The 64,418-nt window shown below is 27.6% G+C and overlaps 3 protein-coding genes and 1 non-coding gene across 5 annotated transcripts; 2 read left to right on the top strand and 2 right to left on the bottom strand.

The window, feature by feature from the left end:
- The first annotated feature begins 11,497 nt into the window (after positions 1-11,497).
- On the top strand, positions 11,498-11,578 carry TRNAL-CAG. The gene has a single exon. It is a non-coding gene; the product is annotated as a tRNA-Leu (tRNA).
- A 2,098-nt stretch (positions 11,579-13,676) lies between these two features.
- LOC114183765 (60S ribosomal protein L34) lies at positions 13,677-15,777 on the bottom strand. The gene is made up of 4 exons (XM_028070893.1): positions 15,560-15,777; positions 15,333-15,412; positions 14,025-14,134; positions 13,677-13,940 (listed from the first exon to the last, which is right to left on the bottom strand). The coding sequence occupies exons 1-4, from the start codon at positions 15,636-15,638 to the stop codon at positions 13,847-13,849; spliced, it is 363 nt and encodes a 120-aa protein (XP_027926694.1). The 5' UTR covers positions 15,639-15,777; the 3' UTR covers positions 13,677-13,846.
- A 3,153-nt stretch (positions 15,778-18,930) lies between these two features.
- Positions 18,931-22,880, bottom strand: LOC114185741. 2 transcript variants are annotated; one of them, XM_028073626.1, is made up of 5 exons: positions 22,275-22,880; positions 20,823-22,129; positions 19,748-20,158; positions 19,341-19,576; positions 18,931-19,249 (listed from the first exon to the last, which is right to left on the bottom strand). In XM_028073626.1, the coding sequence occupies exons 1-5, from the start codon at positions 22,358-22,360 to the stop codon at positions 18,995-18,997; spliced, it is 2,295 nt and encodes a 764-aa protein (XP_027929427.1). In that variant the 5' UTR covers positions 22,361-22,880; the 3' UTR covers positions 18,931-18,994. The 2 variants fall into 2 exon arrangements, with proteins under 2 accessions (XP_027929427.1, XP_027929428.1); XM_028073627.1 differs by having other exon boundaries at positions 19,748-19,987.
- Positions 22,881-44,982: 22,102 nt separating this feature from the next.
- On the top strand, positions 44,983-46,610 carry LOC114184185 (myb-related protein 306-like). The gene is made up of 3 exons (XM_028071456.1): positions 44,983-45,295; positions 45,454-45,583; positions 45,731-46,610. The coding sequence occupies exons 1-3, from the start codon at positions 45,163-45,165 to the stop codon at positions 46,437-46,439; spliced, it is 972 nt and encodes a 323-aa protein (XP_027927257.1). The 5' UTR covers positions 44,983-45,162; the 3' UTR covers positions 46,440-46,610.
- Positions 46,611-64,418: the final 17,808 nt, after the last annotated feature.

Below are 64,418 nucleotides of genomic sequence, written 5' to 3'. Positions count from 1 at the left end.
ATTTCACCTTTGAGAAGAAGAAGGAATAACCTAGAATAGGGACCTTACGTTAAGTTGATGCTTGCTTATAGGTGACAATGTGGTAGATAGGTTTGAAACGATAGAGGGATGATGATGCTTAAGTGGCAGATGTTTAGCATGCACATGGCACAGTGATGGAGTATCAGGTTCATTAAAGTTGGTGTGGCATGAATCTGGTTCAATGTGTTTAGATGCTGGATCATGTGATTTTCATTGGTCTTTTCAAGGTGTAGTTTGGTGGTGAGTATTGAATGATGAAGTTAAATTGTGCATGACAATCAGAGATGTTTGTGGTTCATGACTGAACTGTGTGCTCTCGGTTTATGATCCATGATAATTATGTGGTGTTGTTCTTAGAATTGTCGGTTGATAGGAGAAACGCAGTGACTATGGTGCTTAGATTGGGTGATGACAAAGCGTAAAGTGCTCATGCTAGCTTGTCAATGCCACACTAGCAAAATTCATTACAAAATTTATGACAATGTAACAAGCTACACCAAAGTTGTACAATAAAAAACATTAGCACGTAGCATAATTTACTCATACAAAGTTACCAACAAAATATTAATTAGTATTTTGTTGTCCACAAAATACAACTAGTAAAACACTTATATTGGACTAAAGTGCTCCTTAAACTTACGGACAATATATAGTCAAATAAAACCATCAACAAATTACATATATTAACGGTAATTTAAAAAAAAAATTGTTCATTGAACATCTAGATTTTCAAGAAATATAAAACATAAATAACAAAATAAAAGAAAAAAAATTGAAGTGGATAAAGAAGATGAACATGAATAAAAAAATGAGGAAAAGAGAATTAATGCATCAAAATTTTAGTTTGTATGAAAGAGATGACCATGAATAAAAAATATAAGTGTGGAGATATTTATATAAAGATGAAAAAGAAAAATTGTTAATGAAAATGTTTGGCTTTATCTATAGACATGTAGATTAAATAGAATATAATCTATGATTTTTCTCTCTTCTACTTACGTTTGGTCATTTCCCTACCTTAGATTTGTCATTTTATAAAGTTTATAGAAGAAGTGATATAATGATTTTTTAAGACTTTTAGAAATATGAAAGATATAAAATATATGAAGCATACATGAAATATATTGTATGAACGAACTTGTTATTATATTTTATTAATATATCTTATATAATTGTTGTATTTCATTGATATACTTTATATATAAAGTAAAATGTAAGAAAATATCAATTATATAAAATATTTACACGCTCTCAATATTAATATAAAATAATAACTAATTTTTAAAACAGAAACATATATCTGAAATATTTTTTAAAAACAAATTTAAATAAAAAAATATTAAATAATATTAGCACACGATATTAATTTTTACGTTTTTTAATTTTCCACTTTATCTCGAGGAAATGCTGTCAACCCATTTCGATTATTTCACTTGGATGATACACAACTTTCATATCTCGTAGTGAATACAATTTTTTGAAAAAAGTTAACTCTAAGTTAGTTTCATAAATGTTTTTGCATATGCTTTGTTAGTAGAAAATTGAATTATTATTTTTCTTTTGTGAAATCGATAGTAGATTTTGTTATGATTACAAGTATACAATTTCTATAAATTTTCTATCGACATATCTTATCTAGAACGTATATGCTATTAGTAATATTCATATTCAAGTAAAACTATTTCATTATCATCTTCATAAACAATATTATTATACTAAAAAAATTCTTGAATATAATATTTTCCTTGCATCTCACAGAAACTCTATCTAGTAATAGAAAAAAGTATCAACGTTTATTAATTACACTAAAATAAATGTGGCAATAAAAATTATCAAATTAATTAGTGGTCTTATATTTTGAGAGAAGGTATTATATCGTCAGTCAAACTTACCTCAATCGATCGTCTCTATTTTATAGTCACGTGTGAAAATATTTTTCTCCTATTGAGTTTGAACTCTCAAACTCAAAATTTATGTACAAAATAAATTGAATAGAATAAAATTAATTTGCATTCAATATGGACCTACCAAAATATCTTATTAGATCATATTTTTGTCTAATTCTTCATATAATCCCGATCATGTACTAAAATGTATTTTCAATTGTGATAAAATCCTAAATAGTTGACAACCATCAAAAGATTGTGCTTTGGAGCCTCTTTGGGGTCTATGTCAATAGAAACTTTGGTTGACATGTGCTTAATAATCAGATCTTGCAATTATGATTTTCCTAATCTTCTTAAATGAATGGATGTTGTTGTACTGGTTAAAAAAATTAACCATAAGTGTGAAATTATAATTAAACATAACTAATTACTTATTAAAATATAAAATATAATAATAATGATTTACTTCTAATGAAATATTCTCTTATGAATTTTCTTTATCATTTTTATTTTTTCTTTAAGAAGGATGTACGAGTCTTGACAATATCAGTATTGAATCATCATTTTAATAAATAATATGTTTAATTATTTTTTTTATGAAACAATGACCACACAAAAGTGGTGTTTCACATAAAAGATTTATTTTATTTTCTTGATAAATTATGAAGAAAAAAAATAGCATTCTTATAAATTATATTCTTAAGACTTATTATAGTAAATCCCAATTTATTTATGTTGGATTTGGTCAAATGGACATGCGGGTGTAAAATTAGGGATGCTAATTTATTAGAGTAGAACTTTTAAAGCCAACTATGCTTTATCACTAATTTTTAGTTAATCTTTATAAAACACTTTTTCGTTGGTCAAATCAAGACTAATTCGTTTTTGTTATAATTTTTTTTATCTAATAAATAAAATCCATTTTAAATAGTAGTTTAATTTACGTTGGTTTGGTTTGATCGGTGTTAATAAAAAGAACTTAAATAAAATTATGAAATGCTTTCATGTTTAATAAAAATAAACGAATAAAATAAAAAATATATAGTGAATGAAGGAAATAAACGTGGACGAAAGAGATGAGTAGAAAAATGTGGATGCATGAGGTGAAAAAGAAAAATAGTAGATGAGGAAGATGAATGTGAGTGAAGGAGATGAGCGTGGATGAAGGGAAGGAGTGCGAATAGATTTATGAATGTCAATGAAGGAGATAGATGGATGTGAATAGATTTATATAAAAAGTGACTTAAGAAAATTGAGTGAACATATTTGTCATCTTTAAATATGGGTCTTTAGGTTAAAAATAATTTAAGGTTCATACTTAATGTCACAAATGCAAGCGGATTCATAATATATAACTTAGTGTCAACTTTGTTTCTAAATAAGGTCATATTAGGTATTATTATGAACTTTGACATCTCTGATACGTTGACACCTCAAATGTCATCAATCATTTGTCATCCCATAAAAATTTATTAAAAAAAGAAAATAAAAGAATACAAAGAATGGAGAACCACACTTAAAAGTTACACTTAGCGAAGCATAGTCAAACAATAGTTATTATGAAAAAAATCTAAGTAAATACATGGAATTAAAGCATTAAACCACTTATATATTGTTCTCTACGACACACTTAAATTCAACTTATTGGCACAATGATTTCTCGTATGCTTCTTAAATTTATTTTCAGTCATATCCACTAATTCTTTAATTTGAAAAATAGTAAAAGGAATCACAATTGGATCCTGAAATCTGTTATGATTTCTCATCCTCCAAATCATCCAAATAAATGCAGTAATGACAATCATTTTTTCACTTTAAGAAAATGACTATAAGGAAACTTCATAATCTAAATAACTAAATCCGAAGAAGAAAACTGCAAATCCTGAAAAAACTTCCTTCCTTCTAGCATGCCCAGAACCGTATAACAATAGAAAAATGAAAAAATAAATGAGAAAATGATTCAACATTATTACCACACAAAGAACACAGAGCATACAACCACTAATTTCTTTTAAGCTTTAAATAGGTAAATGACCATACAACAACTTCCAAAAAATTAAAGTTTCAGCTAGTGACACCTCATCCACCAAATCAAGTTATTCCAATTCACGCATTTCATACTAGAAGAGTAAAACATATTTGCAAGTTTTTTGAGAAAACACACTGAGTATCATCTAGAATCCAATTAGTACATCCTCAATAACCATTAAAGAAGAAAAATAACATAAAGTGACAACAAAAGAATGGAAGTTCCACTGAGTACCTCTCCAAATCAAACTAACAACAAAGTATAACATTACTCTGTCAAAATAAAGAATTCTGGTCACTAACTTAAATAAATATAAATACTAATCTAATTTGTTTTAACTAGTGTCGGCTAAGTTTACATTAACTTTTTTTATTTTTAATATTTATTGTAGTGAATGTTTATTAAGTTGACACTAATCCAACACCGGAGGTTGCAAAACAGATCAATCTAACCCATTTTTGTTCGGTCTGTCGTAATATGTCAAAATTGGATCGGACTGAACTGACTCATTACAGAAAAATATGTCAAAAATTGTAAATAACCACATTAGTTATTAACCATTTTACTATTTATCTATCATTAACACAAATATTTATTTATTAAAAAATTTAAAATATTTTACATTTTTTGTGTCACATTAAAATTGATTTAACATATTTTATTGTCGTCTAATATTAAGGTAAGCCAACATTAATACGACTATATTTATTTATTAAAAAACCTAAAAATAATTTTATATTTTTTAATTTAAAAAAAATAATATTCTTATGTGTTATAAGAATCAACTTAATTAATAAAAATCATATAGGACATCAAAATTAAGTAGGAGGATTAGGGGTGTGAGCGTGTTTAACTAAACCGAAAAAAAAAAGGGAATTGAGTGTGAGAAAAAACGCAAAATTAGTGTGGAGTAGAGATAAAGAGGGAGAAGCAGGAAGTGAAAGGGAACGATGGAGAAGGAGGCCCCACAAAAGTGACGATGCACGTGACCATGCTCCATCAAACCATCAAATTCCTTTTCACCATACAACCACTCCAACATCAAGACATGCCACGTGTCATGTCGTCTGCTCCAGAAATATTGCATGTGATGACCTCAGTCTCACACCAGACCACACCCTTACTTCTCTTCTCACAATGCATCCTTTCCTCTCAAATCCGTCAAATCATCTTCTCTTTCTTCTTCTTTCCCTTTTGTTCTTCTTTATATATTCTAATTTCCTCTTCATTAACCATTAAGAGCCTCTTAATTAAGATATTAAAGTCATAATCAATCGTCATTTCACTAATTCCCTCCAAAATAACTCTCTAGTCTGCCTCTTCCCAATTATTGTGTCTCAAATGCAGTCTTCACTCAAAGGAACAACTGTCTATTACAAATTATGATAACACTCATATTTTTATTAGCTTACATTATAAAAAATATTATTTCTCACAATGTTGTGTATTAATTGAATTTTTATATATAACAAAATAATATATTAATATAGACAGTGTTATTATAAAAAAAATTATCTATTTTGTGTCATTTTTCAAGTGAACCAGATTATATGGCCATCGATGATTCTAGTTCCCAAGAACCGTGAATTAACTTCCCCATATAAAAATTAAGAGAAGAAAAAAAATTAATTTATAAAAGTTCTCTGACATAAATTTTCTAAACTTTTATTTTAATTTGTAAATAAGTTAATTTTTTATTTATAGAAAACCTAATTTATACATAGAAAATGTTTTCTTTGAACATTATTAAGAGATGTAAAAGAAGAATAGCGTCCATAATTTATTTTTTTTCATCATGTATATTATTCAAAGTCTGCTACTAATTTAACTTTAAATCGAGTCAATATGTTCCTAATGGAATCAAAATTCTATATTGTATAAATCTAATTGTGGTTCATACACAAATAATGTTATATTTAGTTTTATTCAATTAATGATTATTATTCTCTTCTACACTCGATGTTTATGTTGTCCTAATTTTGAAATTAAGATAATTTTATAATTTCAATTGTAATTTAAAAATTCTTTTGAGTTAAAAATTAAAAAAAAATACAATCAATTGTTTTATGCCTGAAAATAGGATATAGAGAACTGATCCCGGTTCTTTCTTTCTTAAAGCAAGAACTTAATTACATTAATTTAAGAGATTAATAGGAAAATTAAGAAGTTTATGCTTTTCACTTAACGAATTAAAACTCAAATAATCTCGTGAATAGATGATAACGTAATCTTGATTAAAGGAAAACAATACTGATGTTAACAGACTTAATAAAGTTAAATTCCAATAATTGTGTTCATTTATATTGATCTTATATACACCAATTATTTGACTTTTGACTCTTGTTTTGTATGCAGTAAAAGATAATTATATTTTGAGTCATTTTTTTTCTAAGTTTTTTTATGTTGTTATTTGTTGAGAACTAAAAATATATTGTTTTAATATTTTAAAAATAATTATAATATATTTTAAAATTTTAAAATAAATAGTTATCCGTATATTTAAATAGAGAAGATTATAGAGAATTCAAACTCGTATATCTTATACTCAAATTCTTATAGATTAGAAATAATATTTATCCATCTATTTAAGACATAATCCATTTCGATATAAATAAATTTACTATTTTATTACTTAAAAAATTTCTCTTACCAAGATTTTCAACGAAGTAATAATTAATATACCATATAAAAACTTTTGAATTTATAAAAATTAACTTTTGTATATAAAAATTAACTACGCTCACTCTCTCGCGTAAAAATAAAATGTTTCTTAAGAACTTAAACTCAGACCTTTCTAACTAAATGGGCATTTTTAGAAAATATTTGCCTAATTATAATTTGGTATGAAAAGAGTCTAAACTAATTTATGTTGTATGTGATCCACAGAATACTTATCTTTATCCATATAAGGGAAGGAGAACCATTTTCGAATATATAAACTTTTTTCTAAAGAGAAATAAAATAAAAGACTTCATAAACAAGTAGTTAGAGGTCAAAGACTCACTGTTCCATTCCCCTAATTATCGTTAACTTAAACTATAATACAAAATTATTGTGGGTTCATGCTTAGCATAAAAGTTTGAATAGCACACTTTCGTATAAAGAAGGGATAAGACAAATGTTAAATAATTTTATTTAATTGTTTAATGTTTATTATAAGTTTTCTAGAGTAGAAATAACAAAATGATTAATCCTTTATTAGCGATTAATAATTTCCCTCTCTTCATAGCAGACTATTGAGGTTTAGAAAGGATTAGAAAACTATATTTCTATCATTTTATTTTTTTTGATGGAGTAAGCTCATGAATAATCAATTAGAAAAGAGAAAAGACATCAAAAAGTGAGAAATTGATACTTCATTGAAATTATCTTGCCCCCACCATGCCTTCTCTTCCTTCTTGAAATTACAAGAATAAATATAACTTTTAAAATAATAAAATTTTGTGGCTTCTATGATGAATCAATAATTTTTTTTCTTTTTTTCTTTTTTGTGGCTTATATTAAAAAAACATTTTTTTCTTTATTATTTTTTTTTTCTAAAGGAGGGACAAACAACGTAACAAACCCTCAACATGCGAGCCTGTTATTTTTTTAACCGATAAATTACATATATAATTCAATGGGTAAAATTTTACTCTTTTTTCATTCAAATATTTTCAGTCATTTTCCTCATCTCCCACCTCATCCAGAACTGGCTATAATTTAGCATCTTGGATATTTCAAATTATAGTTCTTATATTTTTTCTTGTACTATTAAAAGTAATTATATAAAAGAAAACATTCTGAATAATGCAAAAATAGAAAATAATTATATATTTGAAACAAAATAATCACAGGTTGGATATAGCTGCATTCTCTAACGGTCATTGGTTAGGATGTTGGGTTGTTTGTCCAGCTATTGGTATTGTAACCAAACCACCACCATTTGTCATTTTCATTCTGTTAGAATCACTTTCTCAGTTAAGCCTTGTTTCTTTTTCCCATACCCTTATCTTCTTTCCACAAACAAATACATCTTATCCACCCATATATGAACATCACAATGTGCACTTAATCCAACCTAAGATCACATCTAAATTTAACACTATAAAACATCAGTAATAGTATAAATACTAAAACATATATGTTTCATTGGATGGAAAATGAAAAAGAAAATATTATTTCTCTCCCTATATAGACAGATCATATTTTTCTGTACCTACAAAAATACCTCATTTTCTTTTTAGCATTAAATAGGAAAAAAATTATAATAATTTGATGACATGATTATTTAGTAGAAAAAAGTTATTTAAAATAAAAAGTTATGAACATGTTTATTTTTTTGGTGAGGAATTGTGAACATGTCTATTCTTGATTTAATGAGGGAGTAGCGTCTAGGCCCCAATCATGGTGGATGAGCTAGGTTGTTATACTGAGGCAGTGTAGTGGTGACGGTGACACAGATGTCGGAAGAATTAAGAAAGATGGGACGCTGGTACTTTATCAACAACAACAAATCTGGGGAACACAACATAGGATACAACTCTCTAGGATAGGTCACACTATTTAATAACTTTCAGGTTAGCTCCCTAATAAAACCCTAATTAATTATCTTATGCTAAACATTTTTAGGTTAATTATATACATCTTACCATTCCACCAAATTATACATTTAATTTTTCTAAACCTTATGTTTACTTATTGTGTGACCTAATGCAATAAATTTGCGTCTTTTTATTATTGACGTAATAATTAAAGGCTAATTTTAAAACAAGATAAAAACTATTTCAATGGATGCATGTGATAAGTATAGATATTGCAAACCATCATGTTGCATCACACATGTACAAGAGATGCCACTCCATACCAACTAATAAGATAAAAAAAAAAAAATCGATGTCTTAGATTATTTCACTTATATCTTTAACATGATTTTCGAATATAGACTATTTATTATTGATAGCAATAACTAACAGTGTCCAGAAACCCTGAGTGTACACAATCTGAGTATATATTCTCATTTTATATTCAGTTTGATAGCACCGATATTCAAGTTATGTGAACCAATGTTGGTAATTAGTAAATAGTTTACTTTGAAAATATTTGAAAAATATTTTTTAAATAATAATTTTGATAAAAAAAATACCAGAAATTTTCTTGATCTTTCTTTTTATTTTTATTAAAACAACAACAATATCGATTGGTTTCCCCCATGTTAGCTCGATTTTTTTAATCTTAAACTTTTGTTGCTATATATATATCACGCTTGGGAGATATAATTAGGTCACACTTTTGTTTTTTATCCATACAATAGCAACATGTGTACGTGTGAACAATACTCCAAGTTCATATACGCTAAACGTGGTATTATTTTATTTGTGAAAGAAGAATCTTTTAACATAGTTACATATCTATAGTTGATGCGAAAGAAAACATCTATAGTTAAGGTTTGAAAACCTAGGTATATGATATAAGTAGCATATCCAACTTTAACTGTCAGGAAATCCCATGATTCCTTTCTCTCCGTTTACGGTTAAAAAGGACAAATTACTATTCTGTTTGAATCCGACAAAAAGTTGGAAGTTAGGATCCAATTGAAATCCATGATAACAAGCGAAGACCGAAGGATAGATAGGAAATCTTTAAAGTACTTTATTTAAAAGTGTTTTACCACAATTTCTGAAAGCAATGCGTGCGCAGTTCCGTGACATAATAACATGGTTGCTTTAAGTTGAAGAAACTCTCCAATATTAATCCAAATTCAAACCCACGAGATATAGTAATTAATGAATATTGTCACGCTAAAGAGTAGTTTTGATGATTCAGGGTGCTAATTATAGGTCCTTTTTTTCTTCTTTAAGAAAAGAGCAAACTATGGGGTTCCGACAATTACTTAAAATTTGTCTAAACTTTGTTGAAGCCAAATTAATGCATGTATCTCTCACCTACTACTACTATACCACAACAACAACAACAACTTCAACAATGCTTCAGGAGATTGAAACTTTCGGTTCGAATGTCCAAGGGTGCATTTGGATAACAAATCATTGTCTCGGTTGACCCTGGTTTCAGATTGTTCACCACTCACTCTAAAGTTGCTATGATTCAGATCCTCAACACACTTGATCATAACTGCAACCTGCATGCTCTGCATGCAGTTTACTTTTTAGGTCAAATAATACTGATCACCAAAGGACATCAAATACTATTTTTTATTACCAAAGATAGCAAAGTTTTTTTTTTTTTATAAGCTCAGGTTTAAGAGAAGACTTTATTCCATTTCATCATGTGCTTTTTAAGTTATCTTTTATATGTACGAATTAAACATATATACAAATAACAATACATATACTATGTTTAATCAATCGTACTATATTCTCTTAACAATGTTATTTAATAGTATTATTATTATTATTATTATTATTATTATTATTATTATTATTATTATTTCATTCTTTGTAAGTAACTTTTTAATATCTTGTACACTTGTTAAAAATGAGAGAGAAACACTAACATAAATCACATTAAGGAAAGTTTTTTTGTATAAAAAATATTCACGTTTTTTAATCCGTCTGTGCTATCTCTTAAAGTAAACAGATGAAAAAAATAAAGGTGATAGTATTAACATAAAAGTTAATTAATTCATTTATCAATGTAAATAGAATGCTAATATATGCTGGAAAGTAGCTAAGAGATAAAATAACTCATTAATTTTACATGAAAATGTAATGTTTATTGGTATTAATGCACTCGCACCATTGTTTCTATTTAAAACATTTTGTTAATAAAAAGCAATGGGGCATTAAAATATGAGCAAAATATACTCAATCTTTTTTAAATATGATTATAGAACTATTTAACAGTCGACCTTGATCCTAATTAGCAGAATAATTTGCACCGGATTGAGAAATAATTAATTGTTAGTGTTTTAGCAATTGTGTATCTAAGTGACACGTATTCACCTTAATCCATATACTCTATGGGTTTTACACTTTGAACAAAAGTGATCGTTACATGAATTGGGCCTTAAGCCCAATTTCAAGAAAAAATATGCATAGTTCAACAAGGCTCATATCAAATAAGTTCAAAATTTTAATTACCGCCACCCAATGCGAGTGATCTCTGAATTCCCAACGAACATACAAATAAATTAAACACTTTGACTAGTTTCTTCGGCAATAACTAAAAGTAATGTTTAGCGAAAAAAAAAATGTATTATAGCGTAAAAGTAATTAATAGAACCACTTGTTATGAATAAAAAAAATTTTAACTGTGCACTGAGATTTTTTATGTTAAACGATACACTCAAAAAATAATTTTGCATATTGTCTGATTATACTTGAGATGAGTTCCTGCATTATATTTTTTTACAATAATGATCTCTAAATCTCATTCCTTCTTTTTTTTTCTGTGAAAATGAAGTCAAAAATATTTTTTTTGTTCAAACAATCATAAAATGTAGAATTGAGATCTAAGTATGTATGTTTGTCTATCATACACAAAAAAGTAAATAAGTGTTATACCTAAAATTGAATAACCAAATATGTGACATTAAAATTGTATTAAAATTATTATCAATAAAGTCAAGATGGCCGAGTTGGTCTAAGGCGCCAGTTTCAGGTACTGGTCCGAAAGGGCATGGGTTCGAATCCCATTCTTGACAAATTTTTTTTTTAAATTTTATGTATTTTGGTAATTTTTTTCCCATCATTGAAATTAATTACCCCTACTATCGATATTCACACGAAACATTTTTTACATACCAAATGTAATGTGTTTTTTTTAATGTTGTCTAAAAAAATTGTATATTTTATTTTTGTTCTTAATTTACTTTATTTTATAGTCTTATCTTCAATAAAATATTTATTTTTATTTTAGTATAAACAAATTTATTGATGTCATTTAAAGACTCAACTCTCACAAATATTCTGTTCCAATAACTACAAAAAGATAAAAAATTATCTTAGACTCTCTTAATCTATATGTAACTATAACCACAAAAACACATCACACGTATTTAAAAACTCAAAATAAGAACAAAAGATGTCTGATAACAAATTTATTCGGATAGAACTTTTATGCTTTAAGCCAGAACTCTTATGATAGTCTTTGATTAGTCACTGAAATGGATAATTAATCACTTGAATGAGTAAAATAATAGAGATCAAAAAAGAAATAATTTTTTTAATAGAGAACCAAAATGAAAAACAAAAGCAAAATTTGTCAATTTTCTATATAGCAAAAGAAAAATAAAACATGTATCACTCCTACAAAACTTGTGACCTATGATGCACCGATACTTCAATCTGGATCACATATCCGTATCTGATACTTTAAGATACTTTATCGATACTTATCAGTGAAATATCTAATTTACAAATATGTAGTACAATACAAGAAAATCTTTTAATAATGATTAATTTTAGTAACAAAAATAATTAGTCAATGTATAGTGACCAATTTAAGTATCAATTTAAAAACTAAAAATTATTGATAACTAAAGTAGTTTCAAAAAGTTATAATTAGTCTCTATATTGATAATTAAAATAATTTTTATTATAAATTGATTTCTAAATTGGTCACTAACATTAGTTACCAAAATTTTGACTACCAAAATAATTGGTTTATAAATTGATCGCTAACATCTACAGTGGTACTTGTATGATGAAAATTTTCAAAATAAATATATTGACGTATCGGATACGTGTTATATCCGATACACGTATCATATCCGTGCATCATTCTGACTAATATCACTTCACATATAAATAAACAAAATCACGGTATAAATAAGAATTCTATCGAAGATAAAAAGAAGGAAAAATATTATCTATTATAAAAGTGAACAAAAAGTTATTTTAGAAAAAATAAATGTATTATATAATGCTGATGACACCGTTATCAGGTAAGATGAAATATCGACTACCTTCATCGTCATTTTTTTATTTATTGTTTTAAATATTGTTTTTGTTTTTTTATCCGGTATACTATTTTGAAATTGTGATAATCACTGTGACTGCACCTAGTTTCATCCAGATATGATTGAAGTGTGGGTCAAAATATACCCAAACCTTTTTAAATTACAATGAATGGCTAATAAATTACACTTCGATGTATAATTATATTAATTGGAAATAATCATCAATTTGCGTAATATCACTTCAAACCAAATTAATATGAATTTCTTATCTCCCTATGTATAAATCAAATTAAACAATAAAAATGATAGATTTGAATATTAAATTTATAATTTAAATTGAATACTAAATTTATAATTTAAAATCAAACTTAATCCACACCAAAACAATAACATAAAAATGAATACTATTAATGATTACTTATATTGCATGAAACTTATAACATTAAATACGTGTAGCCAAATGTGAGCAATTTTCTTTAAAATTATGTTCTTTAAAAAACTATTACTTCTGCCCATCTAGATATTAAAAAACCCAGTTAAAGAAGATTTAGATAAATCCATTATTTTACCCACTAAACATATATTAGAATTGAATTTTTATATGTAAAACTCAATTTTATCCTATACGTTCATGGAAGGATTAAAATATCCAACACATTCTAGAGTGAATTAGATCATTCAATCAAAATTTTTAAAAACTCCATCGAATTTAATTTTCGAACACATGATTATTCCCTGCTCAAAATATTTGAAGTTAATCTTAAATTACACCAAAAATTGGTCTCAATCTTTCTCTTCATTACATCTAATCCTACCGTCAAATTATATATCGAATCCCCAATAACCTGTCAAGTACCAACTCAGATTTCATATCATTGATTTAAGCTACCAAAAAAAACAAGAATCATAAAATCAATTTCAAATCAAGTTCCACGTTCACGATTAACACCATTCAAAGTCAAAATTCTTTAGCACAATTCTTAACGACAAGATTTGTAATCACTCATCAGCTTAACTCTTAGCTGCCTGCTTTTCTTTTGCCTTCTGGATCTTCAATACCTTTTTCACAATTTTCTGTTCTTCAACAAGGAAAGCCCGAATAATCCTATAACAAGTTTAAAAAGCTGTTAAATTTAACTCAACAAAAAAAGAATGAAAAATATATCCAACAATCCTCTAAGCAATGTACCTTTCTCTAACAGCTCCACCAGATAAAACACCTCCATAGGCCCGGTTAACTGTTCGGCGATTCCTAGACAATCTAGACCTCTTGTATTCAGCAGGTCTCAAGTGGGGGATCTGCATATAATTCAGGATTATGAAATTAGGAGACAATATAAACAACGTAATTATACACTTTCATTGCATAAGGATAATCTGGTTGAGTAAGCACTTCTCAAATAACGAAGTTAGTGTAACAGTTTACTGGAACTTGACATTAACAAAAAAAAGTATAATTTACCAAAAAGTTCAAACACAGTTTTCAGTATTTTCAGTTGATTCTGATAAGCTCCTGGTATTACTTCTGAACACAGCTTACAATGTATACGAGACAATTCAACTCAATCTTCTCTCATTATAAAAAATTCTTTACCAAAAAATTGTGTACAAATTGCTTATAAGCTTATTGGAATAAACTATAAACAGGTTTATGAATATAACAGAAGATCAACCCTCCATAAGATTAAATGTACTAAGCTATTCATGGTCATATTAAATCATTTAAATGGCCTTATTCAAAAGATTGATTGTGAAACTTACTAGAATAATCCAGAAACAGCGTATTTAAAAGCTTGGGAATGTTGTAAACCATTTGTGAAAGCCAAAACAAGCTCTTTCAAACACAATCCAAAGTCAAAAAGAAAGAGGGAAAGAACTACGACATAATAACAAATAAACATGAAAACAACATATTGGCACATGATGGGTATAAAGTGTAGGTTAGAACACAAGAACATCAAGGAAAGGGACATGAAATTTGAGAAGAAATAATGAAATTAAGGCCACCTAGAAGTAATAAACTAGTGTGGCAATGTTTTCATTAGCTGAATTTAGTTATTAAAGAATTAATGTCGCCAAAAAACTCAAAAAGCAAAAGAAAATTAAAGCTCCCATTCTCTTGACACCAATAAACAACTAATTTCAATAAGATAACTAATATAAATCATTAAAAACAGCTCAATCTCATTCCCACAACCAATCCCTCATTACCCGATAACCAATTCATACACATGTGGACACATACCGGGACCAAAAATGCACAATTTTATAAACAATTAGGCACCCACCAAATGGAATAAAAGAAAATAAAGAAACACCCAAAAAAAATTCCGTTAAACCTATGTATCAGGACACAACGTCAACATGTTTACACACAGCATACAAAGCATGAGATCTCTCTATGTATCATTTTCCAAGCAAGTTCTTCGCAATGAATTAGAGTTTCTTACTCTTCAAAGAGCATACGAAAAAAACATAAATAGCACACACTACATACCCCTTGGATCCTCTTCCCAGTGACAGGACACTTGGGTCCACTAGCCCTCTTCTTAGTGCTCTGGTAGACCAATTTACCACCTGATGCATACCCATTTGTTAAAATACTAAATATCAATAGCAAAACATTATTTTGACAACAAATTAAGGAACACACAATCGAGATAAAAACAAAATACATATATGGATAAAGAACGCAAAGAGAAGATAATTATAGAGGGCACATACCAGGGGTCTTAACAACCCGGTGCTGATTTGATTTGGTAGCATAGCTGTGGCGCTTGCGATAAGTGAGCCTCTGCACCATTTTTGTGGGTAATGGGTGTTAAACCTAGATGACACAAACTAGGGTAACATTGCAGAGATGTTTTATAAATAGAGGCTTCTCTCCAAACCCTACTTGTTGTCCTAAGCCCAGACCTCTTCATCCATAAGTGGGCTTAAAATGATTGAAATAAATGGACTTATATGATTGGAAGAAAATGTTTGGCCCAACACGTAATATTATTTCTAAGAACATCTTCAGAGCTTTCTTCGATATTCAAATTTTAAAATATAAATTAAATTATATTTGTAAGAATAAGAAAATATGATTTTTCAAATTAATTTCATGTGTGTTGCTAAGGTAGATGTGTAATTTCTCTGGTAGAAATCAATAAATATAATATTTCTTTAATATTAATATAATAGTTCTAAATTTCTTATTTTATTTTATTTTACTTCATAATAAAATGATAAATTTAAATTATCTATGGATTATATTAAAGATAAGGATGTAATTTAGAGAAGTTATGGGTAATATATTGACTTTCAGTATGAGTTAACTCATCTCGACATTTGATTCAAACTAACTTGTGTAAGCTCTCAACCATGGTTGACTCTTCTCATCGTTTGTCTCGGACGAAATTGAGTAAACATTCAGTGTCAAAGGTTGAGTGAAGTCAGTATAAGTCAAAGAGTCGAGCCAAATCGACTAGGGTGGAAGCTCGAGCCGAATAAACTCGAGCATAATGTCTAATCGAGTCAGTACTAGCCAAAGGTCGAGACTAGTCGATCCTCATCAAAGGTGAGGACTAGTTAGCCCTAGCTAGAGGTTGAAACTAATCGACATCAGTTAAAAGGTCAAGAAGAGTCAGATCTAACAAAAAGTTGAGACAAGTTGACCTTGACCAAAAATCAAGATGAGTCGACCATCGAGATGAAGCTGACTAGGACAAAGGTAAAAAAGAATCGGTGTCGACCGAAGATCATGTCGAGTAAGCCACAGTTAAAGGTTGAACCTCAGGCCGAGCAAAGTCAACACAAGGATAAGGTTTAGCAGAGTTGACTTATGCTAAAAGTCGAGACTAATTGGCCTTAACTAGAGGTTGAGAGTCAAAGGTTAAAAAGAGTCGAACCTAACAAAAAGTCGAGACAAGTTGACTTTGGCAAAAAATCAAGATGAGTCGACCATGCTGACTGAGACAAAGGTCAAAAAGAATCGGTGCAGACTGAAAGATCATGCTTAGTAAGCTCGAGTTAAAGGTTGAGCCTTAAGCCAAACAAAGTAAACTCGAGCATAAGGTATAACGGAGTTGGCCTAGGCTAGATGTCGAGACGACTTGGCCCGAGGTTAAAGTCGATATGAGACAACTTTTTGAACCTATGGACTCTTTTCATTCTGACCAATGAAAAGTTTCACAGCATATGAAATTTCAATTTCTTTATTTTTTAAGTGAATTTCAAATTGTATTACTTTATTTATTTGAAATATTTTCTTAAAATTCTTGAATTTTAATCTTCTTTTAATTTCTTCATAAAAAAATCCTTTTACTTCAAATAAATGAATTACTCTTTTAAAATATTCATCAAAATCACATTAAGATTTTATAATTTTAATAAAAATTGATTTAAATACGTTCATAAATAATAACAGTTTATATACACCCTGGTCTCTTCAGTATCAAAATGGCAAAAATAAATCTTATGATAGATAGTCCGTGGCTAAAAGGATAGGTGTTCTTTAGAGACATTCTATAAGAAACTATTTATCCAGTACATTTGAGAATTATTAAAGAATATGCACCAAATTTAGTGTAAGTTGGTACCATTTGAATATAAATATCTTTATATTATTTATTTTGAAAATAAATGTCTACATACTATTTATTGATTAGAAAATCTAAATTTATACGAATCAAGAGTATTCAAACTATATTTTTGTAAATCTGTATTAAAAAATCTTATCAAAGCAAAAATATTTTATGTAAAGACAGCATGAGGATTAAATAGGAAAAAAATTATAAAACATGCCCTTTATTCCCTCTTGATTATGATAAAGTAATTTTATCCAAGTTTAATAAAATAAAAAGGTTAAAATACTTCGTTGGTCCTCGTTTTTATAGCAAAATTTCAATTTGGTCATCGTATTTTTATTAGTCTCAATTAGGTCTTTTCCGTTACTAGAGAACTAACACCGTTAAGTAAGTGCCACGTGTCAGCTTCTCGTTTTTTTGAATTTTTTGAATTTTTTTTTTGAATTTTTTTGAATTTTTTTTAAAAAATATTTATGCCACGTGTCACTTTTGTAATGTGCCACGTGTCAATCTAATATGGTGACACGTGTCAAATTAATGTATGAAACTCAATTTGGTCCTCATATTTGTTAATTTGATTTGATTTTAGTCTCATTTTTTTTTTAAATAATTTTAATTTCATATGCTCCAAATTTAGAACAAATTTATTTTTTTTATAAATGTAATGATGGTACTTTTATTACAAGTGATATTTCTATTACATATTTTTAACAACATTTAATTTATTTAAATTTATATTTTACATTAAACTTTATTTAAATTTTATTTTAAAATTATAAATATATAAATTAATAAATTTATATTCGAAATATTTGTATAATATTCAATATCAACAATATTTTAGAGTTGGCTTAAAAGTAACAATTTTATAAATTCAAATTTAAAATTTTAAAATAATTTTATAAAAAATTAAAATAAATATATTTAAAATTTTAATATTAAATATAATTAATATTATTAAAATATTTAATAAAAATAATCATAATATTATATAAAAGTAAAATTTGGTCCAAATTTGGAGTGCCCGAAATTGAAAATTTTTAAAAAAAATTGGGACTCAAATCAAATCAATTTAATAAATATAAGGACCAAATTGAGATTCATACATTAATTTGACACGTGTCACCATATTAGATTGACACGTGGCACATTACATAAGTGACCTGTGGCATAAATATTTTTAAAAAAAAATTTAAATTTTTTTTTAAAAAAAAATTCAAAATTAAAAAAAAATCAAAATAAAAATAAAAAAATTCAAAAAAAGAGGAGTTGACACGTGACACCTACTTAACGGTGTTAGTTTTCTATTAACGGAAAGAACCTAATTGATACTAATTTACAAAAATGAGGACCTAATTGAGACTAATAAAAATACGATGACCAAATTGAGATTCTGCAACAAAAACGAGGACCAACGGAGTATTTTAACCAAATAAAAATTGAATGCGGGATTATATATAACATAATATGTTAATTATTAGAAAACCATCACATGAAGAATTCGATTGTTGAGATAGTTTGAAGTTATATGCAAAAATTCATTACTCCTTCAAAATAATAACATTCTAAATGCGAAATAAATAAAGTATTAAGTAGGGAAAAGTAAAAATGATGGTTCTACACGTATCCTTCGGTTTATAAAAGTGATCTTGTTTAATTTACTACGACACCATGCTAGTTGATCTGTCGTTATCCTTGACATGTTCAACACTCTCACAACCAATTTCATGTCCACTTGAGAGAAAAAGTAAAGCACTTGATCTGCTTCATCCTCTTCATGCTTTTGGAACTTCTTCAATATGCAGCTTCCACTCCTCAAAACCTCTCTCAATCTCTTCTCCTTCTGCAAAAATGCAAACACAGCACTTTTTAAAGAACAAACTTGACTGAATTTCACATTAAGAAAGTGACTGTTGAAGCTTTAGTTAGTTTACCTTTTGAAGATCTGTTCTAATCTCCACCAAAAGCTCTGAATTTGATGGGTCTTGAAGCTGTACTTGACTTTCTTTTACACCTTTAAGAGTCAAGCTGGATGCATCTTTATCAGCTCTTATAAAACGCCAAATTGTTCTGATGGATTCTTCCAAAATCTCCACTAGCATGTCACTACTGATTGCATCTTTTTCTTCCTCTCTTTTACCGAATTTCCTTTTATCCTTGGCGCTGTCTTCTGCATCCAAATAAGATTCTAAAACCATGAGGAACTTTTTTGTCTCATGTATGAAGCTTTATATGGTCCCCCACATAAGAAAGTGGATATGAAAAAGGTAACCACCACATTCCATTTTGAATAAAGACACTAACGGAATTCACATTCTAGTTTAAAAAAAGGAAAAATCACCTCTTATTACTGGAACTTGAAGAAGATTGCGCATTGCACAACGATTCCTGGCATAGTTTTCAACCCGTGGACCATGGAGGAAAGGTTCATTCTCTATAAACCTTTGGAGAAGCACTTGGAATTGTTGAAACTCCCCTGCTACTTCGTTGAATCTCAGTAACCCGTATTGGTCAGATTCCCATAGCTTCAAGGCCTTCTCGTATTCCCACTGAAGGAATTCCCAAGAAAGACACAACTGGCCTACATAAACCATTTCCAAGTCACTGTATAATTCTCTTACGAAGTTCTTCATTGGGTCAGCTTCTATTTGTTTTCGTCTACAAAGGCGAAATGGAAGAATGTTTGTGAATGCTGGTGAAGGGTTTTTGCGGGTTGAAAATGATTGGAGTGGGTCCTTTGACTGCAAAACACCTACAATTTCCAAGAAAACTTAAGGAATGTGCTGTGACCATGATTGGAATCTTCTATGTTAAGCGTGATGCAAAGGGTAATGAAGATTATAAAAGTATAACATAACTTTAAACTTTCCCTGAGAATGCTTTCCTAACTAGTCTTGCACAGTAAGGATTGTTTACAGAAAGAGATAAGAAACAAAAGGCCATAGAAACATTGGGTGGAGCATTACTGTCAGTGCTAGATCATTGTAGGGACTGGTTTCTTTTGGAAATTAGGAAAAAGTTATCCACAATAAGAAAATGTCCATTTGTTAGGCAGAAAAATAGTAATTGTATATTTAATGTTTATGAATCTTGTAGATGTGATCATCTAGTTAAATGTAAAGGAGGTGGTAGCTTTATTCGAATCTGAAATTGTTGAATACTTAATAGAGCTTAGTGTAGTTATTCACTCAACTATATTTGGGTAATTCATGATTTTCTAGTGCCCAGCTAACCAGATTGAATGGGTACTTACATCTACTTTAATGATTTAGATGAGGTAGGTCTTGATGACTATCTTAATTAAATGAAATTGTTCATCCACTAAGCACACTAACTTTGAACAAAAAAGTAAAGAGCAATTTAAGAAAAAAGAAAAGAAAATCAAAGTTCAGGTAACCGATGCAGAAAATACTGACCTATAGCATACATCTTCTGGTAATTCAAGATGTCGAATTTTCGCATTCGTTCTCTATAACTCCTGTAGAATTTTGGAAGGTCGTTTGTGGTGCTACCATGCTGTAATTTTTCATCAATTTTCCATGGCTTCAAGTCTTCCATTATCCTTGGAGACTCAGAATCCTCAAGGATGGTTGGCAGACCAGTGGCCCTGACCTTCTTCAGTTCCATCTTCAACTGTTCAATCAAATCTTGATGTTCCCACAGTGTGTCAAACCGGTTGGAATCCTCAAGATCAATAGTTGTTAAAGTTTGTGAATGAGGTTTCATAGATTGTTGAAGCTTGGAATTGATATTTTTATCTTCAAAACTTTTTCCTGAAGACTTCTCTAGCCTGCATTCTTCTTCCAACTTTCCTAGCTCATCCATTATATCTTCATCCTCTTCAGTGAAATCATCAGGCTCATATCCAACATCCAAATTCTCATAGCGTTTCTCATCCCCTAAGTCCAAATCCTCTTCTGTTAAAACTGCATTTTCGTCTGCATTGCTTTCCACTGTCTCAAACTCCAAAGTGTTTCCAAAATCTGTGTCTGACAAAAACCCCTCCCCCAAAGAACTGTTAATAGAATCTGAATTGGGACTTGAACAAATAAAATCATCTTCCGAAACAAAATTGCGAACAATTGGCTCGTCAGGATGCTCTATAGACTCCTCAGCTTTGAGCTTCTTTTCTGTGAAATTATCAAGATTTTCTTCTCTAACCCCTCCTTCTTCACAATTTTCTGGCATAAAATTCCTCCCTGACAACAATCCAAAATCATATCTAACTTGCTTTTCCAATTTAAAGGCTTCGTTTGAATGAACAAAGCATTCTTTGACAGTGAAATTTGCGGCCTGAGGTTCATCCAACAAGTGACTGAAACTCTTGCCTGACATGAACTCATACTTATTGGTGGTGCTGGCAGAAACAGCGTCATCCCCCTTCACAAAATCACTACTTTCATCATACCCTCCTCTAAATTCTTCATCATAATTGCAATTCCACTTTTGATATTCAAATTTGAAAACCAACTTTGTCGTTTCATCTTCTTCGGACCCAAAATTCTCACTGTCACGAAGAGTTTCAGAACAACGTTTTTCACTGGACTTTGTTCCTCCCTGGCAACCATCGGAATAATTTTGATCATTTTCACGTGAGAGAGCATCAGCCAGAGACCCAAAATTTTCAGACTCTGAATGAATTGACTCAGCTTGCTCATTGTCACATGAAAACTGAGAAGAATAAGCCGGTTTCATTGCTCTAGAAGAATCAGAACAATAGTATCTGAAACCAAAAAAAAAAAAAAAGTAAAGAGAAAAGAGAGAGAGAGAGAGAGAGAGAGAGAGAGAGATTAAATGAAATGGCTAATTGGTATATCAATTATTGAACCGTTGGTAAAATTCACATTCTAAAATTGAGAATTCATTACCTCATGAAGACTTTGGTGAAGACCCAAAACAGAGTATTCAAAAGCCTAGAGAGAAATTTCCGAAAATACTCCGCAAAAGGATCCATTTCCGGTGAAGAAAACCTTTCATAGAATCCATAATCACATAAGTGGAAGTGGGCTTTTCACGCAAATCTCATTGAGAGGTGAATTCATTCATCAAACGTGTTCATTCCTTTTGAAGCAAAACAGAGGAAATGAAAACAGGGGAGAGTCATGCAACTCTGATTTTAACTTTGAAAATTTGCACAGGAATGAGACTTTACACCCGCAGGGATAAAGATGTACGTACAAACTCTGGAATATGTTTTTCACATGCGAATCCGATTCAGCAGAGGGTGAAGTGTTACCTAATTATTCGGAAGAGAAAAAAAGAAGAAGATGTGGAGAGAAAAGAACATGTCAGCGACTTGTGTTTTAGTTGGGTTGCTTAGAACCAAGGATTCTGGTTCTGTGCTACCGTTGTTACCATGATTCTGGGTCTGTTTCTACTTCTTTATGATTTGGTTTGGATCAGAAGAGAATTCAAAGGTTGGGTTAAATTGAAAGTTTACGCCTCATTCCACTGCAGTTTCAGAAATGAAAAAACCAAACAATATATACTACCATTTGAGGTCTTACTCTGTAGTTTCCAATGTTAACATATGTTCTTGTCAGTACTATAATGCTAATGTATATATTTAGTATAAATTTTTATTTTGATTTCCGTAATATTTTCTTTTTCATCTTTTTTAAATTTCAAAGTATTTTGTTTACGTGAAAAAGAGAAAATTTTCTCTTATTTACCTACAACTTTTTTTTTCCATCTTTAAAAACAAATAAAATCAATATCTTAATTCTTAATGTTATTGAAGGTAAATGAGTATTTTTTATTCCTAAAGTTAAAATATCTTTTAAAGATATTATATATTAACAGATAATAAGCTAACATTCTTTAAGTAACAAACAATTAACGGGTGTTAGGTCATAATAAAATAATAATTTCATTATTTTTACTGTACCAAATTAAAATTATATCTAGATAAATATATTTAATAGGTAAGAGAATGTACGGATTTATTTTATACCGTTTTAACTTATATGCATTATAGAAATTTTTGTATAGATATTTAATAAAAATAACTTGAGTGTTTGTCATATACATTTTAAAGATTTTATGTATCTATTTTAAATACATACTAAATATAATTGAAGGATAGGGTTGGTATTTTAATTAAATTCAATTGATATTAAATGTCACTTAATGTGTTTTTTACTTCTAATATCTTGAGTGTTACGTTTGTGAATACAAAATGGTTTTTGACATTTATAAGGTATGATAATTCTAACCACTTTTATTATTGTCCGTGTAAACTTGAATTGATGGGAGAGAAGTCAAAGAAATGTGGCTAAGAAAATACGACCCTATGGTCGACGTTGGTTATAGAATTGCACAATTCTCACTTCCTTATTTATTTACCCACAAAATTAGACCTAATTACTGACTTACCATTACCAATGTATAATATTTTTGTTATAATTAAAAAAATTATTTATTTGCCTCAAACTTTAAAGATCATATATAGAGAGAGGATCGCAGCCATTAATGCTAATTAATTAGAAAGTAATTAATCCGTTTTTATTGTTCTTTAATATATTAAATAAGGGTTTGACTAATTTTGCAATTATTTTCAGTTTTTTTATTATTTTCATTAAACCTGTTTCGTATTCGAGTGTTGATTACAAAATATATAAATTGGACCACTTAGTAGAATTTATATCCTTCTTATCGTGTCTGTGATTTAATTATTTGATTATTTGTTCATTCCAAACTGTGATAAATTATTTTTTTTGAGCTTTTCTGCTTAATCAAAACGTGGGTTAGATTAAACTTAAACCCATTCTCATATTAAAATATGAAACTGATAGATGATATTGAAAATGATTGTGTAATATAAAACTTTATGCAATCGGGGGAGGCACATAAATGAATGCAGTTGGCAAGAAAACATAGAAAGTGAAAAAGAGAAAGGTATGTTATTATAATAGTGAAAATTAACCTTTTCCTTTATTTTCATCGTGTTATCTTTTTTTATGTATTATGAAATATATTATAATTTTCTCATAAAATAATTGTATTAAAATTTATTTTAAGTAATATTTAAATTAACTATATTTCTATGTATAAAGTTAAAAATAAATATTTAAATCTTTTTCGGTGATTATTAATACAGGGACATATTTCAGAAGTTTGAAAGATACATTGTAAGTTAAATGAATAATAAATATTTATTAATTAAAAATTATTAACGTTATATTATATGTAATATTAAATAAATTTATTTATTTTTCGTTTATAATGCTTTATTTATACTATAAAATTCCTATCTTTATGTTCGATTTATGAAGTTTTTTGTTTATGATAGGACACATATTATAAGATGTATAATATAGGACAATTTGACTAGATCAAATTTTTGTTATGATTTTTTTTTCTTTTAACATGTATGTATATGAAATTATGGATAAATTATTTTAGTTGAAAAACACTTGTTTTTGTGTAATTAGAATTAAAGACCTTCATTGAACATTATGTTTTGGAAGTTATAGACATTTATATATAATTTCATACCTTTAAATATATTGAATTTAGATTAATCTCATTTCAAATTGTTTTTCAAATATTTTATTTAGGTGAGACAATTTAAATTTATTGAACTTGAAATTTCTTATTTAGATAAAAAAATTATTTATTATCAAATTAAAAAATATTAAAACAGAAAATAATTATTAATAATTTAAAAATATCAATATCAATAATTTTTTAGTCAAACTTAATTAATGTTATTTTTATTACAGTTCATAAAAAATTAATTGATATTGACAATGCTTTTTTTTTCAATTAGTGTTTAATGAAAGTGTTATAAGGTAACTTCAATTACAATTATTTAGAGTAAGATGAATATGATTTATTTTTGTGCAAGTATTGCTTACAATTAATTTTGGAACTTTTTCCATCGATGTAAGCTAAATTTTTGTCCCAATTAACATTACATTTCTCATTAATATTATTAAATCACATGAAATCACAAATCCAATTTATGTTACAAAATTACATAAAGATGTATCTTTTAGAGGAAAAAAAAACTTTTTCTGATAAAAAAAAGTCAATATCAACCTAAATTTGATTATTTTCTAAATGTAAAATGAAATCTAGTAAATGATGAATATATTTATAACTTTAAAGAAATTTAGAGAAATAAATTTTTAAATAAATAAATAATTGTTATTCGTCTAATTTAAATCCTTTCATATATAATTGGTAAATCCTTCCAGACTAAATTCAATTCAATTTAATTCCACATCTATTTTTTTAAGTCAAAATTTAAACTCCATAACAATGACGTTGTTAAAATTATGGCCATATTTAATTTAAAATGATAAAATATTAAATCTGACCAATTAAAATCCTAATTAGAGATAACGAATTGGAAAGCATAAACATAATTCATACCTTCAAATCCAATGTACCACACTATTGTTGATTTATCCAAAACAAACTCACCACTATTGCTTGATTTTAAATGTCCTACAAATACTGTGAAAGATTTTCTTTTATAAAGAAAAAACTCAAATCAAAACCAAGATTTGAACCAAACTATCACAAGTTCTCTAACCATGCCATGAAAATTGATATATTTGTTTTTCTTTATTCTCTGAATGAAGTGATTATAACATTGATGAAATACTTGCGTAATAATATTATTGATGCACAAACTGTTTCTCTTGAAACCGTGTTTCGTGCGTGACTTTGGTTTCACGCATAGAATCGTTGTTACGAAGAAATGACGACTTTGGTCGGTTCAAACCCAATAACAATACAAATTAGCTACACACAAACTTCAACAAGGTACCAATTTCTTTTCCGACTCTTATCATAATCAATACGTAAATTGGTCAGCTTTTCACACCTATTCGACTAAAATTTATATTATTTTCTGTGTAAATCTAAAATTTATACTAATTCTTTAATATTATTTTAATTGGAATGATAAACTAAACATTAAATATAAATAATATATACTCAAATAAATACATAAAATTAAAATTTATATAAATATTAAATTTTAATTCCTTAAAATAAAATATTATTCTTATTAAAAAAAATAAGGATATATTTCACGTGTGTTCCAATGATAATTTAGCTTCAAACGGAGCCTGGGAATGTCGAAACCTTGTGTCATGAAAAAGAAAAGACAGAGAAGGTGATGACAGAGGAGACATGATCACGGGTTTTAGAGAAAGTGTATATACATAGAAATTAATAATATTTTTTTGCCGAAGGATGAATCCACGTTCTTCTTTGTAGATGATTTTCTTTTGAAGAATTTTATGTGGTTGGAAACTGTTTAGTTCGTGATAAATCCACGATAGACCAGTAGAGAGGAGAAGTTGCTCAAATGAATAACTTTTTTCAGTTAAGCAACACTACCAAGTTTGAAACAATTATCTCTCCACTTGGAAGAATGATACTCAAGTAAAAACACCTCACTTGTGAGACATAACTTGGAATTAAATGGCTATGATATTTAATAAGCTTTTATATATATATATATATATATATATATATATATATATATATATATATATAGTCTTTGATGATATTTAAGGTTTAAAACTGTGGTTTGAAATGAAAGATGATTGGTGTAGAATGTTAAAGTAGATTATGATAATTGTGATATTAGAGTGATTAACCTCATAATATGAAATAACAATTATCAAAGAGGGTCTTTGATTTGATATAATGTAAGTATAATCTAAGTGATTGTAAGACTCATATTAAATAGAAATTATAAAATTAAATATCATATAAGAAAAAACAATCATAAATTTAATATTTTGAAATATTAGATTAAAACTTGTGTCAACTTTTTATATGGTTGAATTTATGTATAATATATATATATATTTGTTAATAATACTTTAAAAATGAGATGTATCAATAATATTAAAGTTCTAGATTTGTCTTGATGACGGGCTTAGACCGTTCTTACAACAACACTACACTTCATAACAATAACAATTTAAGTAAAGTTCATTGTACACACAATTTCAATATTTTGAGATTTTGCGTATATATATATATATATATATATATATATATATATATATATATATATATATATATATATATATATATATATATATATATATATATATATATATATATATATATATATCCCTAATAATAACCTAAAAAATGGATGATCAATAATATCATAGTCCTAAATTTGTCTTCGTGATTGACTTAGACCATTCTGACAACAAACAGCACCACAACTATAATAACAACAATTTAAATAAAGGTTATTGTACACATAATTTTAATATTTCAAGGTCATTGTGATAAAAATTAAATCGGGTATTTTCTTTTATTTATGAGTAAGAGTATTCATAGGTTTTGAAGGGATTTTCAAGAAATGTTCTGTATGGATCGAGGATGCCATTTTAGGAATTGGAATTGAGGTGCAACCAAATGGTCAAACATAGATGAAACAAATGTAAGTCTCGTGTACTCAGTTTAAACATCTAGACATAATCAGAATATTGAAATATTTGTTGTTAAAAATTATATAAAACTTCGAGTATGTTGTGATTGTAAAATGAAAAATGAATTGATATCAAATATTTTGTTTGGTAATTAATTTATGTTTTTTTAGGTGTTTTATCTAAATTTTGTTTATTTGTTGGACTTTCATGTAATTTTTCTTTACGTACTTTCAAAATATTTTGGTGATTACTAATTTTGAAATTTTAAAATATATTAAAAAGATTTTTAAAGTACTATCATAATGTATCTTTAATGCTCAGCAAATGACAGCACCACAAAATCTAATAGAGATAAAATACTTGTCCTAGGGATCTATGTAGATCTTTGTTGATAAATGTATATTTAGGTCTAGATATCTTATATTTATGGTTAAATTATGTCGTTCTTTCTATTTTTTGTTGGAAAATATCACTTTAATTTTTTTTTTCAAGCATCTTAATTTGATCGTTATTTTTTGAAATTTGATGCAATCAGACCAATTTGATTATTACGGTACTAACAACTTTATAAACTTACTTAAAATTATTTTAAATTTTACATTTGAATTTATATAATTCTTATTTTTAAACCAACTAAATAATTTGAATATAAATTATTGAATTTTACACATTTAAAAAATATAAAATCAAATAAAAAAATATGATGAAATAAAATATAAAACATCAATACAAATAAAATTCAATGTAAAATATAAATTTTAAAAGAGTTGAAAAAATTGATAAATTTATATTATTTTATGAAATGAAATTGATAAACAAATTTAACATATTTTTTAGTTGAAATTACTTTTTATTTTTATTTTCTATTAACATTACTTTATATTAACAAATTAAAACAATTTAAAATAAAGCTAATGTAAAATATAAATTAAAATAAATTTAACATTGTTAAAAATATTTAATAAAAATATTAATTTTAATAAAAATATTTGTATACCATAAAAATAATAATGAAATATAGTTTTAATTTGGAGAGGGATAAAATTGCTAAATTTTTACAATATTTGACTAAATTGAGATAAATAAAAATACATGATTAGATTCAGATTGAGATATTGACACCTAGCGTGATAATGACATATAACACTGTCTCAACCACATCACACTGTCACTGTCATGTGACACCAGGGACGGAGCTTATTGGGAGCTGGGGGTGGCCATGGCCTCCCCAAAAATTTCAATTTTTTTTATATTATATATATGGGTAATTTTTTTAATTTTGAAATTATATGTAATATATATTAAAATTGGTAGAAGTTAAATTAAGTATTTTGTTATATGTTTTATAAAGCATAACATTCAATGTTGATAAATAGTAAAATTAAATGTAATAAAAAATACAAATATTTATTAATATATTTGTTTTTATTATATTTTTAGTTTTTCATAAATTATATTCATCTCATGCTCTCACATATTTTCTTTTTGTCCTATGAAACAAAGTTAGATACAAACTCATTATTTGTTTTTTTTTTATTTCTCATTTGTTCTCTTTTATTCATGAAGAAAAAAAATGTAATTCTCTCGTCTCACTTGATACTAAAATATTTGTTTAATAGTTAGTATTATTTTTTATCTCATGGACCTTATATTCAATCTTTATGAATATGGGAGAGAAAATATTGTATTATATGTTTTTTATAATTGTATTTTAATTATAACTTGATTAATATAGATTTTTCCTTTACTAGCTCTTAATTTTTTATTTTGTAATGAAATTATGATAAATTGTTTTTTAATCTTAAACTTAAAAAAATATGTATATTGATGAAAAATAAAGTAATATATTTATTTTTAAAAGTGATAAAAAGAAAGATATGACTATGAACGTTAGACAAGTTCAACTTCTTTATGTATCCCGAATTAGAGTAAACCTTTTTTAAGGTTAAAGAAATTACAGGTGTGAAGTTTCATATTAATTATTTAGAACATGTTCATATTTACATTAAAAAAGAAATAGTTGAAAATTTTAGATTTGATTCAATTATTGATGAGCTAAAAAATTTGAAGGAACCAAAGACAATCTTTTTATATATGTGTGATTTCTTTTATAGTTATAATTATACTAAAATATGTATCGACTTCTATTGAGTTATTGACAATAATTAAATATATAAATTTTGGCTTCCCCAAAATTATTGTTCAAGATCCGCCACTATATGACACGATATCAATTTATCAAGTAGCTATATTTTAATTTTTTAAATTTAAAAAAAAACACAAACTAACACGTGACACCTATTTAATGTTGCCAGTACTAATGGATATGGTCTAACTACATTAAATTTATAAAAATAGAGTTCAAATTGAGACGAATAAAAAAAACCAAATTAATAATTTTAAAAAGATTTGGGACTAAAAACATATTAACTTCTATATTTAATTTTGTTAAATATGCACGGATAACAATTGTTTTTTCTTATATGAAAATTTATTTTAAGATGTTATATGAAAATACTTTTAATTTCTTATAACATTTTTCATTTTAAATTAGTGCTTTAAAAAATTATTGGACGGACACTAAATAGACATAATCTACTATTAATAAGGGAAACATAATAAAATTTAATTATTTTAGAGATACTAATTAATAAGGATCAAAATTAAAAAATTAAAAAATTAGAGAGCCAAAAAATAAAATATAACCATATTTGAAAGAAAAAAACATATTTAAACTCTTAAAAATTATAAGAAACTATTAAATTATACACAAACCAAAGTTGGTTTTGAGACACCTAAGTCATTTAATGTTATTTACTCCACCGAACTTTCTAGTAATCTACTAACTATCTGAATATATTTATATTATATTTCAATTTAAATTTAAAATATATTAACTTCTTTATTAACATGTGACGTGTTAAGTAATAAAAATTATACAGTAAATAATTTATTTATATAATCATTATAATTTCCCCCTTTCTTCTTAAAATAAAAATAACATTATATAGAATCATAATTTAAATTCTATTACAGTGAAAAAATAAATAAAGAAACAAACGGGAACTATCAATATACATTAATATTAGGGTTAAATATATTTTTGGTTGCTTAAGTTTTAGTAAAATTTGGAATTAGTTTTTCTTCAAAATTTTTAATTAATTTAGTCTTTCATTTTTAGATATGCGTAGATTTAGTCATTCTAACCAAATTTCGCTAAGTTTATCCGAAGTTTTAAACGCATTTCATTGTAGTATTTGAATTATTTATATCATTCGACACATTTTCGCTTCAATGTTAACTCAAATATTGTCATAAAATGTGATTGAAATGTCATATAAACTTAATAAAATTTGGTTAAAATAACTAAATTCATACATTTCAAAAATGAATAACTAAATCAATAAAAAAGTTTAAAAATAAACTAATTCTAATTTTCACTAAAACTTGAAGAACAAAAAATATATTTAACCTCTTGACAAAGGAGTGACGATGTTAGACACTTCAAATTGGTGTATATACACACGGTGTATTATGGTACTATGGACTTAATTAAGAAGGATGTTACAGAATAAAAAAATTTCACAAAGTTTAAATTAATAAGGATCAAAAATAACTTATGTATAAATTAAACATCATATCTGGATATAATTTATATAGTATCCCAAAATTCATAATCAGTGGCTAATTTGTGTATTCACGTAATATGATTTCTGTTGACTCAAGTTTTAAACACTTTGAAATCATATACATTAAAAAAAAAGTCTCTACAAAATTATAAAATATCTTTCACAAGCAATATTTTTCTGTTTTTTAAATGTTTTAATATTTTTATCCTAATAACCTATATCTAGAAAAAGTTTGAGAGTTGTTAGAGACATATAATTAAATCCTTTTGCATGTTAAATAATAAAAGAGAAGTTTACCTGGGGTTTATTAATCATATGATCTAAGGATCTATTTATGATAATGCTATTTTAAGTATGAAATTAACTAAGTTTGAGAGGAAATTAATTACTTTGTATACACTCATATTCTAATAGTATGATTAGTAGAAAAATAATGAAAGTAAACCACAAGTACAACAAAATTTACACCATTAATATAAGTAACAAGTTACAAAGTATAAGGGGTGACTGGATTATGATATCGGGGTTGAAATTTGTTGAGAGCTTCTGATATATAGTTCTAAGCAAGTGAATTTCTTATGAGCAAAATTTGAAATTTTAAAATTTAGAAAGTTCGAAAGAAAGTATTTATTGAACGAGTCAAGTGTTTATCGAGTGAGTATATATCCATTGAGAGTAAGAATGTTCATCTATTTTCGTAAAACTCCTAACTTTGTCTCATTAGGTGAACTTGTGTGCTAATTAAAGCTTTTAGAAGTAGAACTAATTGATTTTAAGATTTTGAAATAAAAATGTGTTGGTGTGTGACCAAGTAAAATAATAATATTAGTCATAATCTTCTATTTTATGAGAGTTTGTGGTTAAGTAGAGTTAATGCATGAGCCATGATCTATCGTTGATGTGAGTGAGGTCGACTAGAGTTAGGACATGTGTCATAATTTATTGTGGGATGTTGCCATGATATGTGTTTGATATGAATGTAATTATTTCCATGGAAGAAATACTATTTAAGTATTTGTAAATTTGGTTAAAAGAAACACATTTTTAAAAATAAATAACTAAATTGGTTTAAAATTTAAAAAACGACCAATTTCAATTTTTAGTAAGAAACAACAAAACATATTTCAACTTTTTCTTTTAAGAATGTCTATATATATGTTTAGATATAGTTATCTCCTTGTGTTTTGATGTTTTATTTTAATTTTCCTTGTTTGTTTGTGTAAGAACGTTAGGTATTTTATTATATAAATTAGAATATTTAAAATGAATTTGTATATATTTTTATTAATTTGGTATTTAAGATATAACGTTTAAAAACTAATTCCTGATTAAGTTAAATGGTGAAATATTATATAATTATGACTCTTTTTTATACATTGAATAGCTGAAATTCACTTCATTCAAATATTAAGTTATTTACGTACAAGACTCATGATAATTTATCCTAAAATATCTTAAAAAGTGTGGTTAAGGCTAAATTTATATATATAATATTTTCTTTAGAGATAAACAACGATCATTCTGCATCTCTATTCCTAATTAAAAAAAAATCTACTTAACTAATCAAAGATAACGTTTACATACAGAGTAAAAAATGACTAAAATCATTCATAGATGGAAAATTCGATAATAATACAACGGAGAATTATAACTAGTATTTTAGTTTGATTTTCAAAACCAAGAAGCAAGATAGCTCCATCGAGTGAATTATGTCTAATAATTATCGAATTTATCTAAGATCAGATATTTTACCTTCCCTTATTTTCTCCATCTATAAGATTTTGCTACAAATAGAGAAAATAATAAAATAACGTTGTTCGTGCATAAGCTTTAAAAATTGAAAACAACATGTTGTCTGGTCTGGGCCCGGCGGCCCAAAAAAGGGACTTATTTTGATATATGGCCAAAGGAACGATGCATGCGAGAAAATAAAAAACTAAGAAAATAATGCTGGCTTCATACTACATAGGGAGGTACAATAGTAAAATTTCAGAGAAAAGATGAAGGAGAACAAAGGCTATGATGTTACTTATGAGTTGTTTCAAATGATTATTTACAATATGTGATTGGATAATTTTTAGCATATTTGATATCACAAAAATGAAGTTGTGTTTAGAAAATACAAATGCATATTGGGATGTAAAAAGAAAACAATGTTGATGACCAAAGAAAAAAATAATATAATAAAAAAAGAAAATAATGAAAAGAAGAAAAACGCTTTTAAACCTCTTATCTTATTGAAATTTCCATCAAACATCAACCAACTGTTGTAATTAATTTTCGAACTACTACATATACACATCTATTTGTCATAATAATATCATTGTAGTTATTAACATCATAACATAATCGATCTACATCTCCTTATGATAAGATAAGATTTAACGATAAAGTTCAATCATAAAACAATTATTAATAGACAATTAAATTTTGAATTACTAAATTATAAAATAAATAAGAAAACAATCTTTTTATCTCTTTATCTGTAAGCCATCTTTTTTTTATCTTTATCTAAGTCATCTTTTTAGTTAGAATTCACGTTAGCATGTCTTCCCCATCTTTTTATCTCTAGTTAAGCAATATGTAGGTCGAGTGACGATATATATGGTTTGAACATTATATTAATGTTTATATAATATATATAGATAAAAAACGACTCAGACAATAACAGTTTAAAAGGATGATAACTTATAAATAAATAATTTCAAAGTTAAAATTGTAATTTATATTTTTGAATATAATATAAAAAAAACTCGTAGACACGTGATGCAGCTAATTATATTTAGCTAATTGTGAAGAGTTCATTCTATCAAAATTACCTTGCTAACTAACTGTATGTGATGGATAGATAAAGAATAAAAAATTATTGTTTTTTTTTTCAATAATTTAAACCATATATATTTTATCTATAACTAAACCATATATAAAGGGCATATATAAAGGAGTAGACATTCTAAATTAAATCTAATTCATAATATATATTAATATATATTGTATATCAATGCTAGGGTTCAGCAATCGGGTGGATGCAAATATATAAATGCTAGACAAAGTAAGAATTGGTTGAATATGAATGACATGTTTAGGTAAGAACTGCTCAACATGAATTGAGAAATGAGGGTTTAGGTAAGAACACAAATATAGAAATTTGCATATTGCATGAGCTACTATGTATACCATAATGAGTCTCTCATATTTGTAGCATTCATTAAGCCAACTGTTTTATATTGTTTACCGTACTTATTTTACTCTATCAAATTCATCTATTTGAGAAACCAGATTAATAAAAAACAAACTAATTAAGGTTATATTCTAGATTTAATTTACAAAGATAATTTATTAAATTTAATTTTCAAAGATATTGAAGATATATTTAATTTAATATATATATATATATATATATATATATATATATATATATATATATATATATATATATATATATATGTATGAGAGCTCTTTAATATAAATATGCGATGTTTTACTAAATTGTAATTAAACATATACATCTTGAATCTTGAGCATGTTATATTATTAGTGTAAACTTTATGAAGGAATATGCTACTAGATACTTTGAATTTAATTTTTTCGACTGTTATATAGATGTAACAAAATAACACCCTGTATTTGAAATTTTGTACCAGGGCTACACCCAATATCTAATTACATTTATTTAATTTTTGATTGTTGATAAAAAAATATAAACATACTCTCTTGTTGTTTTCAAATCTGCTGCATGGATTTTTCAAAATCGCAATGACAATAAAATGCTTTTCAAAGTTTTTTAATTGAAAGACTATCACACAATAATCAGATTTTGATAAAAAAAAAAAATTGAAGCTTTTCTCTCTTCTGATGTTGTGTAGTTTTTTTTTTTTTTTTAAGTTTGGATCTGCCGTGTGATTAATACCATTGCCTTCGGAAGAATCTTATTTTAATAAGTAAAATTAAGAAAAACCTTGATAATGGTTAAACATTGACTACCTTGCTGTTAAAGGCCACCACTTGTTAACATTATTGCTGTTATATATTGTTGAGATTAGACACCTGCTTTAATAGCATGAATTTTATGGTTGACATCATTATCAGAAAAACATTCATGTTCGTTATCTTTAAATTTTTTTCATAGCAATGGAATGAAATATCTTCACATGAAGCTTATTTATAAGTTGAGTAAAATACTCACAAATTAAGTTTTGGTAATTTTATGTCCCCTTGACTTTTTCTTAAAAAAACATGAATTTGACATATTTATTTGTTTTCTTGTAAATATTTTTAAAAAATAGATTTAATTTATACAAATTTGATCTACAAGTGCATTTGTGTAAACATATGTTTATAATAAAGTTTTATAATATTATTTATCTAAGTAAACTCTTAATAATTATAACTGTGGCTATAGGCATAATCTTGAGTGGGTCGGTAAATATAGTTAGGATTTATCTTCTTTATCAAATTTAATATTAATTTTTAAGAACTTTGGTGATAGTCTAATATTATTGGAGCTGCGAACAATATAAACTATAAAATGTGATAATAAGGTCGTCATGCATCCTAGTAGTTCCTTTTTTTAGGCTCATCATTGTTTGGGTTTATAATAAGAGATATATTGTTTGAGTCAATAATTAAAATTATCTAGCCTTGCTTTCTATGATGCCAAGAATAAGGGGTTGTGTGGTGTCAGGCCTAATGTCAATTGGGCAATAAGCTTAAAGCCTCTTGGATCAAGATTGATATATATCATGATAGTTTTACCTTTTGAAAAGCTAAGACTATGAGGCTTTTGTAGTGGTAGGCCCAATGTCGATTGAATAAATAGATAGGTTCGGGCCGACCTCCTTAATCATATTTAATATTAACCATTAGAAAACTCTCGTGATAGTAAATAGATAGGTTCGGGCTGACCTCCTTAATCAATAAATGACCGACTTGATCAACTTAGTAAATGGTCAATTTGATGAGCATTGATGAAAAGTTTCATAGAGGATGCGAAGGCCGGACAATCAAGCACAATAATATACGCGGATAATAGAATTAAAGAAGACATTAGGAAAAAATAAAAAGAAATAAAGGAAGGAAAGCTAAAAGGTAAAAAGAAAATAAAGATAAAATAAATCACTCGTGCTAAAGGTTTTATATATATATATATATATATATATATATATATTAAGTGTGTAAGTATAATTAATTCTTTATTTAAATATATTTTTGTAATAGGGTTTTTTAAATAGAATATAAATTTATCATTATTTTTTCAACATGTTTAATAATTAAGAATTATAAATAAAAATATTAGTTTTACGTAATATAATAATACTGATAAAATACTACTTATATTATATATATATATATATATATATATATATATATATATATATATATTAAACTTAAAATACTTTTTGAGTGAGTTAATTTTAACTTATTTTAATCAAATAATTTTCTTATAAGAAATTAGGTTCGATTAAAAAAAATTCTGACCTAATCTAAGTTTAAAATTGGTTAAATTCTAAATATACGGATAACTTAATCTATGTCCATCTTAATTCTTAGTAACATCGCACACATTAATAATGGAGTTATATATTTGACATTGATAGTTGTATTACATTTTTATTATGTACGAGACTTCTTGAGGATTAGAGTGTAATGATCCTCAAAATTTTGAATTATGTGTATGTATAATCAAATTTTATGAAAATTAAATTAAGTAATTTTTTATAAAGTATATCATTTAACATTAATTAACAGTAAATATAAAAATAAATATAATAGAAAAATCTTAAAGCTCACTGGTTTTAGTAATTTTGTAACTTTTTTTTTACAACTCCACACTTTGTACAATAACGCCCTTTTTTTCCTTTTGAAGCTTGCAGTGACATTCAATTTTTGCATTTCATATTTCAACATCTCAAGATTTTCATGATTTTCCTATTATTTATATTTATATCGTACGTATTGAAAGTCTAACATCAACGAAAAATATATGAGTGGAGTACAAATTTCACCTTATAAATTAGTTTTGTAGAAATTAAATATAATTCAATTTGATTTAATTTAATTCAATATAAAATTTGAATTAAATCAAACTATAGAGATAAGACAATTTTATAATATATAAATGAAGTGCAAATCTTACCTTATACACCAATTTTGTTGAATTTAAATATAGTTCAATTGCATAATTGTGATTCAATTTTTATTGGTATTTGCATTTTGTTTTGTTGTTATAAAATTGTTAAGCATTTTTATAAAAAATATAAAATTGTCAAATGAATAATCGTGTTGTAGTTATTTATTTAATTATTGTTAAATTTATAATTTCGACTTTTATCTAATCTTTATAAATAAATGACATAATTTATGGTTAAAATCTACAAGGTCGTGCTTTGAAAACCATAAGCACAATATACTCAAATACTGAAACAATTTTAACCAACACATTTATAATATATATATATATATATATATATATATATATATATATATATATATATATATATATCGGTTTTTTAATAACTCTAAAGTATAATAAATAATTTAATTCAGTTTTGTTTTAGTTATTTGTTTTTAATATGAAATCCAAATTAGATTCACTAGTTAAAAAATGTAGATAAAAAATTTAAGTCTTAAATACCTTTTTGGTCATCATTTTCGTAGTGTTTGTTGCGGATGGTCCTCATTTTGACAGAATGTTTTAAATGGTCCTCATCTTGACCGAATGTTTAAAATGATCCTCATTTTCGCAATTCATGTTTTATTTGGTCCTTTTCTGTAACGCTGTTTAAATCATTAACGAAGCATTGTACATGTGGCACGGTTTGTATTAGGGTGTGTTACGTGTACTGTACATATGACTAATTAACGTTAATTTTTCAATTTAAGAGAAATTTTGCAATTATGGAACAACTAATACTTGTCATTTCATCATTGGAATGCAGTTGCAGCTAATATTTTGCATGAGGCATCTGTATGCAAATTTTAGAAAAAGATTATCTGACCAAAAATTGAAGATACTCACGTGAAAGGCTTAAAGATACTCATGTGGAAGGCTGTTAGGAGCACACACCCAGCAGTTTGGGAAATAATGATGTTAATAATTAAATATGAAGAAATTTTCCTAATTGCAAAATTTTTCCTAAATTGAAAAACTAACGTTAATTAGCAATATGTACAGTACACGTAACACACCCTAATACAAACCGTGCCACCTATACACAATGCTCCGTTAATGATTTAAACGACGTTACAGAAAATGACCAAATAAAACATGAATTGCGAAAATGAGGACCATTTTAAACATTCGGTAAAAATGAATATCATTTTAAATATTCTGTCAAAATGAGGACCATCCACAACAAACACTACAAAAATGAGGACCAAAAAAGTATTTAAGCCAAAATTTAAAGAGAAAAAAAATTGATTTGATTTTGATTACAGATATTTTATAAACTATACGCTTTAAGATCAGAATATTTTTTATATTGTCAACAAACTTATTTACATGAATGGTTTTAGAAGGCACTAGATATATGGATGCTTAATTGTAGTAAGTTGTTCCTATTAAAACGAATTGCAATGCTAACATATGCTCATTTCACAAGGTTTCACCATATTTGTATTCCTTTGGGACTCAACCTTAGGTTCTGGCTCTACTTTCGTTTCTAAGTATTGAAATTCTTTCATTTCCTTGTACCATTCTTATTATGTATTTGTTTTACGGTGTTGGGATTTTCTTTCATCATTCATATGGATGAAACTAACAAAGGGAAAATTCTTTCTTCTACAGATTCATTATTTATTTTTATCTCAAGATATGCATAATATTTACACAAATACTATACTTCTAAAAATAGGTTAGAATCCAGTTTTTAAGAAACCGAATTTTGACCTGCATCCTGTGTTAATTATTTTTTTTTTATAAATCCGTAGAAATTCAGTTTCTAGAAATATTTGAGCATGAGAATTACAACCTACTTTTGTTTTTTTCTTTTATTGATAATGAAAATGGAATAAATAATGAAACAGTTCTTAAGTACTTTAATTCTTTTCATTTATGGTATTGTTGTAACTTCCTCTGCGTTCCTACTTGCTGGTTTAGTTTATATTCAATCAATGGCGAGTACAAGAAATCCATGGTGTGATGAACAAGTTTAATAATTAATTTGTACTGGAGTGTTGGTTGGGGTTGGTTCAAACTTATCTCATATTTTGTCTTCTAAATATTAAAGCTGCTATAGAATTATATCATCAGACAAAAGGAATAGATTCAAATTTATTTTATGAAAATAAGTTTCATTAGATATAGCTGGTAATAAATTCTCTATAAATTCATGAATCTACTCGTTGATATACTTATAAGTTATAACCTCCCAAGAAAAGACCTTAGGGTGTGAATAAAATCCATTTTGTCTTAATTAACCTTTTATTACAAAATGACTCCACTTTGGTAATCAAGTTTTTTTTAATCCAAAGATTATATATTTAAAGATATTAGAACTATGCTGCACGAATACGATATATGTATCGGATACGACACGTATCCGACACGTCGATACGTTTGTTTTAAAAATAATAGGATACGATACGTGATAGATACACGATATATGAATATTGAAAAATGTACAATAATTCTTAAAAACATAATAAATATATGATTGTTATTGTGTGAATCCAAATTAAAACTATATACTAAAGTTGTCAACATAACAAAATAAAAATTATTGTCATTGTAAAAATACCACTATAAGAAAACTTTCAAACAATGACCAATTCTAGTAACAAAAGATATGTTAGAAACAAATTTTCTGAGTAGAGATCAATTATTTTAGTAGTCAAAATATTGGTAGCTGATGTTAGTGACTAATTTAAAAACCAATTCATAATAAATATTATTTTAATTGTCAATTTAGAGACCAATTATAATTTTTTTTAACCATTTTAGTTGCAAATAATTTTTAGTTTTTAAAGTGGTACTTAAATTGGTCATTATATAATGACTAATTATTTTTTGTCACTAAAATTTGTCATTATTCAAAGATTTTCTTGTATCGTACTATAACTTTATAATTTAGATAGTTCACTACTCACTTATAAATATCGATAAAGTATTATAAAGTATCGAACACGGACACGTGTCAAACACAAATATGTGGTCCAAATTAAAATATCGGTGCATCACAAAATTAGAGACGTAGGGAAATGTGTTCATAATTAAACTTAGAAAAATAACTTTTACGATCTTATATATTTATAGGGAATGCAATAGATGTGTTAATATACTAATTAACGTTGGAATTAACCCTTAAATCACGTTTATATGGTTTCCCTCCCTGCATCCTGCTTATAAGGGAAGTGTTTTTAGAAATAAATTTGGCTTGCCGATAGTATAAACTTACCTAAGTAGTCTGATTTTTTTTTTCTTACAAAAGTTAAATTTATATTAAATCAATTTATTTCTTAAAAAAAAATTAAACTTGCATCAATTCCGAGATGAAAGAAGTAATTTTTAATGAACTAAATCCAACCTAATAAATTTATAAAAAATTGGATTGGTTTTATTCATGAAATTGAAACGCTATAAATGTTTGTTAAGTACACTTTAATATGATACAAATAATTATTTAAAAAAACTAAAAACCGTAAAATCCTTTTTAAATTTTTTATTTAAATAAATATTTGGACTAACATCGATTTAATCATTTAATAATATTTGTTAAAATAAATATTAAAAATAAATAAGTAATATTTAGCTACGAACTTAACTTAACTTGTTTTTAATATTTATATTTATTTAAGTTAGTATTAATTATAAAACAATTAAAATAAATATAACAAATAAATAAAATTAATATAAATCGAGTTAATCGATACTAACCTTATTTAATTTTAATATTTTATTTATTTATCGTCCATTTACCATAAAACATTAATCTTATTTGTTTTTAATATTTATATTTATTTAAGTTAGCGTTGGTCATATCATTGTTAAGTTATATATTTTCAATGTGTGTGGATTTTTTATATTGAATATGAACCTTAAATTATATCGAATCTAATGACTAAGATTTAAAGATGACAAATATCCTTATTTATAATTTTCTTCTCTCACTTACTACATAAATCTCATCTCTTCATTCACATTCATAAATCATTTGACATTCATATTTCATTCACACTCATATCTTCTCTCCACATTGATTTCTTTCATCTACACTAATGTTCTTCTTCCACAAACATTTATCTATATTTTTTTCCTCATCTCCCTCATTCATATTCTTTTCCTCTTCTCCTTCATCCACATTTTTCTCTTTGCCTTCGTTCTTGATAGTTATTTCTTTCATCCACATTCATCTCCCTTATACACATTCATCTATTCATCCATTATAATTTTTTAAAATTCATATTTTTTAATATGGAGGTATATTATTGTACAATAAGATTTTTTTTTTCATTGTCGTTAAACAAATCAATGCCAGATTTAATAAATTAAATATATATATATATATATATATTAGCATCGGCTTGACTAATGCTAAATGTTTTACCCTATGTTAAATGTGTAATTTGTCGTAGTAGGTAAACTCAACCTAATTATGTTTTATAGTACTTAATTTAATCTCAATCTTGAAGAAAATTTATAATATATTATTATTGTGGCTAATTACTTACTTCTTTCCACGGGGATCCAAAATATACACCACAATCATATATTAATCTTTAGTTAACTTATAATCTAATTAATGATAAAAAGAATCCAAAAAGGTACATGAGTTTGTTATGGAAATAATGTGAATGATGATATAAGCACAATAATATGTGATATTCTAAATATAAATTATAATATTACTTTAACTATTAAAAAAAATCATTCTAACAAATTTAAATAATATTATATATGTGACCTAAAGATTCTAACAAATCTAACCAATTAATGAATACTATTACCCACGATCTCCTATAACTTTTTTAATATAACAATAGATTAGAGGGTCCACTTTTCTCATTGAACATGGAGTATTTTTTTCCATATAAAAAAATTATTTAGATTTGTTTTATCTAATTATGAATTTTTTTCTATAGTGGATTGAAACATGAACTAATGTTTCTCACAGTACTGCGATGATCAACTCCAAAAAGTCTAATCTGGGTGAACCACAAAATAATACTCCCTCACTTATTAAATATAAAATATTAATGCTCATTAACTATTTATATTAAACTTATCTGTAATTGTAATATTGTGTTGAAATGTCGAAGCTTTTAATAATTGATCTCAGGTTGAATAGCACTTACTGCTAATGCATGTCTTACCCTTCAATTAATGTTGCCCTAACTAACCTTGAAAACAACAGTTAAACAGCACTGATTCTTCTATCCCTGTCATCAACACTGATTTTATTATTCTAGACATTCATTGTATTGAAATCAGCTCAGAAAAAAAAATATATATACGTGCTGAAAAGTTAACCATGAAAACTAACTGCTGCAGCTTGTTTTGTTCCAAGTTGCAATGGAGGATTCTAGAAAGTTAAACACTTGGAGGCTTTCTGACCCCTCACAGTAGCCTCATATGAGGAGCACCTGTTGCACATTCTAAGCAAGTGGGCCTAGTATGGGTGCCAAGTCTCTCAATTCTCATTTATGGAATTTATTATCAATATCTTTTCAAAGTATACACAGTTTGAGGTGGCTTTGCTTCTTTCCATCACTCATCATCACCCATACTTCTTTTCACTCCTCATCCATGCATCATGCCACTACAGAATGCAAGATCATGATGATCAAGTCAATCTATTCTCTATCCATGCATATACAATACACAGATCTTGACCCTTTCAAGTTTCTGATGGCTTTATTCATCATTAATATATGAGGACTACTTCAGTGTTCTTAATTTCAACCTTAATACATCTGTTTGTACTATAATTAGTTTCTATCAGTATTGTAAAAGTTACCTTATAGCTAACAGATTGATCAATATATATATATATATATTATAATATAATATATACAGCAGTAATAAATGAAGTTTCAGGCTTTTGAGTGAATTTTCCCTGTGGATAAAATCTCAACATGTTTGAATCTGGACTTTTGAAGAAGAGATCCGTATTTGTCTCCTCTCAATAACTCATGTGTCTTTCCTGTTTGAGGTCCCATTTTCAAACCACGATATTAATTGTGAATGATTCTACAAATATTAAGTAATAGTGGTTTTACCATTTCGTATTTTACAATTAATATGGGTTTTCATGAGAAATAAACTATTTGATGTAGAATAACTTGGATAATCTCTTATTGATTTATGCTTTAACTTATATATATTAGGTCGGGTTATACATACTTTTTTTTAATCAGATATATAAGTCTAACTTTAAAAAGAAGGAAAATTTATTTTAATTAAAATTATCTGGATTTGGATTTTGATTATTAAGAACTATTATAATAAGTATAACTTGTAAATAGAAAAAAAAAATATGCCCTTTTAATAAAAAAAAATCAGTGCATTTTATAAAATAGAAATTTTTTAATAAATTATTATAAAAGTCATATATAAACAAGTCATACTTGACTTCTATATTTTTTAAATGAGTTATTTTCTTCCCCATTCATGTATATGATAATAATGAATTTAATTTTCATATTTTAAAATTGATTAAAGACAGAATTTTATTCATCCAAGTATTTATCCATTATCATATTTAAAGATATGTTAACGTACATCTATCTAATCTTTGTAAAAATGAAATCAACATTTAACAGATTAAGTGATAATTTAAAGAACGTAATAGAACTTAAAAGTATATGATAAATAACAAGCTAGATTTTGCTTTATTTATTTATTTTAAATAAATACCAACTATTTAAAGTTTTAAACAAGGTTTTATTGTATCTAACCTTTTAACCCTAGTTGCTGTATTATTTTCACCTTTGAGATAATTTTGTGGGTTGTGAACATGTTTCAAAACATGCATTAAATTTCTGGAATAAGATAATAAACGTACAACTTATCATCTAGAAACACCATTAAGTACTCCAGCGGCGTATAATGTTCATTGCCCTAACATAAGTACAACTCACTTTTCCACTTAAGCAAAGGGATAATATATTATCTCTTGTTGGTTACAGTGAGTGTCGAAAATATGAAATATAAATGCAATTTAAAAGTTTAGAGATAAGTTAGTAAAAGAAGAAAGGGGTGGTTTTTGAGACGAGAGGAAGAAGTGAAGAAGACATAAATGGTGATAGCTTATTAGGTTTTGCAAAAGTCAGCTTTATCTCATATTAACATTTAATGTGTGCCGGGGTTTATAGACTTTTAAAGCTGAGATAATTGAGGTTTCCCAGTGCAGCTACATTGAATGCCACGCGGTTTTGAGAGCTACACCACATAGAGATATTGCCCCAGCTATGAACTGAATAATTTCCCCTTACTCCTTCAGTTAATGCTCTTGCTGTCAACTTTTGACTTGGCTTCCTCGTTTACTAGTTTTAAGTCAGCTTCTCACACACCCTCACCATACCTTTAACCTCTCTCATTTTACCTATAAATGTACATCACCCAAAGGTTAGGCTTCGACACATGCTTTAGATCCTATCAAGTATAGAGAAACAAAGGAAAACGACCTATTTTCCTTTAGAGCTCAAGAGGCTATAGAAAAGTAGAAAGACAAGTATAAAGGCTGTGAAATAAAAGAGAGAGACAGCAAGGAGACATGGGAAGACCACCTTGTTGTGACAAAGAAGGAGTCAAGAAAGGGCCTTGGACTCCTGAAGAAGACATCATTTTGGTGTCTTATATACAGGACCATGGTCCTGGCAACTGGAGGACAGTTCCTACCAAGACAGGTTAATTACCCCTCCACCCAGTTTCATGATTTTCTGTACTGTTGGAGTTCTTAGATCATCATTTACAAAAGTTTTAGATTGAAATACAACTTTTTCATTGTTTTGTGTAATTACTTAACTCAGATCTGAATTGGTTTTACTTTTGGGATTTTGTTCAGGGTTGTCAAGATGCAGTAAGAGTTGTAGACTTAGATGGACAAATTACCTGCGGCCAGGAATCAAACGTGGTAACTTCACAGAACAAGAGGAGAAGATGATAATCCACCTTCAAGATCTTTTAGGGAACAGGTAATTGATTCCAAGAAGTCTTCTGGTTGTAGAAAACATTAAAATTTACATTGAGTTTTGAAGATTTGTTTATTTTTAAATTTTGACTTGGGAAGTTCTTTGGATCTACAATCTTAACTTAACTAGATGACATTGACTATGTTACAGATGGGCTGCAATAGCTTCATACCTTCCACAGAGAACAGATAATGACATAAAGAACTATTGGAACACCCATTTAAGAAAGAAGTTGAAAAAGTTGCAAACAGGTTGTGAAGGTAGCATGGGAGATGCGTTTTCAGGCTCAAGGCAAATTCCTAGGGGCCAATGGGAAAGAAGGCTCCAAACAGATATCCAAATGGCGAAGAGAGCTCTGAGTGAAGCTCTTTCCCCTGAGAAACCATATTGTTTATCTGGATCAAACTCAAACCCTTCGGATAGTAGCAGTTCCTTCTCTTCCACCAAACCATCTCAATCTTTGTGCTATGCTTCGAGTGCTGAGAACATAGCTCGCATGTTGAAGGGTTGGATGAAAAGCCCACCAAAGTCCTCAAGAACAAACTCATCTGTGACTCAGAACTCCTTCAACAACTTAGTCGCAGCAGGTGCTGATACTGCTTCCAGTGGAGCAAAGGGACCGAACAGTGTTGAATTGTCTGAGAATTTTGAATCCCTGTTTGAGTTTCATCAGTCTTTGGAATCCTCAAACTCTGATCAGTTGTCTCAGTCGTTTTCTCCCGAGGCCACTGTTTTGCAAGAAGAAAGGAAGCCTGATATTGGTGCAGAAATAATGCCCTTCTCTTTGCTCGAGAAATGGCTTCTTGATGAGGCTTCTTGCCAAGAGAAACTTGGTTATGGTGATGCCAAGTTTTTCTAAATTGCTTCATTCTGTGACATTCAAAACTTGATTTTTTTAATTCACATGTTAACACCAGCATCGATCTCGCTTTGGCTCCACAGAGATTGTTTTCAAGCCTTTGGTGCTAAAATAGTGTATATTTGATTATTGACATTATTATTATTATTATTATTATTATTATTATTATTATTATACTGTATTAGATGCCTTACTGAAAAAAAAAAACTTATTTATCTTATGTAAAGTGGATCTTGCCACGAGATCTTACTTTTTGAATTAATGGTTCTTAGGTAATCATGTTAGTAATTAAAGTTCCAGTTATTGAAACGAATGGAATGTAGGAAGTCCAGTTTATCTCTCCATTTTTAGAAAACGTAGTTATTATTGGGTAAACTTGTATGCTAATTTGTTTAAATAATTTAAACTTATCAGTGTGTTAAAAAATCAATAAATGTTATTGGGAAAGTTCTTCATTTACAAAAACTACGTACTGTAATTAATGTATGAAGAAAACGTGAGCCTTTTGAATTGTATAGAGGAGTAATTATATCTACAAGTATGCACCACAAAACTATTGAATCAATCATTTTGGAAGTTAAATAAATGGGTGGTTCTAAAATACCAACTTCAAATGTTAATATACTAAAATTACTTTAATCTTGATTAGTTGTGTAAAATCTATGTATACTATTTGTATTGCCTTATAATTAAATTTAAACATTACATTGTACAATTATAGTTAATTTCTTAATTAACAATTATGGACTTTTAAAAGATAGGGTGTGCTTGTTTTCTCTCCTCAGATGTGTGTCTGTACTCATACACAAACATAAAAAAGTGTGAAAAAGAAGGTTAACGTATATTTAACTCAATATAATTATTAACCGTCCAAATACCTATTAAAAGATACAAAATATTAAAAACCATCTTTATCTTTCAAAACAACAATTATCAAATAATGAATGTATCGCCTAAGTTCATATAAAACTCCTTCAAATACACGATTGTATTTAAAACATATTACAAATTTATCATATTTGACCTATATTTCATCATTTCCAACTCAAATGTTATGCTTAATTGATTTCTTGACTGAATCCTAATTACCTTATTAAATGACTAGAATTTTAGAAGCTTGCGTAAAATTAAAACGATGGTAGTAGGGATACTTCTAGAGTGGGGTCAGTTGTAGTGTTCTGAAAGTCATAAATTTAGATCATTTTACAATCGAAATGGTTCAAAAGATAGTGAAGAGGAGTGTGAAAGAAATTTATTTAAATTTATGGTTTTTAATACAGAGATAACCTATTTAAATAAATTACTCAAAACATGTATTGGATAAAATTTAGATCTTAATTAGCAGAATATAATTTCTGGTATATCTAGCTTGTTCTCTGTATTTTAGCTGCAGCCATTCATCTCTTCATGATTTATAGAACAGATTTTGTAGTTTAGTTTTTTTTATTTTTTTTATTAGTGTTCACATTTGTTGTCAAATTTCATGCATCATAGTTATGCAAGTTCTTTCACCTAGGTCAAGGGCTCAAAAAAGTTATGTTGGTTTTTGTGTAGTAACTACGCTGTAATTTTTATGTATTTTGTTTTATGACGCTTTATAAATGGTTGGAAATCATGAACGCCTTTTATGTCAATTTTTTATTTCGAAGTAAAATGTGACTAAGACTAGAACTTCAATATCTATAATTGTCCAGTCATTATTCTCTTATTTGTCAAATTTTTTATCGTGATATATTTATAAATCGTGATAGATTTCCAATTCATTATGACATTGACATACAATAAGGCAAAAACTTCAAGTGTTTGGGTATTTAGACAAAAGCATAAAGTAACTTGAAATTTAAATCATAAGAGAAATTTACCTATCACATGACGTTTGTTGTTAGTGTGTAACAATTAGAAAAATAAGATTAACGGAAACAAACAATATTTACTTTTTATTTGCTTAAAGAATATATAATACCTAAATAATTTATCACAAAAAGATTTTTAGGTGCTGAAGATAAGATGATTTAATAACTCTCATATCACGTGAAGAGATGAAATTTAAGTCCATCTTAATCCAACAAAATTAACTTGTAAGGTGATATTTGTATGCACTTATAGTTTGTGAATTGATATTATTTCTAATCTAATCGATTCCAACATTAAGGCACAACTATTATAGTTCAAATACAAATTTAATTTTATATATAAAGAAGTGTTGAAGATCTCACATTAATTAGAGACAAGACAAATTTATAGTATATAAGTAGGTGTAAGTCTCATCTTACAAGTCAATTTTTGTAGGTTGTTCAGTTCTTAACATAGTATCAGAGTACTGATTTTGAGTCTATCATAATAAAATTTATTTTTGTTTATTGTTTGTTAGACTTATTGTGTCATCCATTATGAGTTTACAACATATAAGTGGATAAAAACTTCATTTTACAAACTAATTTTGTAAGATTGAATTAAACTTAAAGTTCATTATGATAGAAAAATGAAACTATTAAATTCATTAAAACATCTCTAATAAAAGATGTTTTATACATTTCCATATTTGGGTATAATTTAATATTCATTTGTAAACCAATTTCTAATCTTGCTTGTAAATTAAGTTTTCTTTTTTTTTCCAACTTATGTTTTATACATATCAGAAAACAAAAAGGACGTGGAAATCCTAAAACTAGAGAAAAATTACATTTGTTGTCTAATGACAAATAGAAAATAATGTATATGAAAATTTGTATCACATATAGACTATTTTTTCATATCCTTCGACCTCAAGTACATATTCTTTAAAACAAGAATTTAACTCAAACTTTACGACGTTCTACTATAAAAGTATAAGAAAAATTAAATAAAAACTTAAAGTATTTTTGATTAAGACAAAAAAATATTATAAACTTAAAATCCATTATATAATTAGCAATACTCCTTTTTTGACTTATCCTAAGTGATAAGTGATGTAAGAATTTTTGAAACATATTATTTTCTTCGGTCCAATAGATGAAAAAAATGATTTATTGAAGATATATATTACTTTTGTGTTAGAAAAAGAGAAAAAAAATAAATAGTATATTTAAGATACAAGAAAAGGGAAACGAACATACAGAACCGCTACACCGTCAGGGAGAAAAAAACCAGAGAAATGGTCATGTTGCTTGAAACGTGTGCATAATGCCGGCGGTTTGGATTGTTCTTCTTTTCCTTTTGAATTTTAACATTATATTAAAACAAAAAAGTTGAATAATGTATAAATAATAAAAAATATAAATTTATTATAATATTTTTGAAAGAAATCTGTAAGTTCTCTTAATTTGTATTTCATGGTCAAGACCTTCCTATTATGTTTTTTCTTACAATTGTCTAACACTAATAAGAGTCTTTATCCTCGTAGTCCCAAAAATCACACGCAATCATCTTAGAAAAGGGGAGAAATTAAAGAAAATTAAAGCTGTTCAATTTCCTCCATATTGGGCCCCTTTGCCTAATGTTGCCAACTAAAACTTCTTAAAGAAAAAATAAGGAAGGTATATGAACAAACTTTTTCTTACATAATTATAAGAACGTACCTTGTAGGATAGAGAACTGTGTTAAATACGTACACAAACTACAAAGTACAATTTATATATTCCACCATCACCAAAGATGTTTTCAGACATAACATTGTATTTGCATTAATGTTACTACTGTAAAAAGAAAAAGAAAAAGAGAAAAGAACAACTAAATCTTGTGCTTATTTGCAAGTTGACAGGCTTAGCTATCTTCGTAAAGAAGGAATCATGTGCCGACCGAGCATTGTGCATTTAGTATAACATGTGATTTCGTATATTTCTTTGTCTAACAGATTGCAATGTTATACACGTATCTACATGAAAAAGATATATCTCTCAATAGAAAAGTCTTCCACATTTTCCCGTCAAATTCCGAGTTGGACTATCAGGGTCATTGCTATTTGCACTCCCCTGCTTATTGTGACACTCCTCTTTTGATTTTTATTTCTCAAAATTACTCCCAAATATTGCAGCCCTCTCGATTTGCACAAAAGTTTTTGTAACCAGGTGTGAATATTGGCATTCACTTCTAGAGCTGAATATGCGAACCACAGCTTTCCGCGGGCATAAAAATTCGTATTATATATATATAAAAAATTAGTGTCTATATTTCATAAACAATTTTTTTTTTAATTTTATACTTGTATTTTGTTTTCTTTCATTTATATAATAAAATTTACTTAATTCATTAAACAATGTATAATTAATTAAAACATGATAGATTGAATTAGTGTTGGTCATTAAGGAAAAGATGGTGGAAAATGAATGAAAATGAAATAAAAGTTTATTAAAGATAATGAGTGATGTGATTGGTTTGTATTAAATGAGTCTAAGTCCCAGGTAGGGTATAAATGAGAAAGTGAAATACAATATAAGGACAAAGATCCATTGCCTTAAAGCTTTGGGTTAAGAGTAGTGTCAATGTCTTATGAGGTTGGGCTCAAGTCTCTTTGATGTTGTATCTCTCCACTGAAACACCCTTAAAAAACCTAACAGTTTGATAGATTAAAAAAATGTTTTGATTGATAAAATTGGATGATTGACGCGAAATTGAAATTTGTTTTTGTCTCAAACTTTCATACATTTTGATCTCAAATTTTAAAAAATGAATGAATAAAATCCTTCTAAATGAGCTGTGTTAATTTTGTTTTGTGTGTTAAACACATTCATTTGAGTTGGAACATGTCAAATGTTTTAAAGAGCATATACATTAGTCTGAAATATCATAGGTAAAAAATTAACATTTTTATATAGGAGAATTATATCTATTCATTTTTAAAGTTTGAAACCAAACTGTATCAAATTTGGGACAAAAATAAATTTCAATTTCGCGTCAAAGTTTATGGATTAAAAATATATTTAAGCCTTTAAGATAAAGTGTAATTAATGTAAATTATATTAAAACAAAATATGAATTATTATTTAACATAAAAAAAGTCAAGATTGAAGAAGTTAGGTTAAAATATTAAATATGTTTTTTGTCCCTTAATTTTCAGTGAAAATTAAAATTAGTCTATTTTCAAAATCTTTTATCAATTTAGTTTTTCATCCTTAAAAATGCGTGAATTAAGTTCTTTTAACTAAATTTTGTTAAGTTTATATGACATTTTAAGTGCATTTCATAATAGTATTTGAATTGTGTACATCGTTTGACACATTTTTACTTCATTGTTAACTCAAATATTATGAAACACGTTTGAAAAGTCAAATAAACTTAACAAAATTTTGTTAAAAGAATTAAATCCATATATTTCTAAATATTAACAATTAAATTAGACAAAAATTTTAAAGATATATTAATTTTAATTTTCACTTAAAATTAAGATATCAAAAACATATTTAACCTTAAAATAAAATTAATCCGATAAAAATTAAGTTGAAATAAATGATTAGTTTAAATAAAAGTAAGTAATAATTTGTATATTATTGTTATTACTAATTACAATAATAATAATTATTGTTGTTATTACGTCATGTGTCTGGTTTATGTAAAATTATCAATTCATTTCTCACATTAAAGACATCATATGGCAAGAGAACTCAATAGGAGGTTATACAACGGATCCAAAATTTCCTACTAATTATTTCTTTTAAAAATAAATTTTAATTTTAAGTCAATTTCACAAAAAATATAACTTAATAAAATAAGATTTGCATTAATTTATATATTATATATCTAACCGACATAAAATTTTCAATATACTTTCTGACTTAAAAAAAACATGAAGAAGATCTAGTAACAATTGTATGATAATTTTAATTATTCCATTAAAATAAATTTTGTAATATTTTATTATTATATTAAAAAATAACTTTTAAATCTAATTTAATTTTACAAAAATATCTTAAAATGGAAATTACTTCATTCATGTATAGCTATTTGACGGTATTCATTGATATAAATTTCTAAGACTATTTAAAAGTAAAAATGATTAACAATAACTTAAAATCTCAAATTAGACTCATTTTTCTTATTAAATTTAATTATAACTATAAAAAAGAAATTCCTTGAGAAAAAACCAAACCAGAGAGACAAATGTTTCAATTGAGTGAAAAACTGATAACCACCATGCGTTTCACAATTTCCCATGACGCGTTTTCACAATGGTTAATGAGGTTGAGTGTAACTGAACCAAATAGAATTAGTGATTAGTTTAGAATAAAGATTTTGGAGCTTAGATAATTAATCTTTTGAATATGTCTTTACATTCCGATTTTACCCCACCCTTCCTAATCCCGGTTTTCAGGAAATGTGTTCCTGCGCGTTTGTTACGTCAGCTCAGTTATCACGTCACATGCATTAAAAACTGTGACAAAACAACTCACAAATAAACGCTAAATTTATGGTTTGGCAAACACAACAATTTATTACCATTGATGCATGTTTTTGTCAACAACTTCAGATACAGACAAAAGAATAAACTGTTTTACTTTAGACCTGCTGGACCACCACATTTGTTTTACTGGACAATCAAAATCATACCACAACTTTAGAACCAAACTATGAATAAAATTTACTATTTTACAGTCTCTTAGTGGAAATATTTTACTCTATCATTTTTTTTTTCAAACACAAAACTTTTTTTTTTAAAAGTCACACGCTCTAACCCAATCAAATTTAGAAGTTACCTGTTCCTTCCTGTTTGTATTTTCTTATTACTTTCTTTTATTTATACATCTTTTTGTAAAAATAGTTCAGAGGTTGATCAAATTACTTTTAAGTCGGTTGTAATTTATCCAAAAGTATGTGATTGTAAATTAAATTTGAAATCAACTATAATTTATTCGAACAGTGTAATATGTTTTTAAATAATTTATGAATTAACTTTGTTCATTTTTTTAGTATATAGACATGTTATGGTATTTATTGTTCTGTTGTAGTAGAGATCAAATAAACTGCATCATAATTGAATTATAATAGTTAGATTGTTATATTTTTAAGTAAAAAGAATTGAAATATAATTTTTTACGTTCTATCCTTTTATATATATATATATATATATATATATATATATATATATATATATATATTTTGAAACTATTAAATTATGTGTTATTAATAATTAATAATTTGAGTATCCTAAAAAATTATTGAAGAATACTGCAGAATTTATTATACTTTATATTTTGTAGTTACACTTAAATTTATTTAATTAATGTTATCTAATAAAATTGAAAAGATGCTCATTATATTTGTTATTAATCGAAATAACTTAAAAGTATATATTTTGAACTTTTTTATTTTGTTATCATTTAAATAAAATAAAGTTTTTAAAATAATTTTATTTATTTTTCCTTCTCTACGAATATATTCTATTTAAACGAAATATAAATAAAATAATGCCAACTTGGTTTAAAATTCTCAAATATAATTGAGAAATAAAATGTTAGAACACATATTATTTTTCGGGACAAAAAGATGTTACTCATAACTTTGTGACAAACGAACTCATAGATGATATTAGTTATTACAGGTGCTTGGATGCTTGAGTTTTTAAAGAGCTATCTAATAACAAAAATATTCAATAGTAACATTCATATTAATTTTTAACATTGATCAAATTTCCTCTTTACAGAAATGATAAAATGTTTTGGAATTTGTATATGCATTACATGTCTCATTGGATATGCGCGAAGCTAAATCTTCATCAACCTACTTGTAAAACCTAAGTGACATTACCTTACAGTATCGTATGAGTAATTCTCTTTAACACACTAAGAATCCTATATACACAAAAGAATACAGCATTTTAAAAAAAAAACCCTATCTTTTTATCAACAAAAAGGTATACAAGATAAAAATATTTGGAATGTTTAAACCTCTGCAAACACATACAAAAAGTTAATTCATCAGGCTTTAACATCATTATGCACTTTATTTATATACAGCTAGAGAAATACTATTTTGGGAAATAAAAAAAGCTAGTGTACACTTACGTATAGAAACCATAGAAAGAACCTTCACTTCAGACTCTAGAAAATAAGGAAATGATAAAGACGACAACATTGAAAATGGGAAAGGAAGAAACATAACTCAGAAGTGGATGTTGTGCTTAGATAGATTTGTTGCAACAAATGATGGTCGCAATGGTATAAGCTGGAAAATCTGAATATCTATACTATTTGCATTTTTTTGTGGACAATTATGATGAGCAGTGGAAATAATAGACTAAGAAAATCTTTACTTTCTATTTTTATAACAATGCTATAAACAACCTTATTTAAATATGTACCTACAACTTCATTTAATTCATCAATTCCTTCAATTAATATAATTGCCAATGGATATTTTATTTTCATAAGGTATTTTTTAGTACTTGTTCTTATGTTATCTTGACCGTATTTTATAGTTGAGATATACAAAAACCATCTTTTTCCTTCTTTTATATCTTCCAATTTCAGCATTATGAAAAGGAACATGACCCATACGAACTTCTTAAAAAATTCAAACATTTACCTTGTGTTTGGATGAAACATTTCAACAATTCTGAAAAATTGAAATGCATTGTATTTGAATTGCTTGCAATTAAATTTCCTTTATTTTCTAAATAACTTGTTTGGATAAAGAAATTAAAATACTTTACATTTCAATTTCTTGTTTGGATAAAATAATTGAATTTCTTGTGAGATAAAATTTCATTTTAAAAATATTTATTTTAGATTTAATTATACTTTTTGAGTTCATGATAAATTTGGAAACGGGCTCGACGACCTAGATGGGTCGGGCTGACCCGACGACTCAATTGGGCCCTAAAACCCAAACAGGCTAGGTTAGATCGGCTCGACGATCTAGACAAGCCTGATTAGCCTGATGGCCCATACGAGTAGGTCATGCCCATCAAGTTCGTCAACCCAGCCGAACACAACCCGTCTAAATCGTTGGCCTGACTTGGACCCACTAGATCATCGGGAGCGACCGACCCATATGGGTTGTCGGGCCTATTGACCCATCTGAGTTGTCAGACATGTTTATGTCATTGGGCACACTCGACAACTTTGTGTCATTGGGCTGACCTACCCTGGCAAGGTTGTCGGGTCGGTCGGTATCGTCCGGGTGGTCAGATCGGTCGGGTCCGTCTAGGTCATCGGGTCGGTCAGACTTGTCGGGTCAACGGGTCAGTTGGGTCGTTGGACCTGCCCGACATGTCTGGGTCATCAGGCTCGTCCGACACCTCTAGGTCATCTAGCTCGCCAAACCCGTGTGGGTCGTCGGGCTTACTTGACCTGTTTGTGTTGTTAGGTCGGTCTGATCCGTTTAGAGTGTCTGACCAACCCAGCCTGTCATGGTTATCGGGTTTGTCGGGTCCGTTTGGGTTTGAGTCCATATTGTGAGGTTGAGTGAAAAGAATTTCAAATTCCACCGTTTTTTAGGATATTTGAATTCCTTCCAATTTAGGTAATTGAAATACTTCAAAAAAATGCATGCATTTTAAATGCTTTTTAATTTCTCTATCCAAACAAAACATTTTATTACAAAGAATTTCAAATTCTCCAAATAAATGAATCATCCTCTTCAATTGCCTCATCCAAACACACCATTAGAGAAATTGAATAATGAAATATAAACAATAAGCAATCAAAAGCAAGCAATCAATGACTATAGTAATAAAACTAGTCTCACAAAACAATATTAATGTCTGAAAGATTGTGAATAGAAAAAAAATCTACGTTAGTCTTAATAAATTGTAAGAGATTAATATCGCATATATTCATGAGTTAATTATTATAAAAAAAAAAAATCCGTTTCTTATATTCTACGAAACAATCTCAAAAACAAATAACCGAGGCGGAGATCAGTCTAGATTTGTTTGGTGAATTAGGAATACTTTCAACCCAAACTAAAAATTAATCCCTCCAAATATTGAGTTCACTTTCAAAGGTTTTGTTCATTTCACTGTACTTTTTTATATTCATGAATCAATCTCCAAATTGAACTAAATATAAGAAAAAAATGTTAAAAAAAATAAATTTTATTGTTTCAGCGTAAAAAAAAATAAGTAAAATGTGGTTAATCATTATAAGTACACATTGAAAATGAAGTGAATATAATAAGTAACTGAAAAGAATATTGGATGCTTTTAAAGGTAATAAACACTAAAAACTTTCTCTAATTTTTCTCCACAATTTATTTGATGTCACCTCGAAAACAAAATTAAACACTCTTATCAGTTACGTGCAATTAATAGATGACTCACATCTACACCATGTCTTCCATTATAAATATAGCTTTTAGGGCTAAACTCTTCATATCCATCAGAGAACAAAGTTGTACTCTTTCTCTCTTTCTCTGTCTTTATTGCTCCCTTTCCCTCTTTCTTTCCTTCTCTGTCACTTTCTCTATCACTGACAAATTTTACATGAACTTTTCATTGTTTGAAGGTAGAGAATTCGAAGGATCGCAAAACATGAGGAGAGTGATTCTGAGAAGACAGCCCCCTCGACGATGTCCGGCCAATACCACGGTGACGATTGTGAGGAACGTGCAACACGGAGAGTGTCAGAGGAATCACGCAATCAATGCCGGAGGATTTGCCGTGGACGGTTGCATGGAGTTTTTTCCGAGTGGAGCAGAAGGAACTGCGGGGGCTCTCATTTGTGGTGCATGTGGTTGCCACAAGAATTTCCATCGGAGGGAGATTCATATACATGTTACTTGTAACTGCGCTTCTGAAAATGGATAGCTTCAACACTATATATATATATATATATATATATATATATATATATATATATATATATATATATATATATATATATATATATATATGTGTGTGTGTGTGTGTGTGTGTGTTCTATCTCAGATATTATATATGTAAACCCCTTTGTGATGTGTGCTTGTTTTCGCTTTAGTTGTTATGCTTTTCGATTTTAGCTTCATGTAGTTATGGTTTCGTGACTAATGTTTGTCAAGACAAAGTTAATAAGATGTTTTTATTTATGAGAATTGTGCAAAGTTGATGAATCACAAAATTTTGTTCTCGTCGTATATATATACCATACACTGATTTTATGGTATATTCCCTTTCCACCCCTTTCTATGTTTATAACCAAAATTGTTGTTACCAAAGAGAGTGATAATAAGGCACTTTAATTAACCTATTTCATCAATCCCATCATAAAATCACACACCTAAATTTGTGTTCTTCGATTACACATTTTTTTTTTATAAACAATAACTGATAACAAACTTGAAGAATAAGACATTAAAAATATCTCAGTCCTTATTCACAAAATGGAAAAATATTGAGATTTGTAAGAGAATTGAAATCACGATTTCTGTCCTGTAACACAATTATAAGATAAAAAAATATACTCATTATATTTGTGTTCTCGCATTTTATCTTTTCAAAGCAATTTTTCTTATGAAAACTTATGATTTTATTTTAAATTATAAAGGTAAAGGAAAGTGAATAAAGATAAAAGGAGAAAAAAAGTGAAAAAAGAACTTTGATATTATAGTATATATTTATTAATGAATTAAATGCATTTTTATCCCATTTATTATAATCCTCGGTCTCTAATAAATTTTTTACTTTATTTTTAGTCTTGATACTTTTATCTAAAACGCCTTATTTAATTGTTTGACTCGTTATTTAAAGCTTTCGGCAAAAACCAACAAACAAAAAGTTTACCAAAGACGAAAAAGTTAAAAGTATATTGAAAAAACATATTCCAATAATGATTGATAACTACAAAACATTTAAGTCTAGATTAAATTTTATGTATGTATTATATATATATATATATATATATATATATATATATTAATTTTCATTTAGTAGTATTAAAACCAAAGTACAATACTTTATTTATCTCTAATTTATAACTAATACTATTTATTAATTTTATATTTACTAAAAATAAATTAGAAATAACAACTTTAATGTGATTGTGATGAACTTGATTTTGGCATGTTTTTGACAATTAGAATGATTATTAGACTGCTTATACTAGACGAAAATGCCATAATTATACAGAATCAGATTCAGCAAAATTATGCAGACTCATTGAGCGAGAATGTGCTCGTTGAGCGAATCCCAATTCATAGAGCTTATTGACTTTGTAGTAGCAGAATGAGAATGCTCGTTGAGCGAATATAAAGTCAGGGAGCTTACTGACTTTGTATGTTAAAAATTTGCAGCAGAATAATTAGCGTTTGGACAAAAACCAAGAGGGAGTGAATTAATTTTAATATTAAAATTAATACTTTAAAAAATTTTCCAAAATTTTACCGTTTAATTTAAACCTTAGTTCCTTTAAATGCAACAACAAATAAAATAAAGAAATAGGAAAGAAGATTTAACACAAACGTTTATACTAGTTCAGATCAAAAGATCTTATGTCCAATTGTTAATCTCTTTAAACAAAGAGAGTAACTTAAGCACTAAAAATATTATATTACAATCAGATGACAAAAGAATAGGGAAAAGAAAACACCTCTCTTGAATACACAAGAGATGAAAGTAAATTTCTTTTGAATCACATAAAGAACTTGACCTAACTTTCCTAACAACAACATCAACACTCAATCTCCTAGAAACCCTTTTAGGAAAAGTTATCGCTCCACTCATACTAGGCTTTTCAAAGCACTTATAAGAACACTCAGAGAACTTCTTACAAACACAACACTAAGACTCTAGCTCTCAAAGAGGTAAGTTTCGAAGTGGCACTGCAATTCTTTAAATAGGATTTTTAAAAATTAGGTTAAAAATTGAACAATCATGTTCAAACTACTAGGGATAATCAATTATCACTTATGATTGTTAGGAATCCAAGTGTGATTCTAAGTCCCACATTGACCAGAAATGAGAAAGTAGAGCACTATATAAGAATCAAGACCCATAAACCCATTGCCTTAAGGTTTTGGGTTGAGAGTAGTGTCAGTGTCTTATGTGGTTAGGCTCAGATCTCATTGGTGTTGTTCTCCCCAATGAAACCCCTTCTGTAAAACCTAACAAGTGTATCAGAGCCGATGGTACTCGTGGTTGGGCAGCTTTCGCTTGAGGGGGAGTGTACCAATGTGGTTGAAGGGACTCGCCCTTGAGAGTGGTGTCAGTGTCTTATGTGGTTAGACCCAGATCTCATTGGTGTTTGTTCTCCCCAGTGTGTCCACATTGACCAGAAATGAGAAAGTAGAGCACTATATAAGAATCAAGACCCATAAACCCATTGCGCACTATATAAGAATCAAGACCCATAAACCCATTGCCTTAAGGTTTTGGGTTGAGAGTGGTGTCAGTGTCTTATCTGGTTAGGCTCAGATCTCATTGGTATTGTATCTCCCCAGTGATACCCCCTCTTTGCAAACCTAACAATGATAATCGATTATTCAGGGAGATAATCGATTATTCTAGTGGGTTTTTGAAAAAATGAACTCAACTTAAGATAATCGATTATCCTATGTGATAATCGATTATCACAATAGTTTTCACAAAAATAAAAGGATCAAAGAAATTATGAACTTGTTGTTGATTCTAAGCTATTTTAAACACGTTATAACAATTACAAGATTACGTTAAACATAAAACACTTGTCTTCGGATTGTCTTTCAAAATAGCTTTTGAGTTTCTTTGACATCATCAAAATCTTGCTTTAACATTAAACTTGTCTTCTACTTTTGCCAACATTGTAGTCGCTGAGCAAATTTTAGTAGAATTTATCTCTGTGAGTTTTGGTGATTTATTTGCTAAGCGAGCCATTTGATCACTGCGCGATTGGACACTTGTGTACTTTTCGTCTAGTGAATGGATGATTTTGATGAGCGAATACATGAGAATCTAGTAGTAATTTTCAATGCTAAAACTTTGGTGTTGTGTGGTAAATGTGGATTATTGCCTAGTAAATTATTGATATAAGAGATGTAATTGAAATTGTTTATAGGTTGAGTTAAGATTGGTTGGCGCTAATTCAAAGAGGATTAATAATGATTTGTTATAGTGTATTCATTGATGTAGGGATTCAATTGGAAATTATCTTGACACTCTAATAACTATCTAATTCTCAAATAAATAATGATAGGGTATGTGGTGAGAGGAGTATGAGGTCCCAGTCTAGTGGATTTACCTTGGCAAAAGGCGTTAATGGACTAACTTTGTGTGTGGTAGAGTAAAACTCTTTATCTATGGTTCTATGGAGTATTGAATGCCACCACAAGTGCATAGCTTATCCAGGGTCCAATATCAATGAATATATTCAGATAATTGAATCATATTTTTAGGTCTTTGTATGAAATAGGATGATTAATTATTATGATTTAAGTGATTATATTCTTTAATGATTAAATCTTTTTGTATATTAGCTTATCTTTTTCTTTGTTTGTACATTAAGAATAGAAAGAAATACATTAATTTTTAAATAAAATAACTCTTTAATTTAGATGAAAATAATAGTCAGGACAAATAATTAAATAATATATTTATTGTGAGACGGTGGAATTTATCAAGTCAAATCTTAAAAACCTTTTCAGAATAATATAATTGATTAACTAAAGCATAAACGATGTTGTTCTTTTATTTATTACTGTTCTGCCTGGTACTGTTATGTTGGACGAATCTAACGAGAGTCGATCCAAATGGGTAAACTATACAAGGCCCACATACTTGAACAGGACGAATAAGCCCAATGAGAGTTTGGGCTTCCGCAGAAGTTTTTCCTTTCATTTTTCGTTAAACACATGCAGTCGAGCAATTTAGTAAGATTAAAATTTATACTTTTCAATAACCAAATACTTATGAATTTTGTTAACATTCACCTATTTTTCTGGATTTTTATATATTTACTAAAAATAGTTGACAAATAAATCTAACAAAAAAAAGTGATTACAGTGACATTTAAAAAAAAAAAAAACCAGTCTATAAAACTTGAAAAGGCACGAAAATATTTAACTAATTCATAATATGTAAAACAAATCGTGAATAAAATTTCTGAAAAATTTCGCATAATTTGCTTACATTTAGGCGAGGCATTCAAATACTTTTAAAATAGTAGAAGATAGTTGTAGATAAACAAATGATAAAAATATATGTTTAAATTATCTGCAAGAATACTTTTATTATTTTCCTATACATTCTTTGTTAAACATAATTCAAAGCCAATTTAAGTGTGACATTAATCCCTTTTGGATACAGAGTGATGCTTATGTCATTTTCACATTAGTTTGTCTTATTTTACGAGTTTAAAAATAGATATGTGATAAGTTAAAAAAAAAAAAAAATACAATCCAATCATTTTCTTATCCTCTTTTGTTATTCTAAAGAAAATAAAACCAAACTCTTATGAACACTTAGAAAACAAAAGAAATAGCGTCTTCCATCACCTGAATTCATTTATTAGACAACGAAAGAAGTTAAAATTTATAATTCCTGACTTAGAACACTTTTATAGTAATAACAAGAAAAGTTAAACAATGCAGAACATTATCAACTGGAACGGTTAATGTAAGGGAGAGAGAGACGTAGAAAGCTACCATTCATGGTTTCCGAGCTCGCCGGTTCATGCATTCCCTCTCTAGCAACCCCACTGATCTTCGCTTCTTCAAGTTCATCGTGTGTGGCTGCCACTAGAACTTCCATTGTCGTGAGTCTCCAAAGCACAATGACTTCAACAATAATACCAACATTCGTCGCTAGCAATGGTTTGCATAATGACCTGCTTGCATGTTCAAATCCAGATTTTAGCTTTTCTCGTTCAATAAACATCTTCTCCCATTGCACTTCCATCTTCTTCCACCTGCTCTTACCCCTTTGCTTTATCCAACATAGATATGTCATTATGTGTTTTATCCACCAAAGAACTCCAAAAGCTATGTAACGAGGTACTTATAGTTTTCAAATTTCAAGCCTGTGGATTTTGTTTATGTTTTTCCTAAGTGGGTAGGAATTAATTCATAAGCTAATAAAACTATAATTTGAAAAGTAATGAGTATTAGTTAAGTATTAGGAACTTTTTCTTTCTAGTTTTACATATGTAATGATAAGTGCATTGAATCCAGGTTCCTACTTTATGCACAAGAACATCCCCGACATCTCCATTCGCAACCAGGTTCCTACTTGTGCAACAAAATCAACATGAGGACAACGATAAACCACAAGACATTCAAGAACAACATCTACCTACACTGATTGTTAGTTTGCTTAAGATTTTTTTAAGTAGTGCTTCGATCTTTGATACAAACTTGGATATAGTTATTGGCCTTATAATTTTTAAAAATGATGGGATTTGTTTTCATATGTTTATCTATAATTATGTTTCTATTTTTATTTAGTGGTTGTCTACATATTATTTAATTGTCTACATTATCAAGTTCGATACAAAAGGGAAAATAAGAATTGAAAATTGAAAAAAACAACAACTATCATTGACTGGAACACGATTTTAAAATTAGTCATTAAACAATCATTGATTTCGATTATAGATTCGATCATAGATTTCGGTTAAAACTTCGGTTATTGATTTTGATCACAAATTCAATTACTTAAGTCACAAATTAAGTCACAAATTCGATTATTATGTCATTGACGAATATATTAGTGACCGATTTTTTTAGTCACTAAATTGGTCATTATTTCCATTAATTATCGATTTTAGTCATTTGGTGATTGAATTTTCGATCACTATTTCATTTTTTTTTCTTATGTATATACATGACAATATTTATTACTATTAATTTAAAAAAATAAACACAATAAAATATTATAGTGTATTTTTTAAGAAAAAACTCAAAAATCTAATAACCTTAAAGTTTTAGGATAAACAGTGTATTGATTTAGAATAAATAGGACAAATAGGACATTGGTCTCTTATATAAGGTTGAAATTTTCTATTTTATTTGATATAAGATTCAATCTCACATTTTTGCCTAAAAAGATACTTTAATTTATATAATTTAAAGTATTCATCGTACTATGGAAACATCTATTTTTAATGGATTTGTGCACTTAAATAAATGTTTTAAGATAACTATATTTTTTATATTTCTTTTACTCAAATTTTAAACTATAACTTAAGCTATGAATATTAAATGGCTACTAACTAAGTTATCGAATATTAAGTAATGAATATAAAGTTATCAAATATTCTAATAAACTAACTAAAGTTAAAATTGACTAATTATAAATCCCAACTAAAGTTAAGATAGCTAACGTCATATAAATCACAAATCCATGTATTTCTAATACAAAATGAATGGTAACTTCAATCCATAACATTTATCACAATTCAACACATATAAACTAAACATAATTGAATAAATGTGGTGTCAGGTTTTACAGATGAGGTTTCACCGGGGAGAACAACACCAATGAGACCTGAGTCCAACCACATAAGACATTGACACCACTCTCAACCCAAAACCTTAAGGCAATGGGTTTATGGGCCTTGATCCTTATATGGTGCTCTACTAAGGTATAAGGCAATGGGTTTATGGGCCTTGATCCTTATATGGTGCTCTACTTTCTCAATTCTGGTCAATGTGGGACTTAGACTCACACTTGGATTCCTAACAAGGGTGAAGTTACTGCACTCGTCTGAACAGATTTTAACCATCGGCTCTGATACCACTTGTCAGGTTTTACAGAGGGGGTTTCACCGGGGAGAACAACACCAATGAGACCTGAGCCCAACCACATAAGACATTGACACCATTCTCAACCCAAAACCTTAAGGCAATGGGTTTATGGGCCTTGATCCTTATATGGTGCTCTACTTTCTCAATTCTGGTCAATGTGGAACTTAGACTCACACTTGGATTCCTAACATGTGGAATATTAATTTATCTTATATGGGAATAAGTTGACTTGCAAAAAAGTCACTCCAATGTTCAAGGTCTCCTAAATAGTTTGATAGAACTTTTATAACGTCAACATGTACGACCAATATCTCTACTTATTCAAATTACTAAAACTTTCGTATTTGTTAGTTGATTAGATTGAGTATACAACCA

Source organism: Vigna unguiculata, chromosome 5 (assembly GCF_004118075.2).
Source record: "Vigna unguiculata cultivar IT97K-499-35 chromosome 5, ASM411807v1, whole genome shotgun sequence".
NCBI lineage: Eukaryota > Viridiplantae > Streptophyta > Magnoliopsida > Fabales > Fabaceae > Vigna > Vigna unguiculata.
This window is presented reverse-complemented; position numbering and strand designations above follow the sequence as displayed.

Bases quoted from the DNA above. Each gene is read 5' to 3' on its own strand.
- LOC114183765 (XM_028070893.1), bottom strand. From the start codon at position 15,638: ATGGTGCAGAGGCTCACTTATCGCAAGCGCCACAGCTATGCTACCAAA. The intron at 14,135-15,332 runs GTATGTAGTGTG...AATTATATGCAG, and splicing joins CTGGGAAGAGGATCCAAGGG to ATCCCCCACTTGAGACCTGC. The intron at 13,941-14,024 runs GTACATTGCTTA...AACTTGTTATAG, and splicing joins GGTGGAGCTGTTAGAGAAAG to GATTATTCGGGCTTTCCTTG.
- LOC114185741 (XM_028073626.1), bottom strand. From the start codon at position 22,360: ATGGATCCTTTTGCGGAGTATTTTCGGAAATTTCTCTCTAGGCTTTTG. The intron at 22,130-22,274 runs GTAATGAATTCT...TTTTGGTTTCAG, and splicing joins TTCACCAAAGTCTTCATGAG to ATACTATTGTTCTGATTCTT. The intron at 20,159-20,822 runs GTCAGTATTTTC...TGGAAATTGTAG, and splicing joins CCAGAAGATGTATGCTATAG to GTGTTTTGCAGTCAAAGGAC.
- LOC114184185 (XM_028071456.1), top strand. From the start codon at position 45,163: ATGGGAAGACCACCTTGTTGTGACAAAGAAGGAGTCAAGAAAGGGCCT. The intron at 45,296-45,453 runs GTTAATTACCCC...GATTTTGTTCAG, and splicing joins GACAGTTCCTACCAAGACAG to GGTTGTCAAGATGCAGTAAG. The intron at 45,584-45,730 runs GTAATTGATTCC...ACTATGTTACAG, and splicing joins CAAGATCTTTTAGGGAACAG to ATGGGCTGCAATAGCTTCAT.